Source organism: Sinohyriopsis cumingii, chromosome 17 (genome assembly GCF_028554795.1).
Source record: "Sinohyriopsis cumingii isolate HCF-2022 chromosome 17, ASM2855479v2, whole genome shotgun sequence".
NCBI classification, from domain to species: Eukaryota; Metazoa; Mollusca; class Bivalvia; order Unionida; family Unionidae; genus Sinohyriopsis; species Sinohyriopsis cumingii.
Genome location: NC_142977.1, coordinates 48,849,882 through 48,921,970, shown reverse-complemented (window position 1 = coordinate 48,921,970; position 72,089 = coordinate 48,849,882). Strand labels below are relative to the sequence as shown.

Sequence of the window (72,089 nt, the reverse complement as noted above, 5' to 3'; positions counted from 1 at the left end):
TTATAAGTGTCAAAAATACGGCCATCACGAAGACCGCTGATCCAAGAGCCAAATATGTGGCCGATGCGGAGAAAATGCTCATTAGGAATCTGATTGTAAAGCAACTCCGCATTGTGTCAACTGGGGAAAAGAGCACCACGCAAATTCTAAGGATTGCGATACCTGGAAACAGGAGAAGGAAATTCAGAGGGTAAAATACACAAATAATATTCCCTATCCAGAAGCCAGAAAACTTGTACAGGCGAAAAAAGCCCATTCTGGCCCATCCTTCTCCACTGTAGTGAAGAGCAATCCTAAAACAACGAAGGACGCTCAAACACCAACAGAAGCACCCGATTCAACACCAAATTCAAACACCCCCATTACCAAGCACAGAAAAACACGGCATCTACTCAGACCACATTTAATAATACCCAACCACCGAAATCACCAAAAAGTAAAAAAAATCTCACGGAAACAGACAACAAAAGGGGTCAGATAACCCCATCAAACTCTATAACAGGTTTGGAGACATTGAGAGCATAGATGTAGAAGAATCTGCTCCATGCGCTCAATGTAGCTCCTGACCTAACAACAAAAAATTCACCCCCGTAATAACCAAACAAATTCCCTCTGCGAAAGGTCTAACCTAGCTCCACAATCTTTAATTTAAATTTATAATGAAAAACACTATCATACAATGGAATTGTCGAGGACTTAAAGCAAATTACAATGATATTCTCCTGCTTTTAAACGAACATGATCCTGCGGTACTATGCCTTCAAGAAACATTCTTGAAAGATACGGACAATATCACATTTAAAAGCTACTCCCTGTTTAACATCTGCTCTCCAAATGTTGATAGGGCATAAGGAGGAGTTTCTGTTATTGTGAACAACATAGCTCCTCATAGCTTCATTTATTTAAACACCAATTTACAAGCCATTGCTGTAAGCGTCACTCTACATCGGGTGATTACATTTTGCTCTGTTGATTTACCACCAAACACTAACCTAGTACCACACGAACTCGACAATCTTATTCAACAGCTTCCCGCACCCTTTGTTTTACTCGGGGATTTTAATGCCGATAACATTTTATGGGGATGAAATCATATAAGTGACAGAGGTCACAAAGTTGAAGACTTTATTTCTAGACACGATCTGTGTCTATATAACACCAAAACACCGACATATTTACACCCAGGCACGGGTACATACACATGCATCGGTTTGACAATTTGTTCTCCTTCTCTGCTTTTGGACTATGAATGGAAGGTCGTTGATGACCTTCACAGCAGCGATCACTTCCCAATCTCCCTTGTAAATCTTAACTCTACAATTGATGAAGTAATTCCACAATGGAATTTAGAGAAGGCCGACTGGGCCAAGTTTGAAACACTGTAAAACTAGGCTGAATGAGGATACAGTTTTCAATGTTAACGATCCCATTCAGCATTTTGCATCTATTTTAACCGACATTGCAGAACAATCTATCCCCAAGTCCTCAACAAGCTGTAAAATAACCCTAAAACCTTGGCTCACTAATTAATGTAAGGAAGCCATACGACAATGCCGAGAAGACTTAAGAAAAGTTAACAATCATCCGACGCCCGAGAATTTAAGTAAATATCGTATTCTCCGGGCCAAAGCTCGCCGCACAATCAAAGAAAGTAAAAGAGCATCATGGAAGAAATATGTTTCTTCTTTAAACTATCGTTCCTAAATTAACAAAGTTTGGGACACGATCAGCAAAATAAACGGAAAGAGAAACCACAATTCTTTCCGACATCTGAAAGTGAACAAGAACAATTTTAGCTCAAAACGTGACATAGCAAATGTTCTTGCTGATACATACTCTAAGAATTCCTCATCATCTAATTATTCTGAAGCCTTCCAAAAATTGAAAACTCAGAAAGAAAAGTCACTTTTAAAATTCACATCCAACAACTCGGAAAGTTACAACCAACTTTTCACTATCAGAAATTATGGAGCCTTTAGACAAGGCCCATGATACTTCCGCTGGGCCTGACAAAATACATTACCAGTTTTTGAAACATCTTCCAGAATCATCTTTAACATCTCTTTTGAAACTCTTCAATGATTTATGGATTACTGGTAATCTACCTAAGATATGGAAAAAAGCAACAGTAATACCAGTTCCCAAACCCGGTAAATATAGAGAAGATCCTACCAACTATCGACCTATTGCACTCACATGCTGCATGTGCAAAACAATGGAACGAATGATCAATTCTCGTCTTGTATGGTACCTGGAAACTAACAATTTAATATCTCCTTTCCAAAGTGGCTTTCGTTATGGACGGAGCACCAACGACCATCTGGTTAGACTAGAAACATTGATTTGCGATGCATTTATCAAGAAAGAACATTTAGTAGCGGTTTTCTTTTGATTTAGAAAAGGTCTATGACACAACATGGAAGTACGGGATACTAAAAGACCTGCACGATCTAGGTCTAAAAGGCCGTCTGTCCTCTTTCATATCCAACTTCCTCTCCGACAGAGAATTCAAGGTACGAGTGGGCTCTACTCTCTCAGATTTGCACGAGCAAGAGATGGGTGTGCCCCAGGGCAGTATTTTATCTGTGACACTTTTCAATACAAAAATTAATAACATCACCAGGTGTTTGATTCCTGTTGTGGATTGCTCACTATATGTTGATGATTTTCTAATATGTTATCGATCAAAGCAAATGCATACAATTGAAAGACAACTACAGCAAAATATCAACAAGATTCAAAATTGGGCTAGTACGAACGGCTTCAAATTCTCAAAATCAAAAACGGTATGCATGCATTTCTGTCAGTTACGACGACACCACGAAGAACCTCACTTCACACTGGACGGAACACCTATTCCAGTTGTTGAGGAAACAGAATTTTTGGGTATTATCTTTGACAGAAAACTGACTTTTATTCCACACCTAAGAACTTGAAAGTCAAATGCTTAAAAACACTTGACCTATTTAAATTAGTAGCGCACACTGACTGGGGTGCTGATAGGAAAGTCATCCTAAATTTATATAGAACGTTTATTCGCTCCAAACTAGACTATGGTTGTGCTGTTTATGGCTCAGCCCGAAAGTCATATCTTAAAATGCTTGATCCAATTCATCATCAGGGAATAAGACTGACTCTGGGAGCATTCAAAACATCCCCGTGTGAAAGCCTTTTAGCTGAGGCGAATGAACCACCGTTATCGCATCGTAGAGAAATGCTTTCCGCACAGTATGCTCTCAAATTAAAATCAAACCCTCTGAATCCTGCTTTTTCGGCTATTTTTCAACCCAAATACAAAACTTTATACGAAAATGAACCTAACTCCATACCTTCCTTTGGCCTTGGAATATCATCCAGCCTTGACACTACAAATATAGATCTTTCTAAAATTCACAAAGCGTGTGTCTCTGAAACACCACCCTGGCTAATTAAACAACCAAAAGTACGTTTTCCGCTACACGATAGAAAAAAAACCGAGACAAACCCTTCTGTCTTCCACAATTCTTACCATGAACTCCTCACCGAATTTTAAAACTACACCAGAATTTACACTGATGGATCAAAGGATGAGGAAAAGGCTGCTGCAGCCTCTGTTTGTGGAAATCACACAACGCAAGTTCGCTTACCAAATGGAGCATCGCTTTTTACAGGTGAAATCAGAGCAATAGACCTTGCTCTGTAACATATAGAAAAGAAACATATTTTAAACAGTATCATCTTCTCCGACTCCCTATCAGTACTCCAGTCACTACACAATATAAAACTGGAGAACCCATTATTAAAAAACATACTCTTCAAAAATACCGAGCTGAGTGTCTCCCACAATATAATATACTGTTGGTTACCTAGCCACATTGGTATTAAAGGTAACGAAAAAGCAGATCGCGCTGCTAAAATGGCCCTTACTCAAGAACCATCTGATTTTAAAATACAGTATACTGATTTTAAACCTTGTATCATAAATTTCTTTCGTCAGAAGTGGCAGGCATCATGGAATGATGCCGTGAATAACAAACTTCATGGAATTGAGCCAACTCTAGGAGAATGGACTCCTTCCTACAGAACCATGCTTAGGGAGGAGGTAGTCATTGCAAGAATCCGAATTGGTCATACTTATATCACCCACACCCAAATACTAAAAGGTGAAGACCCACCAGAGTACGTTTGTTTCAATGAACCATTCACTGTCAAGCACTTTATATAGATTGCTTTGACCTGCAACCTACGCGCGATCGTTATTACATTGTGCATGACATGAAAGAACTTTTTGATACTATAAACATCACTCGTATTATAGAGTTCCTGAAAGCCGTAAATATTTACTCAGAACTCTGACTTTTATGCTATCATCTTGTGCAGTTTTATGTAATTTATGTTTCGTCCTATTTTAATACCTTTTCATCTTTTTTCATTAACATAGAACATTTACATCTCCCTTTGATCGGGAAGATTTATATTGCACCGTTACCATCTTAACGTTTTTAATTTCAACCAATTCTTCTTTTATATCGCTGGTCGATATAGGACCTTTATAATTTTTAAAAAAAATATACAAATTACATTTTGTTTCACGCTAAATAGCCTAACAATACTGATGCGCCGTTAAAACATCAATCAATCAATCAACCATACAAAGATCACGTACTTGCTTATAATGGCCATAATAACTTCGTGTCATAATCTTTATAGCAACTAGTTCCGTATATAATGTTCACTGGTAAATGCAGGCAGTGTTTGGTTTAATGGCTTGGAAGTCATCTGGTTTCTGAAGATAATGATCAGAAGCCATATTAATGATATTTTGGTCTTTTAAAACGTAACATTTCAGATTTAACTTCATCGTATTAAGAGCAATTATATCAGCCACATATATGTGTACACATAAAGGTGATGCCATGCCAGCTCCATGTTGTATGGCCCTATAGTCAAATAAATCATGTGCAAGAAGAACGTAGCAATCATGCAATACAAGGTCACATATGACGAAACATACAATGTTAATAACAGTCTCATAATTTGGGCAGGATGGTGTTTTACGTACTTATCTACACGCGCTGTAGTGTAGTAACAATTGGGATAGCAATATACGGGAAATGGCATAATTCATAAACGAACTAAGATATGACAAGTAAAAAACCCAGTAAAGCATCTTTAACGATTGTAGCTGGGCATAAAATAATGAACCCAAGGTTAATTTTCTGATAATTTTTAGAATTCATTAAATTTCATTGATACATATGTCTGAGATGAAAAAGTCTGAACTCAAGAGGTAGATTATATACCCAAGATCTAGATATACCGGTTCACTACAAATAATTTTATTTTTAATGTGACATTGCGGCAATTTATATCATAAAATAGATCATATCATGCCAGCGGAAAACATTTGCTCATAGACCATAAGATTATTTTAACCTTTTATTATCACAATCACATTTAATTTACCACGTCAAACATATAATTTCCCTATTCATTAATTGATAACTGATACTTAAATTATACGATAAGACGGAGAGGAGGAGGAACAATGTTTGTACCGTCAAACAGAAAAAAATCCTGGTGTCCGAATCTAGAAGATGGACTGGCAATTGAAATTATATATATATATATATATATATATATATATATATATATATATATATATATATATATATATATATATATATATATATATATATATATACATACATATATATATATATATGTATATACATACATACATATATATATATATATATATATATATATATATATATATATATATATATATATATATATATATATATATATATATATATATATGACAGCTTCCGATTTCACTTGAGCTTTTCCATTTAATCAAGTCAGGCCTCTGCTGTCGGCTAAAATCTCTTAACCCAAAGTAGCAAAGGCACATACCGAGAATCTTTGACCAGTATATGGCCTATAACTATTCAATAGATTTACTTTATGTTGGAGGAGCTAGGCAGGTTTTAAATAAGCCAGAATTTGCCTAAGTATTCCTGTTGCCATACTCAGTGAGGCTGGTAGAAACCAAATTGTGGATAAATGTACTCTTAGCCAAAATTTTGCTAGTGTCTGCAATGCCTCTTAGTATAACTCACATGTGTGGCTGTACAAAACCTAGGTAACTATGATTAGCCCAAATTTGGCTATCTGCAACATTGTACCTTTCCATAATGTACATGTATGACTTTTAGACAGAAACCAAATCATGGATAAATCTATGCTTGGCCAAAATTTGGCTAGTGTCAGCAACAGATTTAGTAAAAGTTGCATGTGTGGCTGTTTGAATTGAAAAGTTTAAAAGCTGTTTAATTCGCCAAATGCGAAAGAACACATGTGATCCTTATGATAGACTACTCATTGTTCCATGCCATTTTAAAATGTATGCAATAGATTACAGAACTTATGATTAACATTAAAATTTAATGAATGACAAAATACCAAACCATCCCAGTGATTTTTATAAGATTATTTTTATACATAAATTCATGAGGTAAATTATTTATTTTACCTCCACCCACCACAATCCCATTCTAATGTGTGCCAACCCTACCATTCATAAATGTGTAATCAGAATACTGTCTAATGAATACACTTTTTCTGAGCTGTAATCCATAGGAAATGAGTAGATTCAAAAAAATAAAACCACATTGCTATTAAATACCCACGTTTTTAACAATACTAACATAATGGCCTTTAAATATCCTTATTTTAACTGTAAATTTTGAACTTTCTGAAATTGTTTTATTTCAGGAATGTTTTGTTAAGTTTTGCTATAAAATGATGTGATGACTTAACTTGTACTCATTTAAAATTCAGTACACTTGTCCAGTATGTTCCTGTATATAAATCTTTGTAAGGAATGACTTAATTGGCTTTGACCTTCAGTAAGCCATACACCTTTGGAGCACAGAAATAAAGTACAGTACAGCTAACATGTATAATCTATTCAACCAACAAATTGTCTATGCAATAAGAATGTAAATGAATGAAGGAAAAAATGTTCAACTGATATTATGTCTTTATTTGAATATTTCATAAAAGGGATAGTCGGCACATATTGGATGATATTATATAGGTCAGATAGAGTAATAAGAAGGAAGCATATTATCAAGTATGTAATCCATTTTATTTTTAAACCTGACGTCACATAAGAAATGTGACTCCAGCTTTAAATATAATAGGACACACAAACATAATGATAATTTTGTTTCAAGTTCAAATGTACATGTTCATAATTAATTAAAAACTTTGCTTCTAAATTGTCATATTTTGTAACATACTTAAATCTTAACACAGTTTTATCAGGATATATTCCATATATTATCAGCATCAAAAATTCCATTTCAAAGATTGCCTGAGGTTCAACGTTTGTGATTTAAATTCAAGTGGTTAAATATTTAAATTTTTACACACTCTAAAGACATGTCTTCTATTACAATTAAAAACTAATTGAAGTGACCTAGTGACTGTACAGAGATGCTGTTTTACCCATTAATAACAATTCAGTTCTAGAATAATATGTTTCTTCGATAATAATCACCCAATTATAATATGTAGGAGAACTATTACTATCATTTAAATCCAGTGCTCCCAAATTAAAACTCTTTAGCTAAAAGGAGAGAAGATGCAGTAAGGAGGCAGGTCTTACGTAAGAGATCCAACCAATGAAGTTGTTGAGAGTGGTTCAATAATTCATACCTGTGTTTAATTTTTAACGTATATTGCAACTGCTTCCTTTATATGTTGATGTTCATTTTCCATAACACATATTTGGTTGTTCGCTACCTCATAAAAGAAAGTCTATTGACTTTTATGTGCAAATTTCTTAAATATGATGTTGGTACCTGAAATGAATAGTCTTGTGCTGATGACAGTTAAGGAATCAATATAGAGTATAGGACCACATCATACTATCAGTATTATTCAAGTTTTGTCATACCCTTAGCACTAAATAATCTTTTATTATTGGTATTGGGTATTGATAAAATGTATTCGACATACAACTGGTGATAGAAGAAAAACTGTCTTATTTTCATTTGCAATCAAAGAATGATAAGAAAGCATGTAAATCACAATTAATAAGCACACATGCTTATGAAAACAACTGTGTTGCCAAACGACATTGTATTTTTTAAATGAAGTCAGTCATTTCTAAGTCATATTGGTAGCTCCACCAGAAAACCCAAGGCAACCAATGTGACGTGTTAAGGCTGCACATATAATATGAATATATTTTGACATCTTTGCAGTAAAGCTCTGGACCCATAAGCCATGCCAGACAATTATAAGCATGTAAAAATATCATGACAAAGAAAGCATGACAGAAAGTTTTAGCTTGAATGACGCATGCTCTGTTTTGTTTGCTAACATTTCAAATATTTGAGGAATACAAATTTATTTTGAGAAATATTATATATAACTGTTTCTTCTCATCACAATATTTACTCAGTTTATATTCCATAGGCTATAACAAACTACAACACAAAAGCTAGAACTTAAAGGTAATAAAATGAGTTATATCCTTTAAAAAATCCAAACAAAATAGCCTGCACACTGCTTCTCTGCATAATGAGTTTATCTCTCTTAAGCAGGATCTTACAAGACACAGGGCATTTTTGTTTCCTTGTAATTGCGGATGCAGCAAATTAACTATTAGACTATTGTGGTGGGGATCAGATGGTTAGTACACTGGACTCCGGTACCAGAGGATGCAGTCATGAACTGACATGAGCATCACAGGTAGAGACCATGATAATGGTGTACAGTTAGTTCATTTGAGATGTCAAATTGTGGTCTTTAGTTAAGGAAGTGTTAAATCTAATGAAAGTCAAAAGTTCCCCAAGCCTTCCATTGGTATTTAAAAATGGGAGCTACTTATATGGCTGACCATGGAAAATCCCAGTGCTTTTTTATGAATTACTGAAACCTCCTGACCCCTAAATTTCATGACTATGACCAGTGAGTTCTAACTTGCAATGTGTTAAATACTAAAATATGTCATTGTAACTGAAATATTTGTATATTATAACTTTGATCCCCTCCTAAGGTAGGTCCCCAAGAATAGGACAGTCTCAAAGACCATCATGGTTATTCAGCATGTGATATTGGTCACTCAGTGCATACACTGACACATTAATTTCACTTATGTTTTCAGGTTTATTAGTACAGACATGATCAATGATAGTTGCACTTTTATATGTTACTCTAGTTGTGGTGTTTATTAATTGATTATAGTTGTAAGTGTCAAACTTACTTATCCTACTTCAAAGGTAATCAAGCTCACACAATATTTGGAGGGTGTGTGTGACTATCATTATTGGTGTCACAAACTAAGACTGTTATAACCTGATTCTTTGGGAACTGTACCTTAAGTCTCAGTCAGCAAGTTAATGGCAACTTGATTCTGTAGTAAAGAGTGATGCAATTAATATCAGAGATTGGCTTCTCAGTCAGGATATTTGCTTGCTACTCACCCTGAATAAATTTGCATGCTGAATTTTTCTGGCTTACAAATTTGCATATTAATATAAATATGTATGATATATGAGATTTGTTCAAAAACTTAATATGATTTGAAAATGTTTTCAGCAGATATTAGAACTGCTGCATATGTAATTTGTCAATAAATCACATAATATAATTCTGTCATTATTGCATGTAATGATACACATTGCCATTTTGAATATTTTCTGCCAAGCTAAAATGTAATCCCTATTCCAGCTTATCTGCATTTTTAACTGCAATACATATCCATAGAAAAACATATTTTGTTCTTCAAAAGTCATCATCTTTACATAATATTTTCCCATCTCCCTAACTAGAATCTGGAGAAGAAAAAAACACTAGTTGCTAAGATTGCCTGGTCAAATATAAAACTATACTTACATTTCACTTTTACATAGGTATCAATATCTATGCCATCAAGATTTATGCAAATCTTTTCTTGTCCACGGAGTCAAAGACCATTTGGTGAGGAGAGAAATACCTCACCCTAAAAAAATTATAAATGTTTATGTATCTATTAATAACAGCTTTAGCAATGTTTCTTTCTCTTTACAGCACAATTATCATTATTATTATTATTATTATTATTATTATTATTATTATTACTTTATTATTATTATTATTATCATTATTATTATTATTAAAAAATGAAGAAAAAACAAACTTAATACATAACCCTGTCATTTCCATGGAAGGATCTAGTGTCAGTTAGAAATGTATTTATGGAGCTGAAATGACCCTCTACAGTGCACAAAAATCGGATAGGTTGTCTGATTATTGTTTTGTTACATTATGAATCTATCATGGAATATTAGTTATCATTTGCAGACAATTAAACCTTTCACTGAAATTTCAAAATGAAATATCACAAGTTCTTTAATTTGCGTGTTTATTTGACACATAAGTATATATAAAAATTTTTTCAAAATTGTTTCGAGTAGAAATATAGAAATTAGTTTAGTAATTTCCACTTCCTATGTAAAGGGTTTTAATTATGAAGTGTTTCAGTTGATTCATTTGAGCAATTATATTGCCTATATCATTTATTTAAACAATATAAATTGTACTTACTCTCTCCTGTCACACCAGCCTCTACTGTCTCATAATCATTCTCCATTTCATCTTCTTCATGAAAATCATCAACCAAAAACATTCTTAAACTGTATTTCTTCCTGGCTCAAGTGTGAATTACTAAGCTGGCATTTGCTAGATGGGCATACAATATTCAACCTATTAAAGCCAATGTGCCTTAGTCCAATAAAATTCTGTACAGTCCTATAGAAGTTCTGACCTTTTGATCTTGGAGGTGCATCACATGGCCTATTACTCTGGCTTTTGATACTAATGGTGATGATGTGGAGCTGTTGAATCTATGCTGACTGGATTATCAGTGTTATTTGTTGGATGATACATTGCTTGTTACGAGAGACTGAGCATTATAAAATAAATTATATAATACTGAAGTTCCCATGGTCAAAGTGCTGATCTCACGATGTGCAGGCATTATAACCACATACAAATCATTTCTAAATTGTTAGCTTTCCTTTTCTTAGACAGCTTAAAAGCTAATTTTTACACCCGATCCCCCTTAATTATTTATTGCCCCCTCCCTTACAACCCATTATTTCCCTCTCTAGTTAGTCACCCCTCCATTCAACTCATTAGTTTTTTTTTAATAATGGACTCTTTGGTAACAAGCTAACTGCCATATGTGAAGTATATTTGTAATGAGTCAATTAGCAAATGAGGAAGGGGGAAGAGTCAGCTATCTCATTCTTTTCCCCCTTCAACCAAATAATTTCTTTTCATGAATAGGCCCTTTGGTAATACACTTAAGGCATACAAATGGATATCAAAATATAATGGTTCCCTTAACAAATGGGGGGGGGGGCGGGCGGGCAGAATCAGCTAGATGATTCTTTCCCCATACCAGTTAGTTCCTTATTAGGAATTGTCTCTTTGGTATTAACATAAGGAAATACCATACATGTAACAGGTCATAAAATAAATTAGGGGTACAGTGACAGAATCAGCTAGCTGATTATTTCTCCCTACAGCAATTTGTCTCTTTTTATTAATGGACTATTTCCTAATATGCTTAATCTCCACATTTGAAATATAATGCAGGTAGTGGTTCACTTTGCATAATCGCACATATAGTTTATTTCAAATGAATCTTTACAATTAATAGAAGTTACAATTTTGAACTAATATAATTTTCAAAAGTCGACACTTACATGGTATAACTGGGTTCATATGGTCTTTGACACCTTGTGAAAAATGAGGTAGCATTTTCAAGGCCTTGAAAGTTTAACAAATTTAGGAGATGGCCCCAAGGTCTTTAAAACGTTCTTGAAAATTGAAATAAACCCAAGCATTTTAATTTCTTTCCATAACCACAGATGAAATTGTCTAAGGTTTTTAGATTCAAATGTAGTAAAGTAAAATGATAACCCTTTCAGTTTCATTTCATCATTAAACAATATTGCAGTATTTTGTATTCATTATGTTCTCATATAACATAACTTGTATACAAAATGTTAGCAAAAATAGGTCTTGGAAATCTATGTTTATGGTCTTTGAAAATCTTTGAATTTATCATTCAGAATTCTGTATAAACCCTGGCATAAGACACAACTTTTAAATAATCTTCCCGGTTCTTCTCAGCAAACTAACACTACATTAAAAATGGGGACCACTCCAATGGCCTAAATAGTTTGAGTATTGTTATGCGTTATACTCGAATAAACAGTAACACAGAAAGAGTGAAAACAACAAGCTTTTTAAAATTTAACAACTAATTTATTTTCCTGGAAAAATTCTGTAAAAATTAAAAAAGGAGAAGAATTTATGGTTTCAAGAATCAAATCCAAAAATAATCTAAGAATAATCCACGAATTAAATTGCAAAAGTCCTAGTAACAAATGTTCTAATAATTTCGAATCCTGATGGAAAATCCAAGATGGATCAAGATGATGTATGCTGTAGTCAGTACTATGCTTATCTACAGTTCCTTGTAAAAATACAAAAAATGGCACTCCGGTGTTGAAAATCCATATGATATTTGTAAGAAATGCCTTTCTAAAGTGTCTGTGTGAGCACTCCTCAAAATATTTCCATAGAAAAAAGAATTAATCGTTTTGAAATCTAACTGATTTGAAAACATTATAACTTAAAATCTGGCTAAAGCAAAATTACTTGACATCAGTATAAAAAGCCCAAAACTGAAAAATATCTCTCAAAGCATCTCTATTAAAACTAACAAATATGCATAATGGAAAAACCGGAATTGTGAAATCAAAAAAAGGGGGTCACGTGACCATGTTTGTGCCACATACACCAAAAATGACCATGTTGACAACCAATCATTTTACTCCAAGAATTAAAAAAAATTGTTTACATTTTAAATCATGTGTCTCATCATGACCTTGGAAATAACCAATCATTTTAAAGTAAAATATAACTTGTTTATGAAAGTAGGTACAAGTTCTGAAACAAGATCAGAATAAAGATCACCACCTGGCTTTATAAAGATCAAACAATTTTCTGAAAAAGTATCATCATTAGGGAATAAATTTACATTATAATAGCATATAATAGAATAAAAAGTTTAATACTGACAAACAATTAAATTAAAATAAATATGAATTAAATCAGATATACGTAACAGTATCCACCTGTGATGTGAGAGGTTGTCGAACCCCAGGCTGAGTCTTAGCAAAGACTTATAAAAATGGTACTAGCATCTGCCTCTGCGTGGGTTCGAGTCTCGGATTCAGCCAATGTAGGTATGTGAGAAAGCTTGCCAGTAGCTTCTCGTGGGTCGATGGTTCTTTCTGGGGCTTTTCCCGGGTTTTTCCTCCACCATTAATACTGGCCGCCGTGTATATCGTGTGCTGAAAAGTCGTTAAACCCTACAACAACAACAAGATGTCTTCAGGATGATGCCTCAGTGCTCAACATCGCTATAAACTGCCACAGTGCAGACATTGCAACAATATGAAAGCTACATAAAAAATCCAAATTTCACACACACACACAGAGAAAGAGAGGGGATGATAAGGGATAAAAGAAAAAGGAAGATCAACAGATAGGAAGAGAGAGAGAGAGGAAGACAAATAGCAGAGACAAATAGAGAAAGACAGGAAACAGAGGGGAAGAAAATGAAGGAGAGATAGAGGGAGGGCAGGAAAGACAGTAGAAGAGAGACAGAGAAAGAAGAGAGTGAAAGACATATTATTTAACTTTACATACGATAAAAATAATTTGGTACAATCATATTTCTTCCAAGTAAGGACTTAAAATAGTTATATTTCCTCATTTTATACTCTAATTATATATAAAATCCAAGCAAAGTAAGAAAAACATATAAGCCCACTTGATGACAAATGGGCATTACTATTTTATTTGGTTTAAATGGTGTTTCTAACATTAATATTTAATTTAATATGGCTGATTTTGAAAACAAATACATTCATTTGCAAAGGGAATACGTTATGTGTATGTAATCAATATGATGTGTCCTGTTAGTCTGCTTCATTGATATTAAAAAAAATGTTGTTGCTATTGGCTTACCGACAGATACCCCTAGTCAACCTCCATTGAATGCATTGGGACTGGATTTTGTTTTACAAGTTGTACATCATAGAAGTGGATTTTATGTGCTCTCCAATTAAGAAGTAAGACTTTAAATGATTTTGAATTATAAAAGCAGACTGGTTTTATAATGTTTTTGTAAGTACATGATCTAGAACTCAAGATATACTAAGTAATTATTGCGAAAACTAGGTATGTTGCGGAGATCCTGTATATTTTTGCATGGTTAACAAGCATTATCTCGTTCTCGCTAGAATGAAAGATTAATGGTAAATACATTATTTTGCAAACAATTTAGAAGTTAAATATCAACACTTCCATATATGATTTTTTATTTAAAAAGCTTACTACAATAGTTTCTATAGAAAGAAATCCTTGAAACGTCAGCTTATTTAAAAAATTTTGCCAACTAAATATTGTGTGAAAAAAATTGGATTATAGGTTAAGCTCACGAGTAGTTGAATGTCATCATTTCAAGCCGGTAATTTCATTATCGACACTATGACGAACGTTTATAAATTTTAAGCTTTGAACGAAAACAAAGTTCTGGTTAGTATACACTCAATACACTGTAAGCATTAATACTCACACTGGTATTTGTCAGAACGCTTCAATAAGAGTGCGTGTTTGTCATCTTAGTTTAAGAATGTTTGTTCTGTATAGTATGATTTAACCTAGATCAAAATGTTGAAGTATTTTAAGGGTTGTTAAACATTTATCTTGTACTCTTCAAGACGAAAGATACAGTACTATTTAGCTCATGGAGTCGTTATACTGACGGAGGAAATGGTGTGTGTGTGTGTGTGATTTAGATTTTAACGTAGTTGTAACAATATTTCAGTCATATTGTTAAGATGTCTGCAGTGTGGCAGTTTATAGTGATGTCTAGCTCTGGGGCATCATGCCATATATATTTGGCATCATATCCCAACCATTCACATTATACTGACACCAGGCCGACCATTCCTAACACTAGCCTCTTACAACACTAACATTTTAATGCCGAGCTCCAAGCGAGGCAGCTGCTAGTACCATTTTTATAAGTATTTGATATGACTCGGCAGGGTTTCGAACCCTCGACCTTCCGCATACACTAGGCCACCTAAGCGGTCCAGATAAAATGTTTAATTACTATATATTTAAATAAACATCAATGTGAACCAACGCATATGATAGTAATATTGGATTAAATGTCAAATTTCTTTCAGATAAATAAAACTGTTTTCAGAATCCGTAACTAATGCGAATGAAGGGAAGAGACAAATAAAATGATTGACCCCTTAAAGTGTTGAAATATAATTAAAATAATGTCTTGTCGGAAAGAGGTTGGAAAATTACAATACTGCGTGTTCTTATTTTCCATCTTTCATTGTGACAAGGAGAGAACTTTGAGGTCTTAATCGCCACTGCATTAGTCTTCAGGGTATAAATATATATGTTTATGATTCTTATCTTTATCTTGGACTTAAATATTGAAAGCAAAATGTTTAGAAATCTGTGTCGGCAGGTTAGAAATGTGAAACGCATTAATCAAGTATTGAAAGCGTAATTAAACTTGCTTTTGTTACGGTTTTGACATGGTGGCATTCTGACAGAGCTTTTTTCACGGGAAGAGTTTTACGAAGTTGATACGAACACATGAAGAACGATGCAAATTACAAATTAATTGGTTTTATTTTGGACTTCAAATGTCTCACTGCTGTTCGAACCAAAGTACAACTGAGTATAAATACTGTTGTCAACTGAAGGTTTCTTAAAAAACACAAGTTCCGTATATAAGTTTCCTGTTATCACCTAATGTCCACGCATTAATAAGACTCTAATTTCAGGCTTGTTTGATTTGTCTTCCTTCACATTTGTGTGGCCCATCAGTAAGCGTATTCAAGCCGTAGGTCTATAATTCACACAACACAACACTAAAAATGGCCCACTTATGAGACGCAAAGAATTAATTGTATCTCAAATTATTAAATCCTTTTACATGATCACGAGAAATAGTATCTTAAAAACATATATGCATAATTTTTTAATTTGAGTAAGGGGTCCATTTTACGAATATAATCCGTGAAACTATTACGTTTAGTTAATACTATATATAATGCCACATACTCTTAAGAACTGGCAAGTTATACGATTTGAAAACAATATGTACATTAACTTGGAGTCTTCATAATCAACAAACAATTACTAAGTTCAAACCAATTTATAAATGGAGATGTAAATACAAATAAAACATATCACTGCAGGGATTTACAAATTTCATAAAAGTCGCGCAAACTGCCTGGACGATATGACTTGCCATTGGAAAATGTTAGATTGCCCCAAAAGTAATATCCGAACACAAGTAAATCAGTAGGATCAAATATGATATATTTTAAGAAGAATGATTTGAGAATACTTATTTTGTTCATTAAATTAACAATTATCATGTCGTCAGCGTCAAATCGGCGAATTGCCTCAGATCCTTTGAGAACTATTTGAAAACACATATTGTTTATTAATTGTTTGCCAAGCAGTATTATCAATTCACCTGCAATTATTACCTAAACAACATTTCCCTGACATCAACCACTCTTTGAACGAAAACCTCCTGACAACTAATAGTTACAGACTAGTTCGTTTTATTCCCAAACATGTGCCAGCCAAAGAAATCTCACGAGTTGTATTTTTAGCAATTAATATATACTCAACATGCAATTGGCGGCAAGTAGATTTGGAAATGTCTGCCCAGAGTATGTTGCGATTCCGTTGGATATAAATATACAATAGTAATGCTTCTTTTACTCAACTCATATTTACAATGGGCTAATTGATATAGCTAAAATACGCTAAACACAAATTTGTATTTATATTGGATGAATGTAGCCATCTTCTTCTGACTGTATACGCTCTTCATCTGACTGTTGATGATTTGGTTCCTGGGTCTCTGAAGGCATATTTTGATCTAAAGGACAATATCTTGATCCTACAACCTGGACTCCAGGAGCACCCGTTTCGTCGATAACTGTGCGGAGACCACCAGTAATATCGGATCCTATCGTCCAGTAGTTAGTAACTGGATCAATCTCGATGTGCACCAAATCAAATTCGTTTCTAATTCCAAGATCAACACCTGATTGGCCAGCGTCTGATGCTGTGTTGATGCTGCTACTTAACCTGCAAAGCAAATAACAAACTTAATATTCTTAAATCTGTTTAGATAAATAAAACGTGCTTACATCAGGATTATTTCAAAAAATTTGAAAGGTCTAATAGTTTTCAAATAATATAATATCTTGTCTAAAACTTTAGTAGTTAAGATAGCTAAGATGCCAATGTTGGTCTAATACATTAATTGCAGCATTTCGGTTAAATTGTTCTCTTTGTTCCTGTTTTTGTGTCTTTTAATAAAAGATTCATTTGTTAGCATCCACATTTAATGACATTGCAGGCTAATACGCTTTCACATTGTATATGTGCGTCCGAAAAGGAAAATTTCATTAGGAATATTAAGATAAAGATAACTGCATTATTCAAGTACTAATCATGATCCATTTGAAACTTTCTTTCCACCTAAAATGACCCTGTAAATGTTAGTTCAGTTCACTTAACTAAGGACACAAGATATTTTGAAATATATCCACACCCACCCACACACATATATATATATTTATATACACACATACACACACACACACAAAGATATATATATATATATATATATATATATATATATATATATATATATATATATATATGTATGTATGTATGTATACATCGCTAAGATTTTATTACCGACAAGAGTATGCACCAGTGCTTACCGTTTTCGTGACTTATATACACATACGCCACAGATCGAGGATGTGAGAATTACCGCTACGCCTAACAGTATATTTGTCAGAAGTGACATCGAAACTGGATCTGAAAGATTTAATATAGATAAATATATGTGCATTTACTATATACATGATGCAAAGTAGTAACTATTTCACTTATTTACATTTGACTGAAAATCATGCCGAACCCTAATACTCAAATAAAGGTTTCGCAGAATTGGCCGTTTTGTCTTTCAACGGCGTTTCGATGACGCAGTTCTGGCGACACTGGAAATGTCATTATATCATGGTAAAACTTTGGAAATATAACGATATTGCATCATAATTTCTGTTGGATAACGTGACTGTAGTTGAAGCGATAGGACGCTCAATACAATAAAACAAATTTGGAATGGTGAAACTTGGGGTTTTCCATTCGCAGATGAGATAAACCTGTATGTTCGATTGCATTATGTTATCATCAAGATACCAGAAAGAAAGCTGGTCCTAATGACATTTTATAAAGTATAGAACAGATCTTATTCGAAACAAAAAGTATTGCCATAAATCTGGGAAAAGGATATACTAGTTGATATATTTAGGTTTGAGTAACAAGCGCGTGATATTTTGTGTAACTAAACTATATGTGCATTTATAAACTTCACAAACGATATGTTACACTTTTAAAACAACTAGGTAAACTCTGTAAATATTCGATATTATGTTTACGTGGTTGATGGTGAAACACAACAAAATGTCTCGAAGGCAAATAAATGTATTACATTTGCAAAGGAAATTAATGCGAGATTATAGCAATGCTTAGAACTAATGACAAACCCTACGCAGTAAAACTACTAATAGAGAACAGAACGTTTTATTTATAGAATGTAAAATCTCACTAAATAGTGAGAAATCTTCTTGTCTAAATAATGCAATCTTGTACATTAGTGAATATGATAATATTAGTGAATATGATAATATTTGCATTAATGATATACTCATTACCTCCAGTCATTACATTTAGCAATACTTAGTAATTATGACAATTCATAATATACGTATTCTGTAACCTTGTTAATGTGGACACGATAATAAACCTATACTAGTATATATTCAACGGAAGGTGTAGTACGGTTCACGTGCAATAGTTTTCAGAAAGAAGGAACCTGCATTCAAGACGGAGACAACTATGACAAATCCTGTTTACTGCAAACATGAATATTTGAGCTGCTATTGAAACTAGCGCATCTATTATTACAAAATTAACATCACTCTTAATAATATCAATGTAGCTACTTATATTTTAAATTGATCAACTGATTTTTATTGTCTGACATAAGCCGTGGATGGACCCCAGCTGTGAATGGTTGATTATAGAAAGGGTTCTGGACACATTTGTTTTGTTCTCGCTGTGATAAAATATATCAAGTCGTTACTTTGTAAATTATTAATCCCACGAGTGTATTACTGGTAAGCATGAAGGCAGAGAGAAATTCGGGGACCAGTCTATGAGCCATTGTGTATAACAAATTGTGCTTACTTGAACGCTCTTCCAAACGTTCACAATCCGTTCTCAGTCGCGTGTATTAGCCTCAATTTCAGAGTGTGCTAGACTGGAACTTATTTAGTGATACAATTGTTTCACAAAACGTCAGCATACTCTAGATCATGTCTTATGTTTGTAAAATATAAATTCTGCAAAGATAATCGACCCAGAATGATGTTTTTAATTTCGCGAGACGGGAACCTTTTTCATGTTTATCGAGGATATATTGGGATCAGCGACCACTGTTTGAAAACACTAGATAAAACTGTAAGGCCACTCCTCTAAGCTGAATACTGTTTCAATTATGAATGGATACATTTTCGTCGTCCATTACATAGTATTTTTTCTGTCTCTGGTGAAACCAATAACCATTTGTTTGGGACCCGGAGTAAATGTTTGGAAAATTATTATTGGGCTGTTTGCTACCGCATTAGCGGTATCGACAATTATATAATAATTGACATCGTATACGACATAAGCATATAAAGATATTTATTTCATAACGATAACATTAACACAATCTGAACACCGATGGGGGTGTCTCTCCATTCCAAGGATCAACCATTGTTAAAAACACTCTACTTTTTCTCCTGGTGCAAATTTGCTTTCATTTGAACATGTTGCCAAAGAAAACATTTCCCTACAATTTAAATGAACGTATTGCACGTCATAAACTGTTACTTTTTCTTATGATATTCAATACAGATATGGGAATATAAGTTTCAATCTCACTTGTACTACCCTTCATGTGCACAGAAGTCGTATCAGATACCTTCCAACAATTATCAAATTAGACATCGGAAGAAAAGGTGAGAAAACTATAGATCATACACATTATAATTTAATACTGTTGAAGTACTAAATGTATGGACCATGTGAATGTCAACTTAAGCACCGGATTTGTATCCTCGGCTTTGATAAAAAGATATCATTCTGGCTATAATCAATACCGTGTGATATGATACTAGACATATCGACGCCATTATCAATAAATGATGATATTTCAGCAAATACGCTATTAAATATATCAACTTTTAAATTTTTCATATTATAAAATCTCCGTTAGAATCAAATGGACCAATATATGATTTCACATTATTATTTTTTCATTATTGTTTTTTTAAAAATGTGTGCTCTTAGTCAGCTTCGTATTTTATGAATAGGTATATTTAGCCTATTTCTCAACGCACTTCATTTAGTTTTCTTTTCAGCAGCTTTATTTGTCAGTATAAGCTGCTCCCAAAAGTTTAGATTATTTCCCGTTTAAGAACACAATAGCATATTTAATGACCATGTTAATTAAACTTTGACAAACGTGGACACTTGCAATATAGTCTCACAGAGAAAAACAAAGATACTTTGATTATTTACAAATCAGACGCATGAGGGCACTAGAAAACCATTTTCATATCTTAAACAAACAGTGCATGAATTTTGTGGGCAAAATTATTTCGATGTATTCAATTTCGTTATAAATTGCCTCTTCTGCAGGAATATTATGCAGAGTGATTTCATTCTAATATCAAACCTTTTATACAACACGTGACACCATTTTCTCGAAATTATTTTCGCACTAAACGCGAGCTCAGTCTTAAATATTTGCCAGATCTGTGAGAGAGAAAGTGCATGTAATACAAAGTGTCTCTAACAGATGATTTGTTATTGCAATGAAACAAAAGAAGCACTAGTAAAATCAGCTGGATAATTTATACATGGACAAAGATGATAAAATCGAACATGACTGTGAGGACGAAATATCGTTCATTCTAAACATATATGATAACAAATCTGTGTGGATGTTTCATGAGTCAATACATGTCGCTAACAAAGTCAATAACAAAACGAAAACCCCGAAAACAACAAAATACCAACACCTTTAGAATGACATTTAGTTAACAAGGCCACAAGAGGCCACAAGAGGAGACTTTCTGTTAAATATATGAGATGATAATAATGAAAGTTGCATTTAAGAAGTTGAATCTGAAGTATCATTACACTTGCACAACGATTTCAAGGACTACGCGTTTATCCATTGTTGTGCTAATTGTTTGTATGCCACTAGTAATCCACGTGATTAATATTGACAAGTTAGAGAAATTTTACTCAATGTGTAGGTACATTCTACAGTTAACTATTCATCCAGTTCAGCGTATTTAATATATGTTGTCGTGATTAAAGTGTAGCCAGAAATTATTGATAATTGTGTACCCAACTGGACTTACATGACTGTAGCGAATATGTCTTAACAAAAGCAGCATTTTATCATTAATTTAATCTTCAATTAAAATATTTAGAGAATACTTTATACTTGATACATATGTAGTATTAACAAGCCATCGGGACCACCACCTAAAACATACATATATTTCAAGTATTTGCCGAAGTCCTAAAACCATTCTAGGAGTATAGATGATTTCATTTTCTCACGAAACTTATTACTCTGTGTCGTTGATTCTAAAATCAAATTTCGGACACTAATTCACCACGTGGTGTTAGACATTGAACTTTTTCCCTATGCATTATGTCTATGTATTTGACGAATGAATATAGATTGGTGTCAAATAATGGATGATATTTTCAAATTGTACTTCATATTAACATTAATACAAATGTGTGTATTTACCGACATACAATATGTGCATTATTCCTTCATCTCACGGTATTAATGTTGCTTTCATGACTAATGCAAAGTATTTGTCGACGTTCTGTCTCCTCTATAGGTTTCTTTCGTTAAACATTGGACTAAATGTTCTCGTTATTTTTTATTTTTAATCAAGACAAAAACATTTTGTTTTGCTGATGGGTATGCACTGATACTTCTAGATCTGATCAGAATGTAATCCAATTGTATGCAAACCGGCATTATCTCTAGATAGCAACATATTGATTTCATCTTAAACTTTTAAATCTGCTTTGTAACATGATTATGCTATCATGTATGATGTGTAGAAAACTTCATATTATGTTGTACTCGCTAAGTTTTTCTTAGTCAAGATGGTCTAGTATTTTCATAATCTGTAAAATAAAAAATTACGTTGAATGGTCTCGTAATGTATTAGTTTGTAAAGCAGTACTATTGCTTCTGGCTTCTCTAGTAATGTTTTATTTAAAAATAAAATAAAATAAATAACACCCTCAAGTCTGGTTGGTGTATCTACGTTTAAAGTAATGTCCTTATTCCCATATGTAGAATTTGAATATTTCGGTCTATTTATAGATACCTGATACTGGCGAACCTTTGTCAGGAATCTTGGTATTACCTGGACTGTTATTTCTGGAGCCATCAAGTTCTACATAAGAAAACATGTTACTTTCGTTTGAGATAATATTAAAGAAAACAAAATGTCATTTGCAACAAAAAGAAACTATAATACTTTGACAAAAACGGTAAAGGGATGACTCAAAGCAAACAGATTTTGTGTGTATGAAAGTGCAAGTACCCCGTAACCCTGTTATTGTGGTTATCATTTTCGTATGCGTTAGCTAATCGACATGCTAACATTTACACCCCACATTTCTGTTACGGAACTTTAATTATTGTGACACTAAATGTTTACACTTTTTAGATCTATTTTTTGCTCTAGTAAAGCCCTTTGTCACTGGCGTGTTTGTGTTCGAAAGTACTGGATCACTACATAAACATATCCCGTCTACCTAAATATATTCCTAAAGTTAATTATGTTGAATTTATATCAAGATATACCAGAAACGCGTGTATCAAAATACAATATTATATATAACATAATGATTTGCGGAGTGTAGCATTTCGGTATTATGCTTCATACTAATGTCTATGGTGTCATTCACCATGCTACACATGTCCATCACATGAGCTTCAATATCGGTTTACCTAAGTTCTGCTTCAGTGACCATGTTTTTGGTTTTGAAGAATAAGCCATAACAAAATGAACTTGTCACAATACATATCCGCCGGTCGATATTCCCTGGTCGGACAACACATATATATTTCTGATTTTCTATACAGAGTTACAATATATTGTGAAAGATCAATTTGTTGTTAAAAAAATGTAATAAATAAATAAATAATATTTGATCAGAATTTATGTAAGTTAACAATCCCACTGAAGCAAAAGACTAAAACCATCAGTTAAAAGATTTTCAATGCTGCTATTGATAGTACTATTACTACTACTGCTACTGCTGTTGTTGCTGCTGTTATAACTAGTACTTCAACCGTTGCAAACAGTAACATCATTATTAATACCACAATTATAACCATGTCGACTTGATGATAGGTCATATTGACAACTAAGATAACGCTATGACATTTTCGATTAAAGCATAATATATGCCAGGCTTATCTCCATCTATAGTCTTTTCTTTCTTGAACTTTCTTGAACTTTCTCCTGTCTTTTTTTACTTTTGCAATTGCTATTACTTAGACGACGTAAAATATGTTCGACTCTAACACCTACTGAATTGCTATTCTGTAATATTAGATGCAGATAATAAGAAATATATAATTGTATCGTTTACATTATTATTCAATTATACCAAAACAACGTATCGTTGTTTAATACATTTAGTTATCTTTATACTAATGATGATGATGATGATTTTCATTATTGCCATTATTACATTAGCTATGGCAATAAGTCGACAGAGCGAAAGGGAGAGGACATTTACAGCATCTCCGTCCGTCGGTTAAATGTAATTTTATATGCGCACCTCGTCTCAGTATTGAATAAATTGTGCTTTTCTCATTAGAAGTTTTCTTTAATAGTTTTGCAATGTTTGCAGTTGTTTTTCGATCACGCCTTTTATTCAGAGATAAGATGATTCACACCAGTCATGTTCTTATGTACATGTGCATTGCAATCATTGTTTCTTCCTATAACCTAGGCAGCAGTTTTGAGTAGGTTTCCTACCCATTTCCTAGTAGTGGTGAATCAAAGGGACTAAACTTTTACAGTCTCCAGCACTGAGTATACAGTCTTGGATAGGTTTTGAGTTTAACTCAGGTTATTTCACTTTGTTTATACATGGAACGTGGTGAAGGGACGTATTTTGATGAACATTGCACTCTCATCACAAACGTACTTATTGCTCTCCATATTTAAGGTTTAAGTAACTTGGCCTAGATTTTGTTTTAGGTTTGTTTTTCGAAGTCTGCTTATGCTAAAGTGTTCGTTTTCTGTTAGTACTACACAGTTACCAGAAAAATGTCATTCTGATCTACATTGAAATTACGTTGGTTACATTTTTGCAATAGCTCATTATCGCGAAGTCTCTTGCATTATGCATACATATTGTTATACATGGTATATATAAATTCAGTTCAGTCTCAAATTCTGATTTGATAGTACTAGTACATAATACGCTTTTATTTATTGTACTTTCTCTCTTTCTCTTGCAAGAAAATCTGTTAAAATTTATTTCACCTCAGAGACAGGTAACAGTATTTTTCCGAAAGTGTTGGTTACGCTTCGAAAGTACAGGGCCTTCCACAAGAAAAGAGTGAAACTTCGGTTATAAAAACTGAAAGTTAACTGATGATTTCTGTCGAATTGTGCTTTAATTTAACGTGCATCCAATACAGTGATCTATATCGCGTCAGTACATAATTTATGTTGGGACACATTCTGTTACGTGTTTCAGCTCATGACCTTATAACTGTACTACATGATATACTCTCCTACCTATAATTATAAAATTGGATGACGGATGTAAAAAGAGGTCTATGTGACTTTTATTTCTTTTGCATTTGTGCTTAGAAAGTATATTTTAGTGCTGAATTTGTTAGAATCATTAAAACTGCCTTACCACTACAAATATTATGGTAAACCTCCCCTTCCTACAAAATGTTAACTCAAAAAAATATTAAAAGATTAAGAATAAGAAATGTGAAAAGGTTAATTTGGAATTTTTCTGGTGGCCTTCCTGCGCTGGTGCCCTAAGCGCGTGCTTAGTGTGCTTAAAAAGTCCTGGATGTATCTCTGTTAGTACTACATACTCATACCCGATAAAGATCACTGTAACCTACGTTAAAATATAGAAAAGATGAAAGTTAGGGACTCACTTATAACATCCAGTGTGATGCTTGCAACGATAGTTTTATTGCTGACTTTATTCTTTGCCATGCAAGAGTAATTGCCTGCGTCCGTGCTTGACGCATTTGCTATTTGCATTGTGGCTGAATCAGATACCAGCTTCTCAGGAATATCCTGGACACCGCACTTTATCCATTGAAATGAGCAGGAAATATAGCAGTCAGCCAAGCAAGTGATAGTTAAAAAGCTAAATTCATCAACAGTCGTTTTATCTGGGATGAAGATAATGCTGTCTGGACCATCTGAAGAAAGGAGAAAAGCTTTCCAAAAAAAGTAGATATAAAAGTAGCGAATATTAACAAACATACACACACTTATATATATATATATATATATATATATATATATATATATATATATATATATATATATATATATATATATATATATATATGAAATACAGAGGATCCACGCGTTCAGCTTAAAGTTAAAGTTGCATCACGTGGCAAAAAAAAAGATTTCCATGTTCCGCCTTTATTATGCATGTGCTCTTTGTGGAGCATATAGGAAGATTGGTTCGTACAAACAATGCAATGGTTGCTGTAACTCATCGAACCGGGTTCCATTCTCAATACAAGAGGAAATAAAAGGTATCTAAAATCTATGACACAATTCTTTCTCTATATATAATATCGCTTAATGTTGTAAAACATACTGCTACAGGATCGATGCATAGTGCGTTTCTCTTTGTTAAGTATATATTTGTGTCTAACTATATTTCTTTCTATATTTTTTTCTATATGCCATACTTTCGGTCAGATGAATCGGGAGTCACTGTTTACTTAGGAGCGATATAATTGCTTGGTCAGCATCTGTTGTGGTTGCTTCACACGAATGGCTGTATCCGAGACTTAGGTCCATTATGTACAAGGATGCGTGCTTACTCGTAAGGGTATGGTGGTTTGGTGATTGTACATACGGTGATGGGTGCAGTAAACACAGACCTTAGACACATCATATAGTTATGTACCCTCTACCTATGTAATGATAAAAGGTTGGAAGCGTGGTTTTAAAAAAAACTGAAGAAATGTTTCCTAATATTTCGACCTGAAGCAAGGTGTCACGTGTATATTAATTTGTATTTACTTCTTGACAAGGAAACGAAACACTATCAAAGACAATGGAAAGAGCTAAACTGCAAGAACAAATAAACTAGAAATAACTGCATGGTAAGGAAGGGATTTATTATATGAAAAAGGCAAACTAAATTTGCTGAAAACCGTTTGCGCAATAGCTGTAAGTTTCCCTAGTCTTCTTCGAACTGCTTGGGAAAACGGTTCATGCCAAAACCTATGTGGTTCGCTAACTTTGTGCACGTGCACCAAAGTACCTTCGATCTTGTTCAACATTTATCGGGATGAGTTCATGAAAGAAGTAGGCTAGGGTTCTAGTAAATGTGAACTAGGTAATACGTATCATTTCTCATGGCACATATTTGATGCCCGTTTTGAACTGGATACATATCTGATTAGGATGTTCTCGCGATATTAAATACTACTCCAAATACGTATGTTCTGGTTCACTGGATCAATAAACTTCAGGTGTTTCAGATTTATGTGATATAATAGACCGGCAGTACATCACGTGTCGTGAAGTAAATGAAAGCAAAGAATAGCAATAGCACTGTAGTAGGAGCTGATATGTCAAGAATTGGATACACAATGTTGTATCTGTAGAAACAAATATTTAAGTGCAAATTCCTATTGGAACGAGACTAACAACTTGAGACATTCGGAGGTCTTTATGATGTTTGTCTTTAATGGAATGTAAATATATTTAAATGAAACAAACTGTCAGGTAAAAGGAAAGAAACGAGAACCTGATCAAAAAGACCTTATGAGAAATATCGACAAAAGTCAATATATATCGTCATTGGAAAATGCGTCTAAATAAATAAATAAATATATATATATATATATATATATATATATATATATATATATATATATATATATATATATATATATATATATATATATACATACATACATACATATATATATATTAAGAATGTATCTCATTTCAATCATGATCTAACAGCTGAAATCACAAGTTGGGGTGACCAATTATTTTGGGTCAGACTTTTGTAACTCTTGAAACTATTTCAGATCCGAATACTTAGATCTCTAAGATATATTAATATTCATCCTAATGTAGAATAACTGTTTCTGGCAGACACAAGCTAAGACATTTCTATGCTAATATTTAAGCTATTTTTATTATTAGTTGCACATCAGTCTTTGTTTGACTCACAAACGGTATTCGAGCCGGACATGAAGAGCCCGAATCATACATATATGTAGCACACATACACCCATGTATATGCATGTATGTATATATATATATATATATATATATATATATATATATATATATATATATATATATATATATATATATATATATATATATATATATATAAGAGAGAGAGAGAATAAACATTAAATGTCAACCCCGAAAGAGCCTGCTCATCTGAAGTAAGGTTGATGCTGCATTTGCTCACCTATTCGTATCCTGTATGATTTACTTCGAATAATATCCAAGTCGTTCGCACAGGAAAAGCTATCGTACTGGTCAGTCTCCTCTATATTGGAAATCGTTAACGTTGTATTGAAGGTTATATATTTCTTATCTGGTACAATGCGAGATGCATTTTTCAACCACAATGTAGAACCGTGTGCATCCATACTTAGCTGGCACAATAACACAATAATATTTGATTGTTTGCCAGACAAATCTTTTATTCTTGGTTCCTCAATAGTTTCTGAAAATATGAAAGTATATAAGGAATACTGAGAAAGCAAGGAGGAAGATATGTGAAACATTCCTGTGCTTTGTTTCTATACAGTAGAAGATACAAACACACACTGGCATGCATTCACGATAGGTATAGTTTATAAACAATTCCAAGTTAAAAATGTTAACTGCATTCATGGCGAATAGTTTGTGAAATGTAAGAAATAAGATATAATGAATAGGCTGAAACTATCTGTACCACCAACTATCACTGTGCCGCTACATGATTAGTTGCACTAAAGCTCTTGGATCAAAGGATTCTAATCGTATATTTGCGTACTTTTATTAAAATATTTGCACAAAAATGACATTATGTTACTGAAACTACGTGTACTGTGTGTAAAAATATAATACTTGCGTAAATAAAGACCATCTCAAGGATTGTTGGATATTGTCAAAATGAATCAGAACAAAAACACTTTATACTTTCCATTAAAACAACTTTAATACTTCAGTGATTGGTTTTTCACCATGGTTATAAATCATGCATTATAAGTTTATTTCAAATGAAATAATTTAGATTTGGAAGTTATAATCCTAAATTATACACTTTGTTATTATTTTTTGCCCCAATTGTATCCGGCAGCAAGGTTACACTAATTGAAAAACATTAGTCACTATCGATCTCTCTATCGATTCATCTAGTAGCAGTGGAAATGTATTTTAGTTAATATGCACCTCATCACCTATCACTGGATCAACATTTCTAGAGATATAAAGATAATTTTCTCCGAAAGGTTCTGAAATAACATGGAATACAAAAAGGACCATACAAATTTCCATTATATTTGTCAATCGCACATAGAACACAAAATTAAGCGACACAAGGGATAAGTTAAATCATGTAACAATATTTAACTGTGAAGATTGTATTGTTTGTTACATGTAAAAGGAAATTAGTAATCCACATAGCTGAAATAGAAAAGAAAAGGTCATATTTCCTTCGGATTTAAAACTTGACAAAGGGTAGTGTGTACGCTATAAGTCAATTTCCGATTCCTTCATCAATATATCTTCTTTGTTTTAATTGAATAATGGCATATAGCAGAATCTGTGTTTCCCTGGTATATGAACTCAAATTACTAAGCTAGTTGGGTCATCTTGAGCGAGAAAAGCAATTGTCATCGAAGATTGTACGTCAGAAAGTATAAACCTTGTCCTCTTTGTCCGATAAGAGGCAGCAGCGCTTAATCTCCATATCTATTTACCTAGCTATCTACACACACACACACACACACACACACACACACACACACACACACATATATATATATATATATATATATATATATATATATATATATATATATATATATATATATATATATAATTGGTACGGTGTAAAATAATTCTTTAAATAATTTTCTCCTATGATATAGCATTTAGCGACATAGGAACATTCATCTCCATTTATTGTCTGTGCCATCAGAAGATGGAGATGAATTTCATGAATGCTCATTTCATCTATTTAAATTTAAACTGATAGTTTACTTTGGAGACCTTATACTTACTGCGTGACTGGAGTTAGATAGACAGACAAACAGAGAGATGTAAGTCAAATTATGTACAACTTCTTATCTCGAGATATTCAGATACAGTTTTTAAAAAATCAATGGCCACGTTGATACTGCACTGTCATATTATCAAGGCAAAGGTCTAAGAGAACCATGATATCTTTCTAGTACATGCTCTTTACATATATAATTTTTTAAAATGTCGTTGATGAGAACGGTAAAACCGTTTTCAATTTAACTTATCTTAAGGACTAAAGACCATCATTTAAAATATATGTGGCTCTCTGAGTATGTTCTCGGTGTTCATATCTAATGCAACTTCCTATACTCAGGGAAAAATGGCAAAGCGTAGGTAAAAATTCGAAGTAACAGTCCTTCATGATTTAATAAACAATCACACATTTTCGGGTCGCGATTTACAAAACCCAAAAAACAACCAGTAAACAAGTAAAATAATACAGAGCTCGTATGTTATTTATTTTTAATTTTGGCATAATTCGTGGGATAGAAACGGCTGCAATAAAACACCTAGAAGAGTTTGACTTTCTTTGGATTAACTTCTATCAATGTACGATGTCTCGTTTTGACTTAACTCTATCGGTCAGAACTGCCTGCACTTTGTAACATGAACATACTTGTAAAGCCAATACACCTTAAAGAGCCCCCAGCATAGGAGAAAAGATAACTCTTATTGAATGAACCTACAAATCATAAGTGACATCGATCATGATGGATTATGTGTGCACTGTGCTAAATTTACCCTAACGATATATGTTAGCACACAGTGCGGATATTACTTTGAACACTTTATCTACACTGTTGTATATTGCACAATGCTTCATGTTTATTCAAGAAACAATCTTCTAAAATAGGATATTAGTTTCGTGACATTATGAGTGAATGTTGTCAGTACTATACATATCAGTAATATCTAGCACACTTTTGAATTTAAATCAATACATACCTTTTCTTTGAATAAACGACGCCAACAAAAGTTCACATAGATGCGTTCTAATTTAGCACGGTCTCAATTTATATGCTTATTTCTGGACTGGCTCATCAATAAATCCAGTACATTTGAGAACAGTACAATCGTCACTCGTGCACTGACGATTATCACACTAACTATATCAAGGAATGTAATAGCACACTAAATTAAACGGCCGTACTAACCTCAACAGACCATTAACAAATGACGCATCAGCAAAAGAGTCAATGCTGTGTGTTCAGTCAGTGTGTCGGCTTGTTATACCACCTATACTTACGACAGCTTCGTAATGCTTGATTCTCATTTTAAATGTACAGAAACAAGACATACATTACTGTTTATTGCGGAACTGCATAAGGTGTTTTTCATATAGACTTTTGCCCACGTGCATAGTAAGTTAAAGACATTCCTAGATTAGGACTGCAATTATGCACAATATTTCCCTAATCAGATGTCGTCATATTGAAATCTTCCTACTAGCAATACATGGAATTTTAAAGTGCAGAGCTACTTCAGCATAATCTGAAAACAACCAGAAAGCCAAAAACGACAGCGCAGTATATCGATCAGAACAATATGTGCATCGCACCATACCAAATATAGTCACTTGGTATATTATCAGACAGTAACTATTATGATTTTAGTAACATTCCTGTCGGAAAGGCTGAGATGTAGCATTTCCACAAGACGTTTGCTGATCAAATCTTGCTCGCAGAGAAACACATTTCAGTATGAATACAGAACCACCGTATTGTCTAATATAAGATACATCACAACAGATCGAATGTATAGTCTGAGATCCGGAAAAGCTCGTGTCAATAAATAAATTAAAATATACTACATGGCGATGGTACAAAAAGCGTGGTACCATGTCTCGTATACTTGAAACACGTATACTAAAAAAAGCATGTACACGAGAAAACAAAATCCAATGTATAACTAACATATGCAAATATAATAAGTCTCTCGTGCAAAAACGTTCGATCGTCTAGAATAGAGAAAAATGTCCCATATATAGCCTGCACTATGGAATGGTAAGTTGTGTGGTTTAATTTAACTAAGCAAAGCTGTGCATATATGACATAAATATATACATGTTTGCACATTATAAACAATTAGCTGAAATTGTATTTTGAAAGCATGTTATTTTAACAAATCAAAGATTAAGAATTCTGTAATCGAACAACTACTTGCAAAGTAAAAACATAATTAGAAATTCCTTAACATGTACTCTAACTAGAACAAAACATTCAGGAGAATGAATGTACATAATTTAAGTAGAATCCCAGGATTACTCCGATGTTCATTAATAAACATCAATATGGGTATTGAATTCATCGATCATATTAGTTTGGTTATTTTAATGATATTGATCAATGACTCGTATTTAAGATTTCAGCTGATTATTCCTTACATTTCACAGTTCAACATGACCTAATGGTTTAACTTACGCAAAGACTTTCTATGGATGCAGAATGAACTGTGTGTATACTTCGTTGCCATAGACCATGACACAAAAGGTAAAGAAAAAAGTAAAAATGGAACATGTGAATACTAACTTAAACATTTTGCATATCAAACCTTGGACAGAAATAAGCAAAAATATCCAGATAGATGTTTGACATTGTTTGACAGGACTGAATAATTAACGTCAAACATATCTAGGTATCAACCGCACAGGTTATGTATGCATATATATATGTGTGTGTGTGTGTGTGTGTGTGTATTTGTGTGTGTGTGTGTGTGTGTGTTGTTATGTATACTTAACTTACATTGTTTTCTTGACTTTTGTCCGTGATCGAGGGTTGTGAATCGAGTTCTTCCTTATCTGACTTTCTTCATTATTGTAAGTTTTAAACAAGAAGTTTTCTAAAGTTTGAGTTGGAGTTTAGGACGTGTTTAGAATTAAACTGATTTTCCCAATGGAATGTATAAAACTTTGTGTCGTAGTTCAATTTAATTATATGCATATATATATATATATATATATATATATATATATATATATATATATATATATATAATGCGCTCGTTAAACATGTCATTCCATTCATGTCTAAGACCAGTCTCTTTGTAATGAGTTTAGAATTGTGTTGCAGAACCAGATTTAATTCTAGTAGACATTCAGTTAAATTATATATATATGAATCCACTCAGAGACAATCTAGATTACATCATTGGAATATATGGACCTTCAAGACTATTTGAATATCAGGAAATTCAAGACTTTTGGACTTTGTTTGCAACATTGTGAATTCTTGTTCTTGTAATAGGAAGTCTAGGATTACTTGAAATTAAATTCACAATACTGTGAGTGTATTTTCATTTGTACTTGATTTCACTTCCGTACTGTTGGATATTTTAAAACAAACACATACATACACACATATATATCACACACACAGACACACACACAGATATATATATATATATATATATATATATATATATATATATATATATATATATATATATATATATATATATATATATATATATATAAATATATATATATATATATACCAAATATGATACAAAACACAAAATTTTCTTTCTTCTTCTATATCTAATACCTTGCCACTTTTGAATCCTATTTCTTCCCATTTTAGAATTCAATACGTTTCCACTTGTTTATATGGTTGGAAGAATGATATCCTGTGGCAGCAAAATTTACCCAAAAGCTCAAGGACCGATCAAATTGAAGCGTGATCCTGGCTGGATCATCATTGTAATACGGGCCAAAGAAAGACACACCTATAATTTAATTATTTCCCCCGCAGATTCAGGGTAAATTGACATGGAACTTCAGCGCATTACATGGAACTTCTTGTCTCAATCAAATACTGAATAAAAAAGTGTCACAAAGAGATATCTGTGTGGTTTTCATAATTTAAAAATGTAGAGGTTTTAAGTCAATAAAAACACATTTATGGTACTGTATTTCGTGAATTTAAAATTCCATGATTTTTCTAGTTTGTTGCAGAAATATTTCATCTAAGAACACTGATTTTTACGTAGTTTTTAACGGAACTTACCTGTCTTAAAGTTGTATAACATATTGGCCAAACTGTGATTACCATAGTGAACGCTCAAAGCAAGTTGGTAGTTGTGTTCTCGGTTAAGTCCAATAATGTCCAAATAGTTGGAGGTCCCGCGCACGGGGTAGAGTTTAGGTGTGCTACCATGCATGTACAGAACGATTACGATGTCCGTCCTTCCGTAGCAGGATTCAGCCTCGGGTAGATCCCACTCCAATCGAACTCCATCTGCTAGATTCTTTGCCACATGGATATTTGTAGGACCAGAATCTGCAAGTTACAATTGTACACGTTTTATTAACATCATGTTTTTCATGTTGTCCTTATCTTTTACAGGTCCGGTACTTGAAAATTTACCTCAAAGCTGAAGACGTTTTACATTGTCATATGTGACCATGACTCAGGTAAGCAGTTTCATCAACTCGACGTTATTTGTCAAACATCTTAGGTCATCTAGCTCACAGTAAAAACATACTAGTAAGGATGCAGAAAGATATAACGAAAGCATAAACACAAGATGTGCATTCTTGCTCAACGTTCCAAGAACTTAGCTTGCATAAACAATTCCTAATATATATATATATATATATATATATATATATATATATATATATATATATATATATATATATATATATATATATATATATATATATATATATATATATATATATATACTATTTTATACTTACATTTTTCTAAGCCTTTCAACGTATCCAATCTGTCCATCTGAATAAGAAAGAAAATCATGCCAGGTTTTAGATGAAACAATAAGACATTCTGTTGTACGCTAACGTTATCGATTCGGTAAATTATAGTAGCATCAGTGTGTGTTTTATCATAACTTACTAAAATAACCTGAGTCATGATGACGATGCTTAATATTTCACTGCTTGCTTCATGTATAATTTGATTGTTATCCTATTTGTAGACATGTCCGGATGAAATAAATATTTATTTTGGAAAACCCGACAGTTGTCAATGACCTAAGAAGACGAAAACGTAAATATGCAATCTTTATCATCATAGTTTCATTATGTGTGGCTCTTTATACTATACAATTCACCCAAATGGTTCCAATAGGAACGAAATACAAACTATGGGCAGTTTTACATGGGATAACGAACATCATACTACCTTTATAGAGAAGATGTTTGACAGCAATGCTTGATTGTACACAATGACGTCTACAGTGACACTGACGTCGTCAAGTTCTTCTTTGGCCGTCATGAACCAGCAGTTATCAAGGTCTAAGGTTTGATTGAAAAGAAAACATGTCTCTCGAACACACACACATTCCAGATCACTTCTGCAAGACCCAGTTATCTGCAAAACATGGTACACGGCAAAACTTCAATAACTCCGCCATAATTTACTCGAACACTTAGTCTCTATTCTTCAGGAAGCTCGATTTACTATTTCATTCCATGTCTACAGCTGCATTTTGTCTTGAAACCTTTTAAACGCTGCTACAAAAGAAAACTGTAGCTAACAGTGTGCATTCACATTAATTGCAATATTCAAAGTTCTACTAAAACCGACTACAAAATCGCTGGCAATTCGTGGCTTATTTGACTCCGGTTCCAACCACACATATACGTTATTAATTAATCTCAAGATGTTATAGTTATATATTTCAATATGGAAGCACCTAAAGATTAAGACAAATTAAGATCATTTCAACAAAAAAAAACTTTTTTGGATGCGAGCCTCACTTTAATTGCCACACACGAAACACACATTAATATACGGGTGTGTACGTCTCACTTCACCAGCACAATTTCTGAATCTCTGGACAAGGTTATAGGAAGCCATAAGTATAAATATACCTGCATGCAAGTACTAAAATAACTCAATAACAGGGATTGAAGAATGTAATTTAGATGATGTGATTCGCCATAATGGAAGCGCTGGATTACGTCAGGATATGGGTCAGATGTGCACTAAGAGAGTTTACATTCATGTCCGATGCATTATTCAATGACAAATTACTGACAATAAATAATAATTTATGTTTAAATATAAGCAAATGCAACGATCTATATATATATATATATATATATATATATATATATATATATATATATATATATATCTGTCTGTGTGTGTGTGTGTGTGTGTGTGTTTGGTGTATTACGTTTACACTCTCACATTTTTAGAGCTTCCAGACACAAATCCCTGATATATTACTTCTCCCGTATCATCTCTTGTCAAAGTAAACGTAACTTTGTGCAACCCGCTGTCATTATCGCCAGCTTGAAAAATTAATCTGATAAAGAAATAAATTCATAAATAAACAAATACTATTCTTCAACCAAAAATAGCAGGACTAATCAGTGTCAGTGTTGGAAACCTACGTCATATTTCTACCATATATATATATATATATATATATATATATATATATATATATATATATATATGTGTGTGTGTGTGTGTGTGTATGTGCGTGCGAGCATTCGTATATACATATATGTATGGATATATGTATGTGTGTGCATACGTGCGTATGTATGTATATGTATATATATATATATATATATATATATATATATATATATATATATATATATATATATATATATATATGCGTACGTTTATGTGTGAACCGCATAATATACAAAATTTTCATGCATTTCTGAAATGTGCAGAAAACCTTCATGCAGTAAAATGTGAGTGTTGCTGGTAAGGAAATAACGTTAGTGAAAACTAAAACATGCAGACTAACTAATGTATTCCATAGCTAATTTGCAAATCATCATTGTTAAGGTGTTTTGTACTGATTTTATTCGCTACATCATTCTTCTTTTAGTAAAATATTCCAAAAGCAAGCGCTTCATCTTTCATTAATAAATAAGAAAGTAGGCTAAATTATTTTGTTTGTTCGTTAAACGATAGTCCATTGAGATAAAAGCTGATTTTGTTGTTACCTATCAAGGATAGGGCATTTTAGGTTTTCATACAAATATAATTTTACCTTCACGTAACTATCCATTTAATTGCAGAAAATAGTATGAGGCTGAAGTTTGAAACAGGTATAAGCTCAATCAACAGTGAACAAATCGAAGGAGTAACGTTGAGAACTGAACTAGAATCTGACACATGTTCGGAACAATTATTGAAAGCTAACATTTTCGTACCTCGACGTGTATGTATATGTCCCATTCACTTGATTTCGCAACAAATAAACAGATCCATTGTTAACAATTGGCCCAGTGGCATCAAAGTTCACTTCAGTTCCATCCACGATGGTATTGCCAAGTATGTCATGTGCGCGGACCCAAATTCTCACTGTCTTTTCGTCACCGAGTGTGACATTGAACGAGAACTTCTCAGCTAAATTGTCTATGTTGAACCAACCATTAACTGGCAAATCGGCATCGTCTGAAAATTTCTTTACTGCCTCAAATCGGACTATTCCATGTTTGTTGGGCTTTGCTCTTGTTGTTCTAGCACCTTCGACATCATCAAAACCCTTTGTCACATACCTTGATTTAACAGAGCACAATATTTACTATCAAGTTATAATACATATTTAACATTATCAATTGTGAAATATTGAATACTATAAATATGACCTTTAAATTTTCAAGATTTTAAAAGTACTTTTTTTAGCCTAACTCTATGGTGGAACTATATATGCCCTCGACAGTTTTGAGAAGCTGTTGTTTAGCACACTTGAGTGTTACCATCTAATGATATTTTGTCATGCTATTACTTTTGATGCTATCCTCTTTCAATATAAATGCAAAGATTTGCAGCTGACGATTTCATGCAAAGATTTATGTTACCTACCTTATAAGAAGGAATTCAATTTTGAAAATTTGACAGGTAGAGAGTATCACTCGTCGGCAGCCAGGAGGGTGGCAAGTACAACAGACTCAATGACAAACGGACTTTAAAACTATCTGACTTGCTAGATAGATACATGTTTGGGTATATAGGCAGGTAATTAGATATATATATTTATATTAATTTAGATACGCTGGATATAATGCCCCATAATCTCTGTTATGCAAGAACTTACTTCAAACTGTGCAGAATATTGTATTTCTGAATGTCCCAAAACTGGATGGGATATGGTTTAACTGTATTCAATAAATTCCCATCTTCGATGAATTTATTTACAAAATGATATGCCCACTCTACGGTAATTTCAAGCATTGTTCCGTTCTTTGCCGTCTGCCATATATATCCAGTTTCCCGAAGGGCCGTGGACACGAATATTTTACTGTCATCGTTGTCATTCAGACTGATGTTAGAAGTGGGGCTATAGAGGACAAGACGTCGAGTTATTTTTGAATTATTTGCCTTGTCCGCAGCTTCAAGTAGGACAGAGTACATGCCATCTTCTTTAGGAGTAAAGCAGTGACGGTAAACGTTCTCATGGGTATGGTTGAAATCTTTGTAATAGACAGGATTTAGGGGTGAGATTTCTTCGAGGTTGCCATACGTATCTGGAGCAAGCTTAAAGGCTTCCAAATGATAGCGTTCCATTCCCGAGAGATCGTCTACCCAACCGGCCCAAGAAATGTTGATAGCGAGCTACAATTGAAATTTGAAGAAACAAAGGAAATTCCAAGTAAACATTAATAGGATAAATAAATAGTTGAAGTAGTTAATAGTATTTTATTTCTTAACTGTACTCAACGTTCCACATGTTTGAGCAAGTAGAGGACAATGCTTTTGTTCTCATAAAACTTCATTTGGTTTTCTTCGCAAATAATGATCTTGTAGTAATTAAGACCAATTCACGCTCAGTTTTAAAATGTTCTCTCTTATTTGGTCTGATGTTTTAAAATGGAAACAGGTATAATGATTGAATTCATGTAACACGCTATGCTATTTGACCTGAGCCTAATGGGGGTTTGGAATATCTATTAAGTATCACATGTTACTAATTCGTACTTAGTCCGGTTTATGCCTGATTATACAGAATAACAAAAGATATTTGGGATTGTATTTAATGATTCACATATTTTATCTGTACATGAAGTATGAAATCAGTGTTATGCTATTATTACTGTTTTTATATCTTCTGACAGTCCGTCCGGCCGCTCGTCTGTCTCTCTGTTAGTATTTTTTTCTCTTCCTAAACCTCTGGGTCTACCTACACCAAACATGGCACAAAAGTTGTAAATATGAATATTTAAATTCAATGGCAATTTAAATATTTGGACCAAATATAATCCATCGAATCATACAAATAACAAGCGTCAAAAATTGTTTTGCGTGCAAATAGCATTCATGTGCACATTCGTTCAATCTAATAATATTAGCAAGGTGACGTTTAATATGGCTATATACTATTATTTATTGTCAGAGCATTATTTTAAGAGCATTTTAAACAAATTGGAATTATATATAATTAATTTACCGAACAAATCTGTATCAACAACACCAAATAACAATTGATTCTACTAGCACCACTAATACTGCATTCAAAACTGAATATCTTTCAATGACGTAATTTATTTTTGAAATAGGTACACATTTAATTTTTGTGCAATCATTGAGTAAGTAAAACGTTGGTATCAGTTGCAATCGCATCAACAGTGATAGCTTTCCAAAGCGCTTGAAGGCTCCGCCATGTAAAATTAATTGCTTGGTTAGGAAAGAAAGGAAGTATTAGAAATGTCAGAGGCAAGGATAATTGAACGAGATAATCTATTTAAGAAAGAACGGTTGAACTGCAGAGCGAAAGAGGATTTTGTTTCAGGAAGTCTGGTAGGTCAATTGATGTCAAGAGGAGGAGAATATAAGATGATCTGCATGATCTAGTAGTGATCGTGTGTACATTTTTCAGAGCCATTCCTTTGTCTAAGCTGGGTAGATAAATGCAATCACAAATTCCATCCCTTACACCTCTGTTGAACATATATGTGCTTTGGATAGAGCTAAATATTACACGAAACACTCGCTATTAATGTTCTTGACGAACCGCATCAGTGCAAATACTCTGCCTTTTATCCTACTAAGAGTTACGCTAGACCAGATGTTTTGCAATTGGTTGTCGGTAAATATTTACAACTGTAAAGATGACCGTACTGACATCTTTGTCGCCAACTAAAACTGACGTAACAAAAATGTTATTAGTGCACCTTTTTGTCAAATGGCTGCTTCGGCCAAATAAATGTGGTTCCTTGTATGTAGTTTGAGTACATTTACATACGCAGGCTCCAATACCCTTCCGAAATGATTATTCTCAAAGCTCGAGGAATTAAAGAAACAAAGCTGATTGGGAATCAGTTTATTTCGCCCCTGAGACAAATGTGATAGCTAATCGGTTTGACAGTATGGTACATCTTATACCCCTTTTTCTTTCGTGCTCCAGGATGTTAATGTTGAAACAATAATAAAACCTTAAGGGATTCATAAATGCATCAAAAGCCATGGTTAGATGATGGATGCAAATGACGTCATTTTGGGAACGGAATATGGTTCCTCAATACAAAATGTAATCCAAGAATTAGAATATTAATAGGTTTTATATATAACGAGCTAAATTTCGTCATGACATACAATTAAATACATCACATGGAAACAATATATTATGTATCGAGACTAGATTATAGCGCCTTTATTTAAACAGTAACGAATAGGTACGAAACTTTATTTGTAAAAATAAAAGCTGCTGTACATATCATTTAAGAAAATCTGACGAAATGGTCAAAAAAGTTAGGATTAATCCTGGTATACATTGGCATAAACATTTTTTAAATCCACCGCATAATAAAAGCATTCTGCCAAATTCTGCCATGTCAAAAACCTGAAAAAAATGTCCGTTGCCTGGCACAGTTTTATGCACACTGTCAAACACTTTATATATAAGTTGAAGACCTGGCGCCTTCGAGATGCAACATAGATGCTTGTAAATAAACCTATACAATGACATTGTCATCCATTGCAACAAACGTTCCATAGCATTAAATAAGATGTATTTGCAAAATCATGGAGCGGGTGATACATGCAACATTACAATAGTATCTCAAGTCCAGTAAGTCTCTATCAGATATTAAGGATGAATTCAGATGTCAGGGAAGGACAATAGACAATCTACTCAGAAACAACATTTATCAGAGATGCCTTCATAAAGAAATAACTTGCAATTGTGTCTTAATCGACTTGCAAGAAGCTTATGACAAGTCATGGAAGTATGGCATCATGACCGGCCTTTTCAGGAATGTCTATGTGCCGACTACAAAACAATGTATCTAATTTTGTGAACGATACACGTTTCAGAGTTAGCATAAGTAACATCCTTTCTAAACGCCCTATACAGGAAATGATTTTACCTCGGGACAGCATATTGTCAGTGAAAATCATCGCCATACAGAAGCAGATCAGAAACTCTAGCTTAGGTTATGCAGGTCATAAGTTAGATCTTAACTTGACAATGACTCCAGAATGTACTGATCAGCTTGTTGATTTTATAAGCAGGTGATTGACCCGTTATGCACTCAAGGGCCCAGACGTTTTTCTCCAAAACAAATGTGAATAGAGGCAGATGTTCAATCACTGTTGATTGCCTACTCATATTCGTATATACTGTAATGAACAAACCCAGATAAAGCAGCTTACATGTATTACGTTTTGTTTGATTTTTCATATATTTTACAGAATCGTAAGATATATGCGTTTCGTATTTGGCTTTTTCTTCGTTTAACATTTATTTGGAAGGGTCTGTCTTCCTAAACGTGTGTTGAATTCATTTAAAAAGCCACTAATTTTACTTGCGTTATCACCGTTTAGTTAAAGTTGTGCTTAGGTGTCCTTAAACTGTACAACAAACATATATACATGCATGCATGAACGCCTACATACATACATACATACATACATACATACATACATACATAAAAACATACATACATACATACATACAAACATACATCCATCCATCCATCCATCCATCCATACATACATACATACATACATATATTCATACACATACATACATACATACATACATACATACATACATACATACATACATACATACATATATACATTCATACATATATACATACATATATTCATACACACATACAGACATACATACATAAATACATACATACATACATACATATATACATACATACATGCATACATACATACATACCTACCTAAATGCATACATACATACATACAGACATACATACATACATACATACATACATACATGCATATACTGTTACGATTCATTGGTCTTAAACTAAGTAGAAAAACGAGCGGAACCAACGAGTTTTGTAAAATCAACAAAACAAAAATGATTTGAAAACAAAGTAAAAATTTAAAATGAGCATCAGTATTGAGAATTAAATTCTGATAAGTGTTAAATGTTATATCAGAAGTCCAAATGTTTAGAGTTTCAATTTAGTTCCAAATAAATTACAATAATGAATGTGTTGGTGAGCTTTTAGTCTCGAGTGTGCTGGTGTACCAATATCTTGGAATATGGTGATGTGGTAAACGGTATTTTGACATATCACAAAAATAAAACCCATGATGTCCTTGAGTGAATTCACTAAAATTCCAGATTAATGACTTAGTCCATGAAATATTGATGAACATTTTGTATTTCCAGTGAATAGTTTAAATAAATAAATCCACCCAGTCCAAAAACTGAAAACAACAACAAGACTGATTTCAATCCTCATGTTTAGTCTACGAATAAGCAATTTTCAAGCAAACATCATTATTATAAAAAGGTTAGACACACTATTATGACCAGGATGTATGCTTCTTCAAACCATTCAAAGTTGTCTACAATTTTAGGAATTTGCAAGCAGAAAGCTAATTCATAGATTCAGATTCAAATAACCAAGTTTACCTCCATTAATAATGAATTGAATATTTAGTCTAAAATCATGGAGAAATATTAGCAATGTACTATGTTGTTTACAAATATGTGTCATTGGTCAGGTAGACCATTAACTTTATTTTGCTCTACGATCACTTACAAAATACTTATATATATATATATATAGTACATAGTCATAGAGAAAAAAGCCAACAACCAGTACAAATTAAAACAAACATAACATTGTCGAAACTTTAATAGTTTAAGCGTTTTCTCATTTCTGAAATTGTGCCACCAATTGTTTACAAACTTGGTTGCACCAACACAACTTTAATTTAATTTTAAGTTAGACTATAGCGATTTTATTGGCTGAAATTTCAGACGGATTTAAAATTGTTTAATTCAATATCAAAATTCGAAACTTACATTAAGAATTATGTTGGTGATATTGAGGCAAGTGCATCTATTATATGCATATAAACGTAGTCACAGAATATTATTTGTATTAGTCAAGGATGGCACGACAACTCAATATGGAATGTATTAGTTCGGAATAGCATTACATATGAATGGACAATACCGTAAAATCATTATCCGTTGCGCACAGTGTTTATGTAAGAAGGCTGTTTAAAAGAATTTTGAATATTAGTGTGCTGCAAAATCTAAGTCATTACTTAGTGAACATTCCGCCAGTGGATCTTCACAAAGTAATATCGATGCACCTGAACACAATTGCTTACGTTGATTAATATATTGTTAAATACCATGTTTTCCCTCACATTTTGTATGTCGTTCATACACTGGAATATAGCATTTACAATCGCATGGTGGTTTTCAAATTGTTTGCCCCTCACCCAATCGCAGATAATGGAATTCGGACAAAACTGACAAGGAGCTAAATCAGGACTGTATGGAGGATATGACAGAGTGTATATGAGGTACTCCTTCATAAATTCTTCAGTACCGTAGATTTGTGCGCCCGTGTGTTGTCATTTAATACACGGGTACCCTTTTGTGCCGACGCGCGGAAGTGTTATTCAGTAGTGCACCACGACCTCTTGCAAGACGTTCCAGAGATACAAAACATTCAGTGACACTATTAGAGGCAGACAAAGGTATATGCATGGCTGGATACCTTTCATCGAAAATTGACAAGTACAAACTGTTTTGGTAGTCTCACTACGACGATCGATTTGTGGTCTCTGCTTGTTCTCTCCGATCCAGTCTTTATTATCAACCCTTGCGTCGGGTTCAAAAACTAAATCCATGTTGCATCAACGTGACATTCTCCTTCAGACGTGTTTGGTAACTCTTTTCATCATATTTGACGAGTCGATTTTTGGCGGATTTTAATCACAGTATGTTTTTCACCAACAAATGAGGGATCGTTTTGCAAAATCCGTTCCGAGCACTGACTGATCCTATATTATATTCAATAAGCTGAAACTGAAGATGTACTGTCCGTGATAATCGAAATATATACCACAGTGTATTACTAATCTTCTAGCAACTAGCCCATTACAGCTGCCAATTCTTGCCCAGCAAATATATTCAATGTTCCTCCAGAAATTTGGTAATCTTACAATAATTCACTACCATCTTTAGATGGAGGAAACGACATCATAATCGTATGATATGACAAAGAATTGCATCCGCAAAATGAATCCAAATCGGCTTCGATATCGGTCAGAATACACTTAAAACGCTCAAAATTTACAGTATGCTATTTTGCACAATAGCAAAGAAACAACTTTTTTGATATTTTACGACATTGTTGTTTACCTATTATACATCTTATATATATATATATATATATATATATATATATATATATATATATATATATATATATATATATATATATATATATATATATATATATATATATCAGTGAATGATGTGCTGCAGGTACAAACACAAATCATTTTATAGAATGTTATGTTAAGTATGGATCTGCATCAAATTTATTGAGTGGTTCTAAGAAACAACGTTAGGAAAATATTCTGAGCTTTTAAAATATCCTTCTAAGCAGTCGAACCCTGCTAGAGAATGTAATAACATCGATTCCGAGCACTATTTTAGCCAGACCCGTTCACTGAAATGAGCTAGAAACTTTTAAACTTGTACTCGAGTTTACAACTATCTATGCTATATTCAGGAACAAAATCAGCCGACAACTATATATATATATTGAATTGTTGCTACTGGTAATATCGATGTAACTGTTTCCCCAATTTTGGATACAAAATGTACTTGTACCTTATGCTCTTTGAAAAGCAGTAAAGCAAACGATATAGTCTGACTATACCTCCCTGTTTGTTTGTACCCCATACATATTTCAGTAAAGGAAAACGTTAATGGGATACAAAGTTCACATAACTTAGTCAATTCATTCACTGATTTATAATTTCTAACATGACATTGATTAGACTGGCCCTAACACTAGCATCCTCCGCACCTTTCATTCTTAACGATTTTTCCATACTAGTACGGCGCCATATTGCATACACTATGGACGAGCCTTTTTCTCAGACAACATTCTGACGTAGTTCATCCTATTCGGTAACTGCCGTATAATTCCTAAAATTACCATAATATTGAGGGTTTAGAATTATATCTTTGTCCACATGTACCTAGAAATTAAACCGCTTGTGAAATCCATGTGAAAGGCAAATTTGTAGTTGGCACAATTTTCCTTTGCTTGATTTGACATTGTAAGTATCGGAAGCAGACAACATAGTATTTTCCTTCTATGTAAATGGATGTGTAGTCCTTCTTACAGCACTTCGCTGAAAATGGACTTGTCCAGGAATTGAAAATGACTGGCAAGCATAGTTGTCTTTTACACTGGAAGCTTCCCTTTGGAGTGAAACGCGCAGACGATAACAGTGTTAGCCTGCCCCCCCCCCCCCCCCCGCAGTATTCCCATAATTACCAGAGATTTTATTCACCATATGTTAGGGTTAGGATCTCGTTTCGTCGTAGCTTCTAACTGTATTCCCTTGTACCTTCTCTATCCTTCCTTGTCGATTGTTTTATATTTTTACTCTCTCATAACCCTCTTGGTGATATAGTTCAATGTTCCGCAATCATTATATATAATGTAAAGGTATTTGACATATTTCTATTAAATATACTATTACCTTGGTAAATTCATTCTCGATTTTTAAAGGCGTATCTATATGTCTGCAAGCTACAGAGTTGCCTGACTCAGAGCAGTGCAATGGCGCTTCAAAATCAAACCTGAGTTCCACTTCTTTCCGGGCCGTCTGACCGTAATAAATCTGGGTCTTCCAGACGCCGTACGGCGGAGAAGTATTGACGAGTTCTCGGTAGCCGCCACTCTTTGCGGTAAACTCAACATTAAACCTATTATGATGTAAACATGAATAATATTTATACTTAGATGTTTAAAATATTTTTAAACAACCGAATTGTACCTTTTGATATTAGCAGAATGTGTTTCTATGAACAATAAAGTCTTTATCTAATATAACAAAAATAATTATCTAACCTGTTTGATAGTATTATATATATATATATATATATATATATATATATATATATATATATATATATATATAGTAAACATTGTATGTATCCTAACTCCCATGCACCAAAATTGAACAAAATTACACAAATGCACTAAGACCAACTTTCTAAATTAACATTCATATGTATGGACAGATATTTCAGTTAAGAAACTATATGTAGTTTGTTACAAATTTATTTCATTCATGAAGTTGATAATTCTTTGGGAACATGTCTGGAAGAGGTGAAAAACACTCGCCTGCTTTTTGCGTTATTAAATTTAATAAACATAAATTTAAATATACAATGGATCAATGGGGATGAATACGTAATAAAACGAGAGGAAACCCACCTTTATCAACTAGTTTTGCATAACCAATTAGCACAAAAGTATGACATATCAGTGCAAATGGAATGATTTTAATCTTTATGGCAGCATAGTAACACGATTTGGTAAATTATATTTTTTCATTTTGAAAAATTGCCTGACCAATGTAGAATCTAACACGGAGCAAATGTCTTAAAGCTATAGGTGTGGTAATTGTGTCTATACATCATAAATGGTAAATAACGCTTCTTGACATTAGATCTGTTAGCTCACCAAGTAAAACGTTTCCATTACTACACGAGTTCATGTCTTTCAGCTGTTAAACTATTTGCGCTAGCGCAAGGATATTTGTGATGAGGGGTGAATGGGTCTTGTTGGGCACTGTAATCAAAGCAATACAGACCATCTTGGGCCAACCAAACCCCGGAATGGGGGCACGTGACACCGTTTAGCCAATGGAATATAGTATTATGGTGTACGAATATATGGGTCCGCATTCTTAGCGTTACTTGCAAAATAATTCTTGGAGATATGGGTTGTATATTTAGCTATCATAATTTGTACAATTTCCACCACCACCCCAGCAACTACCTTGGCGTATAGCTTCCTATGTTGTAATTATTTTGTAAATATCAGATGAACATGAAATTGTTGAAGCTTTATATGAATTTCTCAGTAGTAACATTGCATGATGAAGGTGTTCACACTTGTACTACACAAATTATTTAAGCGTCACATTTATTTCATATCTTTGTATCCTTTGTTATTTGTATATATTTGAAAACATTTTTTTGGTTTCATGGTTTACAAGTTTACATTCAGGTCTGAATTTTAACTAAGTACTTTATCACATACTATGTTAAAGTAATTTTGTAAATAACTTTATGCATGTTAGATCATATGAACACAACATTATTTTCAATATTCAATACAATTGTCCCTTATGTGGCCTGCATCAACAAATCTTTTTCCAGCATTATTCGGTTTGCTCAGATTGTTACTTTCCCCCTTACTGTACTCCTTGTTGTTGTTATACTCTTATACACACCTCAGCACTAATGGTAATGTGTTAAATTCTACGTCTGTTTGCTAATGAAACAATTAAACTTCTCAAGATATTTTTGCAGATTGCAGATGATATTTCCTTACCGACATAAATATTTTCTTTGCATACAGGTAATTTTCCTCATGATTGGTCCCCAAAAACGTAAGTAAATAGATACTTGATAAATACATTTACTTTATTCCTATGTACACACATCAGACAAAGAGAGAGAGAGAGAGAGAGAGAGAGAGATTACCAGTCGCCATGTTCTAAGTTAATGAAGAAAAAATCATCGATAATAGTGCAATTAGCAATATCCTTTGGAGTTACATCGGACAGTCCCTGGCAATCGTATTGCTTGGTAAAAGCAATATCACGTATCTGAGTACCTGAAAAATGATAAGAAAACCATTTTTGTGCCATTCATTCACAAACAAACAAAACTAATATTTTCATCACGTTTACCTGTATGCAATTCATACCAATATCTGTATAAACACACATAGATGCATACATACATATGCAATGTTTGCTCTAGAGAAACCGTAGTAGTTTAGTGGCAGTCCATATATGACGTCAGTCATCCGTTTGACGGGAATCAGACTTGTTTACTATTGTTAACGATGGGGTGTAGGGATTCTTGAAAAAATGTGACGTCATTAAAAAGAAAAAACACCAGCGCCAACTACCAGAAAAAATGTAAACTATGTATTATCGCAGTATCGCAGAATATGTGCACGGCACCGGAGGCACTCGACCATTGGTATTTAAGCGCTAATTGGTTGATCGATTTGCTGCTGAACAATACTCATTGTCTATACCACGCGTTGACAACTGAAAATGTACCATCTTCCCATGATGAGATAAAATCCAATCAGTCAGTCAGGAAAAGTGTTTGTCTCTGCTCGCAAGTAATAGTGGAATTTTGTCTGCATAAATGACCCATTATAAGAATTCAATGTGAATTGATTATGGATACAAATAAATTACATAGCCTTTCTTTATTGCATAGGTGCTGTCGTAAAAAAGGTTTGCCAAGAATAACCATTTAAGACGTGGAATGAAATCAAGGATCTCATGGTTTTGTCGGTCAAAGCTGCCCGTTTCTGAAAGGAGTTGAGAGGGATTTCCATGAAAAAGGATCACTTTTTAAATTTTGAGCACAGCACATAACGAGAAGTTCTGTTTAAAAATAATTCAGGATTCTGCTTAGCTTGATAACCGTTTGAACGATGGCGCGATTACCTCTGATGTTGACTGCACGCCTAATGCTTGCAATTCAGTGCGAAATAACTTGCTGTAGTCCAATTATAGTCACAGTCGCAAATTGATTTCTTGAATTATGAGCTGGTCGGATTGTATGAATGACAGAAACGAAAATTACATACAGATGAACATGATATAGAATTGAAAGAAAACATGGAAGATTGAATTGGAAATCAAGTTAATGTGGAAGAATGATGATCAAATAAGATCATAAAAATCATGTTGTGTCGGAACTGCGCAACATTCTGACAAGACCAGATCTGGTTGAATTTAAAATGACCATCCGTTGCTACTCAAGCTATTCCTGACACTGCTATGCATCAATGGATCAGCTTCTCATGCAGAAGGAAAGAGTGACGTTTACAGAAGCATTAAAACATCTGATCAATTGACTAAGCAGTTGAAGCTGGATGGCTTTATCATCAGTCGAAGTAGAATTTATCTTCATTGTTTTGCCGAAGCGCAGATCGATCGTCATTGGAAGGTCAAAGGCACGCGTAAACGATTCCCGTAAAACTGGTTATAACACAAGAGACTATCACCATGCTTGAAATATTAATATAAAGTTTTGTACAGCCACAATCAGGCACTTGCAAGGGCTATTTTTATGCTACGGCTATGCAAGGTGTTATTATAAGTAAAGAGGGTAAGTCTTTTGTTCCACACGGTCTAACGTCTGCAAATAAGCAGAGTCTGTTACTGATGCATGTGAAAACGGACTCAGTCTCCTTGATTATGACTGGGTTGTAAATACCCAACACAAGCCAGAATGAGTCTAACGGTCTTGGAAAGCGAGACGATGTTGGCTATTTGATAAAGAAATTAGTCGTCGAGAGCATCCAGTTATGGGCTAGATTTTGTGAAATTGATGAAATCTCAAGGATTTCGACACCATTACAAGGAATAGAATTGATCACTTGGTTAAACCCATTCTTGTGTTTACCGTTGATGGGTGTCCGGTTGAGCAAGGAACTAAGTGGATAGAATTTACCTCCAGACCACTACAGCAGTCACTTAAACATAAATGGTGACATCATCGACGCTCAACTGGAGAAAAAGAACTTTTTATTTGCTGGAAAGACTCTGGCCGAACTCAAGTCACAGTTTGCCGTTGACAATTATCCGACCGTTGTTAAATATATTGAGCTAATCAGCCCTTGGAACGTGAATTGTCCTTCAGACATAAAAAAATGATACGATCTCCACCTGCTATACTTGACTCAGATTATAAAGATCGCCGATGACAACGATGTTTCAATCCAAGAATCTCATATTTCAGCGTGGTTAAAAGTAAGTTGCTTCCTCCTCCTCTACATCCCTTTCAAACAAGTGAAGGATCTAAAGTTCCAAGGTCGATTCTATACAGCATGTACTGTCCGTCAGTTCAGTGTGGTAAGTGATAAGATTGTCACGGTACTCCACTTGCACTTCGCCTCTCTGGTCATACTGAGTAGCCACTCTGTCCTACACAAACATGAATATGTTCCGCCGGAGCGCATCAGTCCATTGAGTGTAAGCAATGCGAGATGATAGTCATAATCTAGGACTAAGAGGATAGAAAGAGTGCGGATTTGCTAGATGAAGAAGAGCTCGATTTGAACTAGATATCCCTTCTAAAGGACATATATCTCAGTCGGTAATGTTTTCCTGCTTGTTCCATGAAGTAGCATTTTACATAGCCACATGATGAAAAGAACGATGAGAAAAAAGTTTTGAAACGTTATGTCTGAAAATGTTTGATGTTAAAATGCCTTACTTTCGACCTCAAGAAACAAGACAGATACTCATTCCAGTAATACTTGTGTATAAACTACACAAAACTGAACTATATTAACGTTGAAAAGGCAATGAAACCACTAAGTAAAGCATTGCAAAAATAAATCCTGAGAATGAAACGCAATACCAGATATCACTTTAAAAAATAACCAAAATTGGATTAATTGTATTCAAATTCAGTTATATAAAATACAACAAAATAAGAGATACATAAATGTACAACTAACAAGTATCGATTGCGTCTTTCTCTTTTCATCTTTTCTGACTACTTCTCCACATTTCGCGGATTTGATATATATATAAGACTCCGATACTCAAAGAATCATTGCACAGCATTTTCCATGCAATCAGTCACGATCAGGATTGAAGATCACGAAGACATGTTTCCTCGTTTTCATACATAAATTTGCGGTTAAAGTAAATTAAGTAATATTTCACTAAATTCATTTCATCAAACTCACGCTTACCTGATTTTGGAATCTTGGAGATATTTACAAAGACTGTACCATCAACAATCCCGAATCCTGAACCGTGTACATACAAGGGCCTGTTTGAAAGCGATGCTTTTACATAGATAGACTGAAATTCAAATTTTAGGTAGTTGAAATCATTTTGGTTGCTCCAATGTGTGTAATTTGCTCTTGAAGACCGGTCAATGATGTAAGCAAACGTGGTCGTTGCATCAGTACGGTTTATGTGAGACAAAGTACATGTGCTGAGCGCTATTTCCGGCATTCCACTTTCTGGTGTCACTGAAGCATTAATAATAATAATAATAATAATAATAATAATAATAATAATAATAATAATATTATTATAATAATAATAATAATACTTCTTCTTCTTCTTCTTCTTCTTCTTCTTATTATTATTATTATTATTATTATGCAGTTTTGTATGTGTATGCATAGCGTTCAATGACACATCCGCACAATGTGTGCATTGCAAAATATGGTTTTAGAAAGGCATTGTATTTCTCAATGATTTTATTACGAGGATTGTTAATGTATAATTTATGATAGTTTTAAAATAGTTTTTCAATTATCAATAATCCCATGCCTTTTAAAATGTTTCTTGCTAAGATCTAAAGCTACAAAAGTTACAATCATAATACAGGTTTAAAATATTACATAGAATTTCACCTATGAATGCATTTCTCAAATCCATTAGAATTATTTAAAACGAGCCGTGTTTGTTTTCTATGTGACACGAATAAACAATATCTCTTACGTTTGGCGATTGTTACGAGACAAAGATTTGAATGATATTCTAAAATGGAAAAAAAGTAGTATCAATAATAAATGAAATGTGAAAATTTAAACGCTGCTTTTATTAGGCATGTTTTAAGAATGCGTGTATGTAGATTGTTATAATTGTAATGAATATAAAAATAGTGTATTCGAACAATGCAAACTAGAGCAATAAGGTTCCAATGAGGCAAGCTAATGATGAGTGGGATATGATACAAATGAGTCTAGGCGAAAGAGACTCAGTCTTATTCTCTTCTGCAAAATGAAAACAAAATATTTAATTCCTCCCTATTTCGTATATATTTGGTTCCTCCAGCCATCGGTAACATTACACGCTGTAACATACGTAACGTACGTAGCATGCAAACAATGCACCACGAATACAAAATACGGTCCACGGACCGGATCTGAATTTCTAACATTTTTATCCGGCCCACAAAACGGTTTACAAGATGGATTGCATCCTAAGATTAGATTCCGATAAAGTATATGCAATTGATTGTTATCAAGTGTATTTACCTTTTGTGGAAACAACAATGGAGAATTTATACAATAATTTGTAAGGTTATGTTACTAATTTAGTAAACAGGTGCGGCTTGTGACGGCTAACCAAACTTTGCTGAGTGCCCCCGTTGCGAAAACTATTGCCCAGACTTACAATTCACGCTGCAACTGTCCAGGCCGTCATTAACATTTTATCATCAATTCTAATAGATATTACTCTGAACTTCAATGTCTTACCCGAAAGCGACTTATCCTGCATTCAGATTTTCCCGAATATTTTAAATTTGGAGTCGAGTTTTGCTTATTTTATTTAATCTCTTCAGATTTAAACAAAATTTCTTGCTTAGGTTAGGAAACCAAAGGGCTAGTTACTAGTTAGTACAACTTATGATAGCATTTTCCGCAAAAATACAAAGCAAATGATATTGTATGCGTCAAGTGAAACTACCGAAGGAACCTGAACGAATATAACACTAAAATGATCATCCTTTTCCGTTTATATTAGTGGCCACTCTACTTAATAAATCTCTCCAAAGCAACTTCATTAACTTCCTAAAATGCATTGGATGACAATATTGCTTATGTTCCCAGGAAGAATTTCTGTGGCACCAAAACACTCATGAATATTTAGTATCAACCTCGGAACAATTATAGTTCATCTAACCAATACCATTTACTTCAAATGTACTTGATTCAATATTATATAGATGTGGCCTTATAGAAGGCACGCAGTAAGTGTTTTTCTCTTCTTATTAATACCGCAAAACATATCTTGAGATGTCCCAACGACAAATTCCTTATGTAACTTAAACCTAAATACACTCTTTCGAGTGTGGGGGTGCGTTGAAATCATATGAAATTAATATCCAAGTTCTATACTCCGTAATTCAATTTATTAAAAAACCAAGAAATTGTTAATCAATAGTTTTTCTCCAGCATTGTGGTTGTTTGAAGAGCAGTTATATGATTATCCATAAACGGTAGACATTGTGTACCCCTCTCTCTCTATCTCTCTGCCTGTCTGTCTGTCTGTCTGTCTCTCTCTCATAGTCTGTCTTTCTCTGTCTGTCTCTCTATTTCATACACACACGCACGCAAACAGACACATCCTAATAAAGTGTTTTTCTATGAATTATGTTCTTTTTTATCTTTTTCTCTTAATCGCACTATATATAAATATATATTGTCTTCACTCCCTATGCTTTTCTTGAAGTAATGCAAATTGTGTCTAATACACGGGTTGCAACCTTTGATATGCAGAAGCATGCAGTCAGACAATATGTTTAACTTTTTGGGTATCTGTGAAGGAAATGATCTGAAGCGGCTGTTGACTTCCGGATTTTGTACTTTTAGCGATTACAATTATGCAAAGGAATGCATAAATAGGTGTAAATCAAACCATAGGAGGACGTACTTGTCAGGCACGCTTCCTGTCCAGTGCCGTTGAAGCCAATATCGCAATCACATGAATCAGGATAGACGCACATTCCAGGGTAGCACGGGAGCAGGTGTGAACACGCCACTGAAATGCCAGGTGTACTTTTAAAGCATACATTACAATAATGATATTTTCTATTATATGCAGTAGGTAGTAAACAGTAGGTGGAGTCATCAGATTTATGGTAGATGTTACGTATGCTATAAAGACATTTTCATATACCGATTGTTTTATAACGTGCATCCGGTTCATTACTAATCGTACCCCACCTCCCGTCTTTGAATGTAATTACCTGTGACAGCTACAATCTAGGTGATGATTATTCCATCCCTTTAAAACTTAAAAAAAATTAAAAGGAAACGTTTTTCCGTCAGCTCAAACGTTTTAATTTGGAAAATAAAACCTTCAACAGCGAGTGCACTATTTAAAAAAAAAAAACGCATTTTTTACATTGTGCATCGTAAGATGAGCAGTTGTTTTCGGGGATACTCCGCAGTTAAAATGAAGTCTGTATATGTATGCTCTAGGACAATATACAAGAGACTAACTGCTATAACCATTAGATTTAAATTAAGGGAGTTTAAACTACAGATTAAACTTTCTCTGAATCATTCGCTGAATCATTGAATGACATATGCGTATAATATAGACGAAAGCCATTGCTATTCAGACTGCATTGCTTGGAATATGTGGGACATAACTAGCAAATAATGGTGCCCCAAATCCCGTCTTTGAAAGTAATTACCGGGGACAGCTACAATCTAAGTGAGGATTATTATATCCCCTTAAACCTTAATAAATTAAAAGCAAACATGGTTCCGTCAGCGCACAAGTTTTAATTTGGGAAATGAAATCTTCAACAGAGAGTGCACTGTTTACAAAAACGCTATTTTTACACCTTACATCGTAAGATGAGCAGTTGTGACTGGATGCTTCGCAGTTAAAATAAAGTCGGTATATGCATGCTCTGGGATAAAGTACAAGAGACCAACTGCTATTAACATTAAATCTAATATAAATGAGCTTACAATACAGAGAAATCATTCTCTGAATCATTAAACGAATTATCCGTATAATATTGACCAAAGCCATAGCTATTCATACTGTATTAATTTGGAATATGTGGAACATAATTAGCACAAAAGATGAAGTCTTTATTCTACATGCATTACATTATTATGATTCAGAGAAGTCTTTCCCTGTAGTTTCATCGCATTAAAGATAATTTTACTGGCTGGTACCTTACACATTTTGTACAACATAATTATACCGAGTTTTATTTTTACATGAATGTGCATCCGCGACACAACCATACACCGTAGAATGTACGTTAGGCCAATCCGTCTACTGAGAAAAATAATTTCTTTAACATTGCATTCCCATTGCTATTTTGATTTTTCCAAATTATAATGTTTGCGCTGACGAAACAGGAACTGGTTTTAAATTTGTAAGGTATAGTGTAGCTGTGCCACGTAAATACATTTGAAAACCGGAGTTGGGGTGCGATTAATAGTAGACCGGAGGCAGACTACAGTACCAAGCCAGAAGAAATTGATTGAGACCAATTCAAATATTTTCAAAATAAGTGCGTATCGACTGAAATGTTAAAGGTGTGGCACATGGGTTGAGAAGTATGTCTGACTGATATAGATTCTCGTTGTAGTGAAATGAGTTTTCGGACGACTTCAATAAACAGACTTGTACGAAATACTTGAAAAGCTATTGGTACTTTATTCCTAGATTTAAACCTTTGTATAACAATCATGGATAAGAAAATCAAATGAATATAGGAGAAACGGCAATGTTTCTTTAAATCAGTTTTTGTCAATCATTAATATATGTCGTTGCTCTTTCCCTGGCATTGCATAATTGTGCAAGCGTAATTATTCATTATTTTAGGCCGTGAGTTCTGTCTAGGCACTGGCAAGATCCAGTGGAAGCCTTCTCATAATCTGCGATTTTTTAAATTTTGTCTGGCTTGTCCGACTCAACGCCAAATACATACTTCGCTTTACCTTAAGATCATTTTAAATTACCTCTTGAATTTCCATTTTCAAACAGCTCATTGATTTTAAAATCCTTGCTAAAATATGACGAAAGGAACACACATAGAGTGTTGATTCGAGGTACAGGCAACTATTGGTGGTTTTACTATTCACAGCTGATACAGAACGCAGACAATCTGTGTCTTCTGGTACTATTACAGCTGTGCCAAAATATAAAACAGTTTACTTTCGAAATGAGAATTAATTTTAGCTTTTCAAGTTTTGTTTTCAACCCACCATTTGTACAAGTCGTGTAAAGCCCAGTGTGACCTGCTGTACATTCACATTCATCTGGCCCGACACATGTCCCGCCATTTTGGCATTCTGGTAAGCAAAGAGCTGAGCAGAAAGAATGTAAAGAAATAATTTAGTTTATATTTCATTCATCAACATATTGTTATAATTGAATATGATAGAAATGACTCAAAAGAAAAACAAATTACATTTTAACAGCTAGCTCGTACACCATACTTCCTGTTTACGAGTTTACCTTAAATATTGACAAAAATAACGTTTGATTCCATGGTTTTATGGTTATAGATCATAATAAATTCAGTTATGGTTTACAATGAAACCTATTGGATGTAATATATAAAACAACCAGTATATCCCTTAAATTATGAATCATTACATTGTAAGCAATGTTAATGTCTAATGTCAAACGAACTGCATTAAATATAAGTGCTAAAACGAATTAGAAGAGAAAGTTAGGTCAGACGCATGGAAAGCTAAGGGAAGTTGAATTGGATTATCCTTTTGTTGCAATAGATTATATTATTTGGCAACATATAGCAGGGATAACGGAATTTCAGACAGAAACCTTACAAAATCTGTCCGATAAAATCAGAATTTATGTTGTCTGTTCTCACAACTTAGCCTCGCGTGCTACGAATGATTTGGATAATCGAATTAGACTTACGAATATTACAGTTCATGTCGCCATTGTGCCTCCATCCCGATATACAACCCTTGTAGTAGTACACCTCTGTCTTTAGTCGCCTTCTGTACGTCGTACACCTTCATATAAATAATTTATTGTTACGCAGGGAAATATATATTTTAAGCATCATTAGATTGGAATAATATGCACATTTGCGTCATGTTATTTGAATACAGGCACAATAAATGAACCTTGTTTTCGCGCTTGACTTTGAGTTAATGCAATTCAGATTACATTCTTTGTCATATATATATCGTCTAAGAAAGCCAGTCGAGCATGGTAATATTTGAGCTTTCAAGTACCTGATTTTATGTTTGAGATTAATATAATTGCATTTATAAGGAATATATGCTCATGTTTTGTGCATTCCTTCATGTGATTATTTAAATGTAATATTATGCAAACTTGTGTTTCTTTATCATGATGTGCTAAAATATGTTTTCAAGAAATGAATCATTTACATGTGTAAAATTCACACTCGCTTAACGTTTTCGTTTTAAATGCATCAAAATATTCTTTTAGTACATGGTTTTAATTTATGTTTCAGTAATAATAACATACATAGCGCGACAACTTTCCAAAATTAATCGTTCAGCTTTAATTTACAAAGGTACATTTACTCTGTGATTACATTTCCGATACGTTATTATAAATGAAGGATATCTTAAATCATTTGGTTGAAATTACTTCACCGAAGGCATTCAACACAGTACTTACCAAGACAATACCGTAGAGGCACAGTATGTTTCATACCGGAATCTGATATTTCTAAAAGTTGTAGTCCTTCTGAAATAACGATCACACGCAGCACTGTAGACTTCTAATACAAAAACATATCTCTAATTTAATTCAACTTTTATTTTGAGCCATACTTAGTGTAAATAAGGGTGTGTACTACAGAAAGCTATATTTTCTTCCATTATTACTAGATACTGACATGAGACAATGATGGGTGCGTCCCCTCTCGGCCTCCATCCCACCACTTCTTTGTGCTATATTACTCTAATGTGCTATCCATAGTCATTTTAGCCGTTTATATATTCATTACATTTTAGGACTTTTTTTGATTATGGGGTAATTGTGTGGAAACATTTTTCTTAGATTGAGCGATTAGATAATTATTAGGTTCCGCTTGAAACTTGAATTAGGTACAGGTTAGTTCCGTTATTTTAGCCCCTATCAAGTTTTTCTAGCATGAGGAATTCTTGTGATATTCTCACATACAGTTCTCTTTTACTGCGAGATAGAAGTATGGCAGTGCTTTAGATATGTATTGCCTGTCATATGGCATTTGCCTTGAAATACCGATCTGGGGCTTAATACTGTATATTTATCTCGTGAATGTTTGATAATAGGTAAATTATTGTGGCATTAGCGCGTGTGCCAACCTTTTGAACGTAACTAGGGACATGGGTTTTTGCAAACTAATGTTATATTTAGGTTAATAAACAGGGCAAAATATGCATAGAAATTGTAAAGAAAATATGAGAAAACTGAGGAAACCTGATTCTTTTATAATGCAGTCATATTGAGTCATAGCTATGTAGACAGCTAGAATATAGTATATAACTAATAATTATCCTCAACCTCCTCATCAACATCATCTTCCTTGTCAACATATTCACAATAGATGACACCACCTTCGGGGTCATCAGCATTTTATGATGACATTAATATTTCTCATCTGTGTAAAATTATCTCAAATGCTGTTTTACCAACATTGAAAAATTCATCGTCTATGCATGAAACATATATTCTATTATGAACACATGGCATCACAAATAAAATATGCCAATAGAATATATTATTGGTCACTTGATATAATTATTATGTTGTTGGAATTATCATCATTTTAATTATTCATTGAATAATTTTATATTAAATGCACTTCATCTATTTCATTGCTTCCTAATTCATTCCAGTTATTCTTCAAACACAGCTCTGGTCAATCAGCATCTATGTTCATCATCATCATCATCATCTTCATCATCATGGTTTGCATTATTAATGACGATGATGATGATCACGACGATGATGATAATGCTGGCAGTATTGGAAAATAATATTTATTAAGAAATATATATTGATCTTCATTTACTTGTATAAATATTCGGGCTGGTCATTCTTCAATTACATCTGCTATATGTTGCATCAATATCATCATCATTATTATCATCATCATAACTACTGTGTGATGTAAATTGGAAAAGTGAATAGAAAATGAATTTACAATACTAATTGTCTAATATTCAACGAATCTTGCAAGAAATGGTGAAAATCGAATGTATCAATAGGGAAATTCCTACTTCAAGAGGTAAATAGCACAGTGCAAATGGTTAAATATAAGATGAGTTGTAAAAATATTTTTCTCTCACATACAGACTAACAGTATTCAGAACTGATGAGATTTCCGATAAATATTAAACACCGAATTATCAATAACAAATGTATTTTAAATGTTATGATATATATATATATATATATATATATGTGTGTGTGTGTGTGTGTGTGTGTGTGTGTGTGTCTCATTTGTGATCAGATTCTTACCTACAAGTCATCCTTTTAGAGGACTGTAGCATAGATCAGACTTTGTTTCATCAATTATTGAGAAATGCTTTCATTTATTAAACGGTAATTTCCTTAAGCAAACAATAGTGTTTTTATGTCGAATAGGATAGAGAAAGATGTTCTAATCCTCCAATATTATATTTTAAAGAACGGTTAAGGGAAATTATAACTTGAAATATACATTGGTTTTGAAAGTTTTAAATGGAATATTTTTCTGACTAAATGAATGTCTAACTTAAGTGTGTTTCACTTGAGCTTTTTGATTAGAGAGAACATTATTGATCAATATATCATGTGAAGTTGTTCTGAATTAATTAAAAAATATATTATATTTTCCTTTCCCTCTCTATTTGTGTTAAATACCTTGTTAAATCCATGTAATCATTATTGTATTAAGAACGAAACATATAACTAATGCTTAATAATTAGATCAGTTTCGCTGAATTAAGGGTGCAAACGTAATCATGAAACAAATATCCTCTCTATTTCATTTTCTATCTATCCTCTAGTATGAAAGGAAGCCAAACTATACTTTATTGTGATCTGTTTATTATGCAATGATACTTTTGTATTCAATGAGTGACTAAAACGTTCTTTGTCTCATTGATTATAATTTAATATTTGTAAACAGATGAACCCATGGTCCAACCTTGCCATGCCTTTGTTTGTATGGAGCAATAAACATAATATTTAACATCGTTCTTTGAATTATTGTATTAACTGTTCATTCTTCATGTAGTTCGCTCCTACCACCACAACAGTGTTTGCTTTATATTAGATATTTAAATCTAGTTATGAAGGTTTTGGTAATGGTTAACATATATATATATATATATATATATATATATATATATATATATATATATATATATGCACAAATCCGACCTTTAAGCGACAGCGTCTAAATTGCAACCTTTCGGCGACATCGTTGTATATCGAACATGTGTGAGTCATGATTGTGCCTATAGAATGAATACTGTAAAGAATACTGAAAAGAATATGAAAATACACGAAAAAGTGGTAAAATAAAATAAATGACAAATATACATTTTTTTGTCGCCCATTTACTGTCGCCGAAAGATAAAACTATGTAAGCTCAGGCATAAAACCAACCTTTGGGCGACCGGTCGCCGAATGGTTCATGTGTCTCCCAAAGGTTTAGTATGTATCTCGCTCAGATATAATTTATATGTGTCATCTAACAATATTATATAGAGTATTTTGCTATTACGATTACCAGCGAGACGGAAATAAAGTGATAGCATGCGTTGGACGTCTGAATATCGGGGTTCTGTTGTTGGCATTCATAACATATTGGCTTATGTGATCACTATTCGCATTCAGGCGACTGTTTTAGTATACTTATTAAATGGGGTGGAATAACTGGCCGTTATCCGGAATAGCGTAATGGTTTTAATTCGGACTGCATAAAGTTTTAATCTTAAAGATAGGCGTGATTATTTAGATATAGATTGATTTTGCAAATATTTTGTAGGAGAGATTGTTGTTTAGTTTTTATATTTTTTTTTACTGCATATAGCTATCATTATGTACATGAATTTCAGGTGATTATACATATTTGTATTATATGCTAGTCTGCGAATCAGTGGATGTACCATTTAAAATATTTTTTCATAATTCATTGGAGTCAATTTTGAATGGGGTCACGGGTGGCCGAGTCTTCTAATGCGCTCATCTTTATTATATCACTGACACTACCTTCCATCCGCATGGGTTCGAGTCTCGACTCTACCTACGTGGGCATGCGAGAAAGCTTGCCAGTAGCTTCATGTGGGTCGGTGGTTCTTCCCGGGTTCTTCTTCCACCGCAAATACTGGCCGCCATAAATTGGTGTTAAACACGTTCACATCCCAACCAACCAAACAAGCAACCAATCAAATTAACCTGGTTTTTGTCCTAGTGTAATCGATAGACGTTGATAACATAATGACCAAGAACATTGAGAAGCATTTTCGTTATATTCTTTGTTTAATGGTAAACATATCCACATTTCACGCAGGTGTACCAGGTTGGAATCCAGCAACCTACTTTTCATTTTTCTATTTGATTATGTCTTCAACGTTGAGTTATAAAAGAGAACTTTGTTATTACTAAGCAGTGGCCTTAGCAAACGCGGGGCTGGATTTGGATTATTTTGGCGGGACCCCTGGATTTAGGTGAGGGGCCTTCTGTGAGCACTGTATTTGGAAATATGTGATGTGATGTGATGTGATTTTCATTTTTAACGTAGCTTTAAAAAATTTTCAGTCATATCGCTACGATGTCTGCAATCTGGCAGTTTATAGTGATGTCTAGCACTGGGGCATCATGCCGCAGACATGTAGCATGATGTCCCACCCAGTCACATTATACTGACACCAGGACGACCAGTCCTAACACTAACCTCTTAATGCTGAACGCCAAGCGAGGCAACTGTTAGTACCATTTTTTAAGTCTCTGGTATGACTCGGCCATTTGGAAATAAACTTTTAAACAAGTTTTATACAATATGGAACTTAACATTTCTTCCATCGATTTAAAGTTACTTTCTCTCTGTAGATATATTTTTAAAATTATTAACGCGCGGGGCACCTTGAATGCGGGGCCCAAATGGGCCACATCGGTCCAATCGGCCACAAAGCAGGCTCTGTTACTACTACTATTTTCTATACAAATATCAAGAAAAACACAGCAGAAAATAAATGGTGATTAGATGACATTATCCAGTAAGAGAGCTTCCACTTCAATTTATTATACGTTTTGCTAGCCAATATGTTCGAGCGGAACATAAAGGAAAACCGGCTTGTATTGAGTGAATAACGGATATATTCCATCCACAAAAAAATAAAATAAATGAAATATATCCACCATTTACTCGATAGAAGCAAATACCCTCTATCGATAAACAGCATACGTTTATTTTATATCCATGATGGTAAATGGAGATGATCTCTGAACTATTTTCAAAGTTGTGTGGCAAGAGGACAACCCAAAGGATATATAATATCTTTAAAAAATTTACTGATAAATAATTTTGTTTTAAGTTTGATGAACGTTTTAGCCTTGGCTGACTTCCTTAGTTTCAAATGTAGTCGGGACCGTCCAATTTATATACAGTTTTGCTACCTCTTACAAAAATACACCATAATAACAAATGAAAGTTTGAATTTTATTTCATCAGTACGTGTACTGATCGCAGCCGTTTCAGGTGTCCAGAAATACAGATTTGTCTATTGCAGTCAAAACTACAAAGAAATACAAGAAAACTGAATTATTCGACTCTTAATTTAGCTACGATTTACCTGTTACCAAGTGAAGCTGGGCAAGATTGGGTCAGAACCTATAGCAATTAAACATTTCAGTTGTACAAGACGAAGAATACAAAGCCATACTTAAAGTACTGTTATAAACCGTTTTAAATATGGAATATTACAACCTAATGGAAGAGTTGGGGAGGGGAATTAAGAAGAAAACTAAATCAGTAACCAAAACATATTGTGAAGTCAAACAAAACATAAGACGGGGAAGGCAAAGAGAATGCAATACAATGATGAATATTTAAATACAAAAAGAAGAAGATAAAAGAAAAATGATGAAAGTACGAAGCTTCATAAGATTATACATTATCTGGCACAAAATTAGGGCAGGAGAATTCTCCACTTTATACATTAAAGCAAGAAGAATGTAAATCATGGAAGAAATAAGAAAAGGAAATAGCAGGCATATGGAAAAACTAATAAAGATGACTAAACCAACACACATAATGGAAGAAATTTACAGCTTTTATAAAGAACTAAACATTACACAAATATATCACTGGAGTGGGGTGATAAAAGAATACACTGGGGATATAGAATTGTCGCAAATCCCACCGGCCTCTAGGTCTCAATGCAAAAAGCGTATAATATCAAATGAAATAATTGCAGCATTCAAGCAACTCTATAAAGGAAAATCAATAGGTTCTGGTGGATTAACGACATATTTATATATTACCTTAAAATATCTCTTAATTCCAATATTAAAGATATAATATGTTAATATTCTATTAAATAATGAAATGACGTCCACGATGAAAGAAGGGGTAGAGACACTTATGTATCAGGGGAAAGAAGATGTAAAAGATATAACGAGTTAATATCGATATCATTTTTAAATACAGACTATAAAATACGTAGTAAGTTTCTTGCTAACAGAATCAAAACATGCGTCGGAAACATTATTAACATTATAGTCGTAACAAACTTCTAACATTAAAAGCAGCGATTGATTTTTTGGAGAGGAGGGGGCCTTGATCTTATATATCAATGAAAGGTTTTTGACAGAATAGAGTATAGTTACATAGACATAGTTTCTTATATATACACGATGAAATTAAATATAGAACGTTCCGCGAGACGGGATTGTTCCTTATCGATGATGTCATATTTAATAGCAGCAGAAGTCCTCCTAATAAAGATACATAACAATACAAATATAAAGGGAATTTAACTCCCAAACCTCAGAAAGGAACTAAAAATGGCACGGTATGTTCGTGACTAATACAAAGTTTACATCCGATGCCTACACCTTCAAACATTTAGAAAAGGAATTTATGGACATCGGGAAAGCAATAGGATCTAACACTAATCATGCAAAAGACTTAAATTCTGTTAATAAGTAACTGGCGGGAAACATCCGTGTACTCGAACCAGAACTTGTAGGACTCACGGTACTAATTCCACTCCAATGGTAAACATATGGAAACACTATCATATTCAAAATTCAATAACTTAAAATTGATGGGTGCTGATAATGACACCTATAATTCTTCATGCACATCTAACCTTGGTGCAAGCTTGTGTGGAAACCGCTCCGGTGGCCTAGTGGTTAGAGCGTCCGCCTCGGATGCGGGAGGTCGTGGGTTCGATCCCCGGCCGTCATACCAGAGACTTAAAAAATGGTACTAACAGCTGCCTCGCTTGGCGTTCAGCATTAAGAGGTTAGTGTTAGGACTGGTCAGTCTGGTGTCAGGATAATGTGACTGGGTGGGACATCATGCTACATGTCTGCGGCATGATGCCCCAGTGCTAGACATCACTATAAACTGCCACATTGCAGACATCGTAGCGATATGACTGAAAAATTGTTAAAGCTACGTTAAAAATAAAAAATCACATCACATCACATCAAGCTTGTGTGGAGAACACCATATGACCCGCGGCACTTTGTTTACATACATGTGCATGAAACACGTTTTATTGATTCTTCACCAAATGAATCAGGTGCTACTTTCAGTACTGAGTACTCCTGAGTCAAGCCTGTAAAAATGCTAAAATTGCATCAGTAGAAATTTGTCAATATTTCTTTTACATTACATATAGGATAAGCTCTCAAAAGATTTTTTCCTAAAATTTTAATTTTCATTATTAACCAATTATGGACCACCAAACCCGTAAATACTCTATTATTTCTTCACCCATTTCTAGACTGGTTCACAGTTCTTCCGTATAATTAGTACGTGTGTCCTGTAACGACAGGTGTAAAAGGTTTAGGAGTGACTTGTGTGTGTATACGTAGGAGCTGGGGGTGAATATTAGAGTGTACAAATTCAACACAATTGACAAAACTACGAACTAACTAAAAAATGTAGGCACATGCAAATTTGAATATAATGGATAGAATGCAGGTCGCTCAGACATATAGATATATTAACATATGGTATATGTTTAACTAGGTAGATTTAAAAAACAGTATGATAGATACCTTTGACAAAGAAATAATCCTGTTCATATAGTGAAGGAAGTTACATTACCTACTCAGCGAAATTCATAAAATAATGATGGAGGGATGACTAAATAATCCAACATCTTAAACATTATAAATTAGAAAATATTTGAAAAAGCTTTTTTTTTATAAAAAAAAAACTAGATAAAAGGGAGTCTGTGTGAAATATATATATATATATATATATATATATATATATATATATATATATATATATATATATATATTTCTTTGTGTATACGTTGAAACAAATGCATGGGCTATACTGAAACAATAATATCACCAAATTAATAGAACCAACAACAAAAATGGTATGCATCAAAACTATAGTTCTTAAATATATAGTCAGATCAAGAAAATATGGACTGAGGAAAAATATTTGTTCGGCTAACTGCAGATGTAGCATTTAAAAGATATTTTAAAAAATTACCAGTATATCACTGTTTCTAAAAAAACGTTTATCGCAAAAAAATTATTCGATATGGAACTGAAAAACAAATAAAGAGAGAAAGAAATTAACTGCAAAAATAAAAACTCAGCATAGTACCTTTCAGATAGAAAGCCTACCATATGCAACGGATTAAAATAGCAAAGAGCTATACAAATAAATAATAAATTGCATTACATATGTCATGATCAGATGTGGTAGTACATCTTTTCCTACTTGAAAGAATAAAAAAATAACAACACCACGACATTGCAGAAACCCTGGCATATCTTATACATAAACAACCATATTTATCATCTATATGTTCCGGCTGCCAAACAAGAGGTGAAGAGTTTGATACTCCTTGCGACATTTGCAATATTTTTTTAATTACTTTTTTATATTTATCTTCAAACTTCTATTAAACCCTCTTCCCTAGTTTATTTATTTATTTATTTTATTTTTTTTAATTCCCGTCCTAGGACGGGCAATCAACCTAGTTATATATAATCATCCACATTTGTCTTTCTGTGAAATCCTGGCTGCCAAACAAGAGGTCGCGAGTTCGAAACGAGCGGCGGCAGCATAATTCTTTTAAAACATTATTTGTATTTGTAAGTTCACACTTCCTTTTAAAATCGCTGATCCCAAAATATTTTACTTTTTGTTTATTCCCGTCCAAAGACGGGCAATTGACCTAGTAAATTAAAACCGAGTGGTCCTGTTCGCCGAAACACAGAAAGGGGGGGGGGGGGATGATGGTTGGGGTTGGTGCATTTCCAGAAAGGGCAGTCAGACATACCTCTTCCAGTAAAAGAGAGGGGCCCTAAGCTAGGAACTGAACACTTCTTCCACGCCAGGAATGGGATGAAAGAAACATTCTGAATAACAATTTAACTAATGGAAATGGAAAATCATGGACTCAGGTACCCAAGGAGTCAAAGATGCTCGCCTTTAAAATCACAAAATATTCTCATCTCGCTTGCTTCTGGTGACTCGAATTTCGGGCCCGGCGAAAGTGTGTATTTGAGAAAGGTTGGCAGCAATATTTCCAGTTGTTCAATAGAACTTCGCATGGGTTTACCGGGTTTTTCCATCACCATATATACTGGCCGCTATGTTTAGCCTATGATGTGCTGAAAATGGCGTTAAGCCCACAACAACAACAACAACAACGACAAGAATCGGAAAATTGCAGATCCTAGCAGTAATTAATACGAACGCTATATACAAGAAACTAAGTAACAACAAGTGCCCCTTTCAAGAAGAAATGATGGTGTTATGCCAATGCTACTGGCTAACGCGCGGTAGTACGGGTCAAACCACACAGACCCGTATCGTTCCTTACAATTTATCTGTCATACATGTACTATATAATAACTACAAGGGAAGAGAGGACACTTCTTTCCTTTCTCGCGCGACTTAATTAAGAATAAAGGCTGATATTTTAAGCTATATTCGCGTGGCGTAATAAATTTGGTACCGATGTTTAGCTCAGGCATTCGACTTTATATGCGTATCCAAGTTTGGCTTGCTATTATACCTTTAAGGAATGCCAGACCATTTTCCCATGCTACTGCTTGATGTGGCCATGATCGTGCCCGCTTAATATGCAAGAACAGCGCGCTGAATGGAATTCTGTCTTCTCATTGGCCAACTGAAAATAAGTTATAAATAAACGCAGGACGTTATTTTCTTTTAACCAATGAGAGGACAATATTCATTTAGGGGATTTCACGTAGTGATATATTGCAATAAAGAGTCGCAATAGAATCGTGGAGATGTATATGAAGACAACTGTGAATAATTATTTATATTCTTATTATTGTGAATATTATAATATCAATATGCAGATGTATTTAATGTTGTGTATAGATGTATTTCAGAGGAATCGTTTATTTGAATTACTTATTCGAAATTAATGTATACACTAAATAAACAAGTTTGGATTATTTTGAACTCATTCAAACCGCTACGGTGGCCAAGTGGTACAGCGTCCGCCTAGGATGCGGAAGGTTGCATGTTGAGTGGGGATTACAAGTAAAACTTTCTAACTGAGCTACCGCGGTTCCCTTTTTTTCTCGAAAATGTTTGCAAATTGTCCATTGCCCGGTTTAAACAAAAGACCTAGGATATAATCACTGTCGACCTGTATATAAGTCAAGCATATTTTATCATCCCTCCACTATCCTCTCAGTCCCTCCCAACTTTCATACATCCAGTCCTGCGTTGTCCTCCCACGCACTAAAATTTAAACATGTACATGTACAGCACATTTTGAAAAGAAAATAAAGGCTGAAACATGTTAAAGTATATGTTGTATCTAGGCTGTTTTAGATAGATAGATAGATAGATAGATAGATAGATAGATAGATCATTAGGAAAATGTTTGCATAAGTTCATGTTGGACTTATGTGATTTCGTAATAAGAGCGAACGAACGGAGTCAAAAATGTATCTTTGGATTTCATTAAGAGTGAGCAAATGTATGACTGATACATTGTTTCATAATTGATTCGACGACTATGTTGAGGTTTGTTTTATAATTCTGTGGGGTAAAAGGGAAGAAGAATAAATCTCACAAAAACAAAAAAAAAAAAAAACCATTTATGCAGAATGGAAAAAGGGTTCTAAATTTGCTGCACACGAATCAAACCCGAAATACAGTACAATGTGTGGAATCTGGTTTAATGTTTTAAAGCTGTAATAAAGCTGACAAACTAATGTTAAATTAGTTGAAATTGAATTTACAGATTGTTCTGTTTTCTTCTCTAATCTTACCTAAGGCTTGAACTTGATCTTTTAGATACACACCATCTGCTGGTATGAAAAGGAATTAGACCAATTACTGACCCTATATTCCTTAATTTCTCTTAGGACACGGTTTGCATGAATTCTTTTTCCATTTGAGATGGAGAGTGTAATATAAGGAAATGGTCGGAAATGCGACATACCTTTCAATTTTGGTGGTACTATCTGCACTTATATCGAATTGATATTGAGGGAACATAAAAAATTCACTTCTTTTCTTGGGGTTGTGAACACTGATTCTTCGAAGAAATAGATCGAATTTCACATTGGATCAACATGCCATTTCCTATCATTTATATATCATGTCCTTTGCAAGTTTACTGTGCGAGTAAAACTTTCATACTGTTCTATATGTTGTCCTTATATCATCTCAAATTTGACAAAAATATCATTTAAAACTTAAAATGTCCTTCACCATATTCACTCACACAATATTGTAAATGGATTTTTTTACGTAAGAGATCATCACGAAGTTAAGAAAACATATCCATCGTTAAGTCCACCAACGCGTCGAATCAGATACACAATAATAACAACAAGAACAACACAAAACAAAGAAACAAAGTGCTTTAACGTGCGTTAATGCTCGGGGATCCTTTCCTAATTGACTCCTGCATTATGTATGAGAGAAACGTTTGCTACATCAAAAAACCATACCACTCTCAGACGTGATCTCCGATTTGTAACTTTGAAGAAATATATAAATGGTATGAAGGTTTATCAGCAGAGTTTAGACATCAGTGGAGGTAACCTCATTGTGTGTAAATTTCTAATAATCAACCATTATGAAGTTACGAATGTTGTTGATTAACACACTTGGCCAACGTGTTTCTCATATTATACACTACACCATCGTTAACTCTATACCCAAAATATAATGGCGAGGAGAGGAGTGGTGGATTATATGTTCTATGTAAACTTTGCTATATAACAATACATAAACTGGAAGGACTTCCGTCTAAAGAGATTCAACTTAAAACTCGGATAGAAGGTAATGGGGTTGGAAGGTTTTGTGTTGGGGGGACGTGATTATAAAAATCGATTATACCAACTCAGTCCCTACTCGTACCCAATCACATTTCACTACACCCCAGCCAAACCAGAGCAGGCAAAAATGGCCATTTCACCAGTATCAAATATATCTGGGTAAAACGTAATGAAATTATATTGAATGTTTGTCTTGATGTCAAGATACTCTTATACAGAAATAATATCCATTGGATATCGTCATTAGGGAAGATATTTTGGAAATTATCTTGTCTCTAGCATCAGTAAATAATAGTTGTATCGACTTGTTTCTTTATAACACGACTGTCATTAACAATATTTAAGTATAGACTATTTCTTCGCTCATTAATCTTTATTTCCTCCATTAAGAGATTTTGCGAAAGGCATCGAGTTAGGTACATAACAAATAAATGTCGAAGTTACATAAAAAATAGTTTCATGAATACAATATACACAGCACCTCCACGCTCAAACAAACAATAAAAAAACAGACACAAGGCGTTTCACTTTATACACGTAGCTATGGGAGTGTACTTTTCAAACATACTCAGGGGCCCCTAGTTGTCTAAAGCGCTAACCATTATGGATCACTGCAATACCACCTCTGTCTGCGTGGGTTCGAGTCTCGGGTTAGGACAATGTGGGTATTTGAGAAAGTTTGCCAGTAGCATCTCGTGGGTCGGTGATTCTTTCCAGGGTTCTCCTGGGTTCTTCCTAAACCATTAATACTGGCCGCCATGTATAGCCTCTCTTGTGCTGAAAAATGGCGTCAAACCCCACTACAACAACAATAACAACAACAAACATACCCCGATGGTTTCCTTCATTTCGGCAATCGCTATGATGCAATACACTATATGCGTGGAACCCGGGATACCTTTCCCCAAGGATCCGAAAAGTGAATCAATTCACTTCTTATAAATGAACATTAAACTGAAATTATTAGTATCATTTAAGATTGAATATATTATATATGTATAACAACAACATATTGTTGTTCTTGTTATTGCTACTCAGATCAAAACTAAGAGTCATATTTTCAAAGTTATCTGGCTTGTTAGGACTCATTGGTTATAAAAGTAACAGAAAGAGGCAAAGCCAACACAAAAACAAAGCGCTGAATGGAATACTACCTTCTCATTGGCCAACTGAAAATCAGTTATAAAAATACAGGACATCATTTTATTTTAACCAATGAGAGGACAGTATTTCCATTCAGCGGGATCTCACATATTAAGCGGGCGCGATCACGGCCATGTCGAGCAGTAGCGTGGGAAAATGATTTCACATTCCTTAATGGTAGGATATTAAGTCAAATATTTGATAGGGATACAACGTCGACTGCCTGAGCTAAATATCCTGAGCTAAATATCGGTACCAAATTTATTAAGCTATGCAAAGCTTAGCTTGAAAGATCAGCGTTTATTCTTAAATAGGTCGCGCGATCAAGGAGACAAGTGTCCTCCCTTGTAGTTATTATATAGTACATGTATGACAGGTCAGTTGTAAGTAACGATACGAGCCGCTGTGGTGAAAACGAAATATCCGGCTGCAACGATATTTTTGTCATCTTCACGCGCATGAAATGCTTTATATATACCGTGCCCAACGAGTCAGGTGCTAGTCCCTAAGTCAGGTCTATACAAATACTAAATTTACATCAAAAGTATATTGTCACTTTCTTTCGCAAAAAGTTTACATTTCAGCATTAATTATGGGACATTAAAACTAATATACTCTATGTTATGGTCACCCATTTATAGAGTGGTCAATACTTGTGCATATAATTAGTACCGCGAATCCAATACACATATATACCGGCTAATCGACATAATGTCAATTGGTAGAAATTGAATTTAAGTTTTTATAGTGACCGTAAAGTATGGATTCAGTCTGGATCTAATTAGATTTTACATGAACAAGAAAACGTCTTTAGCAGTATCTAAAAGCAGTTTTATGACTTTACTTTTAATTTTATGTAAACGATCATTTCATGTCTCTTGTAGCGAAAAGCGACAGGTTCACAGATTAGGATGTGTGTGTTTGTGTGTCATTTGGATTTTTCACGTAGCTTTAACAATTATTAATTCATATAGCTACGATGTGTGGTGGTTTACAGTGATGTCTAGCACTGAGGAATCATAAGGCAGACATGTAGCATGATGTCCCACCCCGTCACATTATCCTGACACCAGGCCGACCAGTCCTAACACTAACTTCGTAATGCCGAGCGTATAGCGACGCAGCAGTTTGTACCATTTTTATGTCGTTGATATGACACGGCGAGGGTTTGAACCCGCGACCTCCCGCATCCAAGCCGGACGCTCTAACTACTAGGCCACCGGAGTGGTCGCAGAATAGGATGTACAAACTGAGTCTTATAAGCTTCTTCTTCGTGAATCATGATACATTCGGTGCTACATCATAATGTCGGGTTTGCTTCATTACAAAAAGAACTGGGGGCCCCGAGTGGCCAAGTCGTCTAAAGCGCTCTCCGTTACGGATCACTGCCAACTCACTTCTGTCTGCGTAGGTTCGAGTCTTGGATTCGGCAAGTGTGGGTATGTGAGAAAGCTTCCCAGTAGCTTCTCGTGGGTCGGTGGTTATTTCCTAGGTTTTCCCTGGTTCTTCCTCCACCATTAATACTGGCCGTCATGTGTAGCCTATCGTGTGCTGAAAAATGGCGTTAAACCCAACAACAACAACAACAAAAAGAACTTATTTAAAAAAA

The 72,089-nt window shown here is 33.9% G+C and overlaps 1 protein-coding gene across 1 annotated transcript; it reads right to left on the bottom strand.

The window, feature by feature from the left end:
• Window positions 1-28,979: 28,979 nt before the first annotated feature.
• On the bottom strand, window positions 28,980-56,157 carry LOC149778575 (uncharacterized). The gene is made up of 10 exons (XM_089938362.1): window positions 56,080-56,157; window positions 47,894-47,952; window positions 45,803-46,028; window positions 37,884-38,401; window positions 36,997-37,344; window positions 36,008-36,125; window positions 34,994-35,182; window positions 34,549-34,585; window positions 33,854-34,126; window positions 28,980-29,056 (listed from the first exon to the last, which is right to left on the bottom strand). The coding sequence occupies exons 1-10, from the start codon at window positions 56,155-56,157 to the stop codon at window positions 28,980-28,982; spliced, it is 1,923 nt and encodes a 640-aa protein (XP_089794488.1).
• Between the last annotated feature and the right edge of the window lie 15,932 nt (window positions 56,158-72,089).

What these genes read in the sequence shown, in the direction of transcription:
- LOC149778575 (XM_089938362.1), bottom strand. Translation starts at nt 56,157, where the DNA reads ATGGCGGGACATGTGTCGGGCCAGATGAATGTGAATGTACAGCAGGTC. An exon ending in TTACACGACTTGTACAAATG is followed by an intron (nt 47,953 to 56,079) that starts GTGGGTTGAAAA and finishes ATCATTTTTCAG; the next exon opens with GTACTCAGATACGTGATATT. An exon ending in ACATATACATACACGTCGAG is followed by an intron (nt 36,126 to 36,996) that starts GTACGAAAATGT and finishes TTTCTTTATCAG; the next exon opens with ATTAATTTTTCAAGCTGGCG.